Source organism: Lygodium microphyllum, chromosome 26 (assembly GCF_053477565.2).
Source record: "Lygodium microphyllum isolate KBCC chromosome 26, Lygodium_microphyllum_v1.1.10, whole genome shotgun sequence".
NCBI classification, from domain to species: domain Eukaryota; kingdom Viridiplantae; phylum Streptophyta; class Polypodiopsida; order Schizaeales; family Lygodiaceae; genus Lygodium; species Lygodium microphyllum.
The window spans coordinates 25,817,592-25,889,680 of NC_141160.1; the positions used below are offsets into that span (position 1 = coordinate 25,817,592).

At 42.1% G+C, this 72,089-nt stretch overlaps 1 protein-coding gene across 1 annotated transcript; it reads right to left on the reverse strand.

Moving 5' to 3' along the window:
- Positions 1-13,883: 13,883 nt before the first annotated feature.
- Positions 13,884-54,745, reverse strand: LOC148013070 (protein transport protein SEC23 E-like). Its single transcript, XM_087667564.1, has 12 exons — positions 53,377-54,745; positions 53,076-53,249; positions 16,947-17,108; positions 16,401-16,543; positions 16,227-16,302; positions 15,960-16,135; positions 15,710-15,791; positions 15,512-15,589; positions 15,249-15,410; positions 14,892-15,155; positions 14,499-14,603; positions 13,884-14,384 (listed from the first exon to the last, which is right to left on the reverse strand). The coding sequence occupies exons 1-12, from the start codon at positions 54,106-54,108 to the stop codon at positions 14,238-14,240; spliced, it is 2,301 nt and encodes a 766-aa protein (XP_087523690.1). The 5' UTR covers positions 54,109-54,745; the 3' UTR covers positions 13,884-14,237.
- Positions 54,746-72,089: the final 17,344 nt, after the last annotated feature.

Here is a 72,089-nt window from a genome sequence, read left to right on the forward strand (position 1 = left end):
ACCCACGACTGAACCCATTTCCATCTCTCCCAACAGCGGTGAAACCTCAAACACATCGGTGTGTTCTAATAAGTCAAAGCAACCATTACCATCAACGGTTTCTTGCAACACTCAATCCACCGACAACAACAGAACTTTAATTGACCAATCAAGAGTGAATACAACACTATCACAATAGATTAACAAAAGTATACCAGTCACATCCAAGGAGAACCGTGACATAATAGCAGCAAAGCCTCATGAGAAACATGAAAACCTCGAGGACATAAGCAATCCTAGCATTGACCAATCTTGCTCATCTAGGCTCGATCCCCCAACTATGCTAAAGCCTAGGGAAACTCTTAGAACCTTACATGAGATAGCAACCGAGCAAGCCCTCATTGAACATAGAAGTGTCACGGATACTAAACTCAAAGTATTCACACGTGTATATGTCCTTGCAGACATGAGCACATTCCCTAAGGAGCAGCTTGAGGAATACTTGTTATATCCTCTATCTTGGGAAGAGCAAGAATGTCTTAATGACCACTATGACAAGCTCCTACATGAACATATGCAACTCATCTCTAACGAGGAGTCCGACAAACTACGCCTAACTGTGACATTCAACAAAGTGCTTTGCCAACCAAATCTCCTGGAGATAGAGAAATTAAAGCAACAATCAAAGGGTCCAAGTCAATTTGAAAAACATTGGTTCAAAAACCGTGCTACAATGGCCAAACTTAGAGCCCAGTTTATGATAGTCTCAAAGGAGCGATTGGCCAAATGGTGATCTCAAAGAGACCCAACGTATGTGGCGCCAACTTTCTTTCAAGTATTAATTGACATTCGGGGTATGGACTTAGATAGAACTGGCCAAGAGAACTCTCTGGTTTATAAGATTCTCACTGAGGAGGAGCTACATGTTGCGAGTAGACCCGGACAAGGTACCATGCTACTCAATGTTGCGAAATATCTATTGATATTGAGTAGGTTGCCATGAGTACTGGATGCATGTGCCACACTCCAATAAAATCATGAGTTCTACAACTAGTTTTTATATTCATGAAGTGACATGGATTCATAAATTGTACATAAATAAACAATGAGTTTTGTGAATGTGTATAAATAATACCAACACACACAAGCAATGATAGTCAAGCGCATGAAGAAAATTTTGGGTTTGACATGCATCCCTCATTGCCACCATTGGAAGCCCTGGCCAACACCTCTGAGGGTGTAGACGGGGCGCTTTCCCCTTTTTCAAACTATTCTTCTAGGGATGAGCCCTAATCCATTCCATCACAGCCAGCAGTCCACACAACTTGGCATGAGCGAAGATCTGCTACTGGTTGGAATCTGTCCCACACGTGAGACAGAATGAGTATCATCACCGAGGCTGTCCCTCTACAACAAATATTGCATGCTTCACCTCACCTCTCCTCATCATATGAACATGTTAACCTACTGTGTAATCTCTCTCATCATGCGAATAGCTCTGTCTTGCCTCAGGGTCTAACCCTTGGTTCACATTTTGCAGGTTCTTCAACAGCCACCAGTCATAAAGCACCCCATGCCGCTGGCTTGCAAGGAAGCTCTCCTCCGCACAGAAGGGAGCACACGGCACAAGCTCCACTGCCAGAATGCTATGTGCCCACCTTGAAGAGGTACTTGTTGCAGAGATGAGGCCTAAAGGGGCACTGCCTAGGATGCAAGTTGAACACTCCCCGACCCAAGAAGAGGAAGGTTCAAAGGAATGCTCAGAGGGTAGCAAACCCTAATGTGCAGACCTTCTCTAAACACTTGAATACCAAATGCTCGAAAGAGAAAAAAGAAGAAAAAATCAAGAATGAATTTGTTGAACTGTTCCAAAGCATTCTTGATACAACAGCAACTAGAGACTACACCATTTGGGTCCCAACCAATGTCTTCCCTGCCTTGCCTAATAGAAGCTCACCACCAGCAATGCCCTAGTCATCTGGTCACCCGAACTCAGTCCGCCTCATACAAATAGAATAGCCCCTATTTTATATAAGATGCTTACCAAGTGCTAGTACCTGGCTATGACTTTCTGTCTTTAGATGGTTAAAAGGGGCAGGTTTCCCAAGTGTACAAACTTTCCTTACCTACTTCTAATATATTTCATGTCTTTTACAAAAAAGATAATCAAGCACTAGTGATATGCATCGAAGTCAACACCATAGGATTTAGATAAGTGATATCTTTTTGCGTTGCACCTTCTCATTGATTGAAGCATATGACTTGCATGTACTCTCACAAGTTGTCAAGTGGATGCAGGACAACTTAGGTCTTTGTACAAAAGTGTTCAATGTCCAAGTTACCACAAGACCACCAAACCCACAAAGAGCAATTACAGAAAAAGAAACAAAAATACCAAGAACAAAGAGACATGATAGAAACCCTGTTGCTAGAAGAGAAAATCACTCATGCAAATATAGCACACATTGCATTTAAACATGGCCCAAAGCATAGTCATTGGCTACTCTCTCTTTCTTGGCCAAACTCTACATCTGGCTCACTACAGTTGCCACCTCAATTGTACCGATGTCTCACATGTTACAAAGAGGTTTGCAAAATCTCAAGTGTATCTCTCCATCTCAACGACTGTTCCTCTAGCAGCGAGGTTAGTAACACAATCACCCTTGTAATATCCATTTTCCATAGCCTTTGGATCTCGACATTCTTAGTCTAAATGAAAGGTTGATCGCCTCAATGTATTGCATTGGTTGTATTCTTTTTTTTTTTAAGGAAGAATAATAATAATAAAAGAAAAGCAAAGCAAAGAAAAAAGCACTCACAATCACAGCACAGTACTTAGGGTTCCTCAAATTAGGTACATCCAATGACCTTGGTCAGTTGGTTCCGTCCCTAGTCCCCCTAGCCCCTTACACATCCTCCACAATTGCTTAGAGCACATCAAGGGTAGGACATACCTAGGGAGCTTGTCTCACCTATGGTTAGACCTATCACCCTAACCCATTTGCACGATTCTTTTTTTCGCACTCCATCTCAATACCATTGCAATCAATAGTGGTAAGCAAGGCACGAAAGACCATGGAAATTACATCATACTCTTCGAACAACACAACTAGCCACAAATCAAAATTTAAGGTGTCAATAAGCTCAACTATGCTACATCATGTTTTCAAAATCACAAATGATGCCTCAACAAACCTTTGTGTGTACTTATCTCAACATTGATAGATGGAATCTGATGTTTCTAACTTTGTATCTGAATGTTTAATTTGTCAAAGAGTTAAGCGACACCATGGTAAGAAATGTGGTTTATTAATGCCTTTACCAATTCCAGAACGACCATGGGAACATATTTCAATGGATTTTATTATTGGTTTTCCTAACACCCAAGCTAATCATGATATGATCTGGACTATTGTAGATCGATTTAGCAAATAAGCATATTTCATTCCATGCAAAAAAACATTAACTGCATCTCAAGCTACACAATTGTTTTTGAAGACTGTTTTCACTAACCATGGTTTGCCAAAAGTTATTATTTTTGACCGTGATTCTAGATTCTACAATAATTTTTGGACTACTTTGTTTGCTAATTTAGGTTCAAAGATTGATTTTTCATATGCATTTCATCTTGAAACAAATGGGCAAACAGAAGGTACTAAGAATACAATTTTAGATCTTTTGTGTGCATACACAATTTCAAAACCACAAATATGGAATACACACTTGCATTTACTTCAGTTTGCATACAATAACACACCACATACAGCTACACAGAAAGCACCTTTTGAAATCATTTATGGATATAGATTGCCTACACCTATTACCTCATTGTCAAACAAACTTAAAGCTGCTGATGATATTGCCAATATGCATGCTGCTATTTTTGCTGAAGTCAAAGACATGATTACAAAAGCCCAGCAATCATACAATAAACAAGCTAACAAGAAAAGAAAAGCTATGAGTTTCAAAATTGATGATTATGTTTGGTTACGCATTGAAAAGAGAAGATTACAAAGTGTTGAGAAACATCATGTTGTTAAGTAAGCTCCTAGATTTTATGGACCTTTCAAAATCATTCACAAAATCAATGACAATGCATTTAAATTAGAATTACCCCAACACTGAAAAATCCACAATACTTTTCATATCAGTTTGTTACGACCTTTTAAAGGTCAATTACCTGTCCACCCTGTCTATGAAAACCCTCCTTTATTGTAAGAAGAAATTGAACTCCTTGAACCTAAACCTATTCTAGACATTGACTTTATGACCACTCAAACTGGCCGTAGATACTCTAGATATTTGGTGAAGTTTAAAAATCATCCTATTGAAGAGGCCCAATGGATGCATGCCCGTGACATAAGTGCTTAACCCTCACTACTCGCTCCACATCGAGCTAATAGCAATTGAGGAAAATTGCTATCCCAACCTAGGGGTATGATGCCAGAATGCATATTCCACGGTGGATTCCGTGTGAGGTTTTGCGGTGGATTCCATAAAACTATATTTATTTGCCGGGGCTTGTACACAAGGTGGATTCCTTGTGTGAGAAGTTGACGAGGACACCTATCCTTTTCAAGCGTCATGTTAATTTAATGTGCATGTGGGTGACTCCACAGTGGGGGTGATTCCGCAAAATACATATTTAAATTAATGGACATTTATGATTTTAGAGTACACTTGTATTAAATTAAGGTTAGGACAACGGAGTTCCAACCTATTTATTTATTTTGTAGCTGAAGACTGCTAGATATTCACTTTTTTCAATTTAATTTTACTATTTTCTAACAATTGTGAATGCTTCAATTGATGTGTAGAGCAGGCGGCGATGGCGTTGGAAAGCACTAGGCAATAGCATGTATTCAAATTACCTAGAAGAAATTATCATTTTTATAGGTACGCGTCTTGGTGCTAATATTTATTTAGGCGCGCTTATTTATTGAAGCGCTTGATAAATATGTATTATTTTGTATGCGCATGGGTGCATGGTTTAGATATTTCATTATTGGACATTGTATTTGGACACATCCCGATCGACTCTTGGGCCGCCCAACTGCTTTATTCTTTATTTGAATAAAAGAAAACACAAAAGCTAAAGCATGCTTATTTGTAAAATTGGGCTATTTTTTAGCTTTGAGATGAATAAATTTATAAATGCATGCTTTATGGAGCGCTCACACAGGGCATGGGGGAAGATTGTACCCAATTGGTCTTTTTGCCTCATGTTGTGCAAGTCTATTCTCTTGATTTTTGAGCTTAAAGTAGAGTTCTTTTTTCTTGGGGACCTTCCGGTGCTCGCTACGTACGCATACAGCATCCGATTTGCACACCAGACTCCTTGAAGACATACTACTAGATCTAGTGGTAGAGAGAAGACTAAGTAGATATCTCTTCAAGCAAGTTGCTAAGTTTACATGATCACAATAGTTGGATATGCTCAATACCCCACCCTCGTTAAGGTGCTACCAATGATCCATGGTGCTCTAAGTTGTAAGGCCCCCATTATGAAAAGAAGCCATGTGTGAGCCCAAGCATTAGTTCGATTTTAACTTATACGTTAGATGAGGTCTATGTAACTGGATGAAAAAAATTGACATTTGTGGATATAGCCTTTGGGTTAAATAGAGTAGTTATGTTAGTAGCAACTCGAGGCACAATGCCTTCTATTGTGGGGTGTGGAAGTTATCAGGGATCCCTATTTTGGGATCCAAGGGTAGCAAAAGTGGCCCGCAGCAACAACTAGGGGGGTCTCAAGGGGGCCAATGGCCCTCCTTGATGGGGGTCCAGAGACAATGCTCTCGGCCCAATGATAAAGGTAATATTCCCTATCCAATTAGGAAAGTTTCATAATATGGTCAAATAGGTTGACCAAACTACCTTCCTAGGCTATAAAAGGAAGGCCCCTTCTAAGGTTCATAATATGGTTGAATAGGTCAACCAAACTACCTTTCCATGCTTGGGGGGATTTTCATATTTTATGTTAATCTTCAATAACTACAATAGAAAGATGTAGGTGTACTTCCTTTATGATAAGGCTCAAGATTTTGGTAAGTTTAAGGAATGGCTAAAAAATTTTGAGAATGAAACAAGACAATGTGTAAAGAAGTTTAGAACATATGGTAATGGTGAGTTTAACTCAAAGGAGTTTGAATACTTTTGCAAGAGCAAAGGAATTAAGTAGCAATTCACAATGCCTCATACACCTCGATAGAATGGCATTGTTGAATGTTGAAATTACATCATTGTGGAAATGGCAAGGTGCATGTTTACGAGCAAGGGATTGGGCCAAAGTTGTTAATATTGGTCTACATTTTTAATTGCAGTTACACAAAGGATCTATCCAATTGCCAGAATGATCACTATTCGCATAATACTTATAGTGGCCACTCACAAGAAGTGGTCACTTCACCAAATGGATGTTAAATTGTTCTCGAATGGTGACCTCAACAAGTAGGAGGTATATGTGGCTCAACCACCGGGGTTTCAAGCCCCCTATTCTGAGAACAAAGTTTTTAAGCTAAAGAAGGCCTTGTCTAGGCAAAAACAAGCCCCTAGAGCATGATACCAATGGATAGATAAATTCTTTTTAGGTTTGGGCTTCAATAAATGTGTCTCGGATACTAACTTGCATATTCACAAGGATGGTGAAAAGTCTATAATGATTATTCTATATGTGGACGACCTTCTTATTACATGTGACTATGAAGATATAATCTATCAAACTCGAAAGGCTTCGAACTCCGAGTTTGAAATTACAAACTTAAGCTTACTCCATTCTTGTTTGGGAATTGAAGTCTGGCAAGAGCATGCAAAATATTCATCTCTCAAAAGAAGTATGCATGGGAGATCTTGAAAGAATTTGGCACAATTGAATACAAGGAGATAGCTACATCTATGGAGCTCAACAAGAGGTTATCCATTGAGGATACATCAATACTAACAAAATTTGGGAGGTACAAGAGGTTGGTCCTCGGTAGTCTCATCCATTTATGCAATACTAAACCAGATATTAGCTTTGATGTTAGTGTTTTGAGCAAGTTCTCAAACTAATCATGAGAAATTCATTGGAAAGCTAGGATGCAGGTGGTGAGATACTTGAAGGGAACTCTTAACTATGGTATCATATATAGTTCTAGAAGTTCTCTTATGGGAAATTGTGACTCAAATTGGGTAAGTGACAAATTCTAGAAAATCAATTAATGGATATTGCTTCTCTTTAGGTTCAAGAATATTTTATTGGATATGTAAAAAGTAACCAACAGTGGCATTCTCTTCTACCAAAGCGGAGTACAGGGTAGCTTATTTTGCTAGATGTGAAGCAGTATGGTTAAGGAGGATCCTATGGCATATGGGAGTGCAAGATGAAGATCCAATAGTACTAAGATGTGACAATCAAAATTGCATCACCGTTGCCAAAGATCCAAAGTTTCATGCATGCACCAAACACATTAAAATCCAATATCATTATGTTGTAATTTGATTGAGGATGGGATAATAGAGCTTGTCTAGAGGAGAATGGAGTAGATATCTTCACCAAAGCTCTTATGAAGGATCTACTTGGATTTCATCTTCGAAGACTCTGCATTGGGCTGAGGATGTAGTTCACCTGCTCTACGAGTGGACATCAAGTGAGGGTATGATGATATATGCTCAATTGCCCCACCCTCATAAGGTACCACCAATGATCCATGGTGCTCTAAGTTGTAAGGCCCTTGCTATGAGGAGAAGCCATGTGTGAGCCCGAACATTGTTTGGGTCCTAAATTGTATGTCAAATTAGGTTTATGTGACGGGATGGCAAAAAGGTGGTTTAGATAGAGTAGTTACATTGGTAGCAACTTGATGCACAATGCATTGAGTTACAAGGTGTGGGAGTTATCAAGGATCCCTATTTTGGGGTCTGGGGATTGTAGAAGTGGCCCTTGGTTGGGGAGTCTCATGGGGGCCAAAATCCCCTTAAGGAAGGTCTGGGGGCAACACCTCCAGTCCAACAATAAAGGGAATATTCCCTTGCATACTAGGGAAGGTTCATACTATGGCCGAAGACACACCAACCTAACTATCTTCCCAAGCTATAAAAGAAAGACTCCTTCAAAGCTATTATCAATCTATATTTCACTCAATTAGAGTTCTTCTAGAGTGGGCCTTAAGCTATCACAATAGAAGTGCACTAGTAGACAAAGCCATCTTTGTATCAATTTGTTTGGAATTAAAGATTTTTTTTGTTCTTCTCGTATTTGTTGTGTATCCTCTACTTTTTTTTGTCACATTTTGTTCGCTATGTTGTGTAATATTTACAAATAGCTTAGCAAAATATAGGCTTAGGGGAGGTCAAATCAGGAGTAAAAAAGAGAAAGAATAACAACTTTAGTGTGTCAACAATAGTACAAATGGACAATAAAGAAGCCTAAAACTTCTTGGATCAATAATTTAAATTGTGGTAAGAAGGGCCATAGCAAAGCCCCTAAAAACTTCAAGTGAGCACGAGGGGGAAGTGAGCCAAGGGCAAGTCATAGGTGTATATATATTAGTTGTTGACTAATAAGCAATAGGTTAAGTCATATCATATGCTTGTATATAGTAAAGAGAGAGGCTATATGTAAAGTGTCCTAAAGGTCAAAGTATCTATCCACTTTGGGAGATACTCATTGTGTGTATGAGAAGAAGAAGAAGATGATGATGATGATGATGATGATGATGATGATGATGATGATGGATTGAGCTTTCATATCTTGTGCCATCTCCCTTCTGTTGTTGCGCATCTAAATCAATTCCTTTCAATTGGTATTAGAATGGGAGTATGGGAGTGAAGAATCGGATTGAGAAGTGTGTCAATTGAGGTCTACATTGAATTCAAAGCTTTCTATCTACCATCCAATCAGGTATAAATCTTCAACCATGCCACTCAAAATAGGTACACGAAGTAGTAGAGCTATTGTAGCTCGGATTTTGGGGCATTATTACCGAATTGGAAGCATTTAAAAAGCTATTGAAGGCTACAAAAAATATTTTGCAGCAATGGTTTAGTTGCTTTTTATCTCCAATCAGTACATGTATTGGACGTTGAAAGCTCAAGGGTTGCTTAAGCTCACGGGCTGCTTAACCAAGGAGCCTACTTGAGCTCGGAAGCATAGGTAGATCTTATGAACTGAGCACATGGCTTTCTTGTTTGAGAAGCAAGGGGCTTATTAAGCACACACACACACACACACACACACACACACACACACAGAGAGAGAATGAAATTTAAAGCTTGTTTTGTGGATAGTAGAGAGAGCTTTGAGCTTTGGAATTCAACTGAGTAGGAGGTGAGTATGTCTTCACTCAAATTGATTATGGCAACATGGAGTAAGCCCGATGAGAATCTGTGGCCACAAGTAGAGTCAATTAGCCTTCTTCTTTAAGACTTAAAGCCTTAGCCTAATGCCTTTAAAAAATAGCCCCCTCATTTAACCCTTTTCACATTGGGTAGCATTGAACTAGTTTATTTTATGTGTGTTCACACTAGAACAAGATGAACTTGATTTTTCAGGAGTGGTTTCACAATGGGGCTATGCTGAGAGCTAGTCAACTCCAAACTAGTTTGCAACTTTGTGTTCACACTTCAAAAGGAAGAACTAGTTGTTTTGAAGACAAAAATATTGGTTTTTATGCAACTCTCGGGTGCCATTTTGGAGGGCAAAATTATCAAAAAATTTGTGGAAGCTTTACTGTGGTTGTCCCAAACTCCAAAAACTGCATGGAATTTGTCCTTTTTTTGCTCACATTTTGATGCATTTGGGTTGTATAAACACCATTTAAGCTTCAAATTCAATGTTTTTTGTTGGATAGTTGGTGTATGACATCTGGGCACGATGTATGGCTATATTATTTGACAGCAAGTGGATACATATATGATAGTCATATCATTAGAATCCATTTTACATGTATCTTTTGGGGCATTTTAAATGTTTTTTGGTCTCGAAAATTGAGCGGTTGATGCTTGGGACTTGTTCATGTGCTTGAATATTGGTTTGGCACTTTGCATGTTGCTAGTTTTTTTAATTTGCAACCTTCACAATGTGAGAAATGATACAAATCAATCAAATTGCTGGTGACAATTTGACAAAAGACAATTATAGTGTATGATCCTATCGCATTGAAAATTTCTTATGGGAAGAGATCTATGGAACCTTATAATAGGTAAAGGTGCATGTCTTGAGCTCCCTAATGAGCCTATAAAGGAACAAAAGAAGGTTTATAAAGATTGGACAAGTTAAAATAGGAAGGTTTTACATTGGATATTCATATGCATTTCAAAGACCTTAACCCCACACATCAAGAAAGCTAGCATATGTAAAGATGCATGGAAAACTATTAAAATGTATGGCACTTGCATGAAGGCAAGGAAGATATAGTTAAAGTAAAGATTGCATGTTGCATGGCATGGGAATTAGGGCATTAGTGATTATGTTGCAAAGATAAAGCAGGTGGTTATGGAGGCACATGCTATGTCTCTAGAGGTGGTTCATCACCTATCAATTATATTTTTGCTATGCATCCCCCTAGAGAGGATGATTGGTTTTTGGATTCAATAACTACAAATCATATGACGCATCATTCAAAATGGTTTGATAGGAAGCAACAAATGCAAAGTGAGGAGTGCGTTGCTACGAGAGACGATACATTGCATAAGATCATTCACGTTGACAGTGCTCCATTGCTAGCCAGAGATGGGATAGACAATCAACTTGGGGATGTTTTGTATGTGCCATCTCCCTTCCGCTGTGCATCTAAATTGATCCTTTCATTAGTCTAATTATAAGCATCTTAAACCTTATTACAAGATGAATAACAAGGGAAGCAAAAAAAAACTTTTTCAATCACCCACAATCTGGATGGATTCGTAACCTCCATGTAGGGAGCAATTTGAAGATATAAGAGAATCAAAAACTGAATCATAGTCCAAAAATTTTATCTTTAAAATGTTTTAAAAGATCGAAACATAAAATAAAAACCATAATTAAGTGTCATCATAGTGGTGGTTGCTTGTGGTAAAGGATTGTGCCATGCTATGAGAATGGGGTATTGCATGTACCCACAATGTATGCATGCAAGTGGTGTTGAAAAAAAAAATTAGGGCCACGTAGGACTATGAGAATGGGTAGTTATATATAGAAATCCAAGAGAAAGAATGGTTATAGTGGTTGAATAAGGCACAACCAAAATAAGGGCACCTTTTTAAGAGAAACCGAGTCAAAAAGCATACGACAATACATTATAATGGGAAGAACTTTCATACAATGAGGTAAGTATAATTATGTCAGAGAACTTATGTAGAAAGGGAAATTAAATTAGGTGCAACTAATATAGGGGTAATATTCTAATAGAAATTGGGTCCCAAAAAAATAGTGAGGTGAAGAATTTATATGATCTAAAGGTAAGGCAAGTTAATTTATGTTGAGTGATAAAAATTTTAAAATAACCTCTATGAAGCTCATTTGGATTAGATGTTCATTCACCTTTGCATAGTTCAACAATGGGTCCCAATTCAAGCAACAACACTATTTGATTTTACAAGAAATACTTGACTAATTGGTAAATTTTTCATCTGATAGCTATTTCTCAAGTCTCTTCACTCTTGGGATTGTGCCCAAAAAAGCTTATCATAGGGTGGACAAGAAAGAGAAGGGACAACATGTTAAGACCCTAGAGTCTTGATCGGCAAGGCCAAATCAAAGATTAGTATACATAGCATATAATTGTAATTTACTAACCCTTTCTCATGATTAGCATATGGATTTTGGCAAGAAACAAAGCCACTCAATATGTATGGCAATATGCATGCAACATGCAAAGCACTGCATTGCAACACATGCACACCATCAAGACACAAACCTAGCATGCAATCATGTATCATTTATTATTTAAAAGCATCATATCTACTTAGTACTTTGGAAGTCCTTGCTTAAGGATAAAGTCGAGCTTTAAAAATTTTGTCGTGGCAGTGCTCTCTAAACCATGCTAGTGTCATATATACAGAGTTAAACCATTTGTCTATTCCAAAAACTGTATATCATCAATCTTTTCTGACACCCTACAATGTCCTCCATAAAGGACATGGGGATGGTGTACACATCATTTGCATCATACATATCATCAAGCTGTAAAAATTTTCAAGGTCAAACTCCTCCCTCTTTCATCAGGGATATCCTTAGTTTCAATTCCTCCAAGATACACCACGTCATTTCCATGCAGCTCCCTCAACATCCCCTAGATACATACACTTGACATTTTTATGGAGCTGTCTCAACAATCATCACAAAACATATCATCAGGGATATCCTTAGTTTCAATTCCTCCAAGATACACCACGTCATTTCCATGCAGCTCCCTCAACATCCCCTACATACATACACTTGACATTTTCATGGAGCTGTCTCAACAGTCATCACAAAGCATACCATCTTTTGATTTCTAACCAAATTGCCCAATAATAAGCATAGGAAAAATAACAATCTGCAGTATTAGTCTGTGACTTGTATCAAAACCATACCTCAGATATAAACAAAATCTGAGACACAATTGTGCCATCAAGAAAGCATCTAGATAAGGACCCCTATAATACAACAAAGAATAGTTTCACCATAAAAAACCCTTTAAATATATTGTTGAGTGGCCACAACATTCAACAGCTAGATATCCCCTTAGACCAAGTATTTATAAATCACACCACAATCAAATCTACAAACTTTTTTAAGTCCTGAACTATAGCTTTAGCTGTAAACTAAACTAATCTTTTGTTTCCATTCATTCTTCGCTTTCTAAATTCCACAATTCTCGAGCCCAAACCTTGATTCTAGTTTCATTCCAATGCAAACCAATAACTTATAGAGCACACCAGAGAATCAAATCTACTAGCATCTGTAACTCTTGGACCATAGCTTTAGCTGTAAACTAAATATCTTTTCTTCCCATTTATTCTTCATTGCTTGGACTAAGCTTTAGCTGTAAACTGAAATAATCTTTTCTTCCGATTTATTCTTCATTGCTTTCTGAAGTCCATAATTCTTGAACTGAAACCTTGATTCTAGTTTGTTCTAAAGCAAATCTGCCTAGATTCACCTTTTAAGGTGAGTTTTTCATGTTAGAACAAGCTCTTAACAGGCAATCACAGGTGGCCCTATATCATGCCCCAAGTCACCAAGATTCTGAAGGTTTACTGAATTGACAGAATGATCACTCTGAAATCTAGTAAGATGCAATGTAAAGGACCTATTAAGTTTGGTGCATGTGAACAAGGGTTCCAAGTTGTTGGGTATACACAGTACTACACAACTTAATACTTACAGCTATTCAACTTGAATTTTGTCTGAGAATGAGCCAATGGCTATGATGTTCGCACCAAAGGGATCATGAAGGGGCGATATAGGTAAGTCATTCAAGAAGGTACAATGAGCATGTATTGGGACAACTTCATTCAAACAAATGCAGTTGCAGTAAGAAGCCAAAAAGGGAAAGTTGGATAGTGTCTCATTTGAGTTGCTCCTAAAAAGCCTCGCATCCTGTTCACCACAGCTTGAGCTGAGCTTCGACACGATATTTTTTGCCATCCCCTTCAACTAGGAATGTTGTAGCAAATACCACCATGTTTTATTTTATATGATGAGCTCAGGAAAAAGGCCAGCATACTGGAGCACAAAGAACAATCAACCAATTTACATGTCATAAATGTCAAGCCTGTCAACCTTGGGAACCCAAAACTTACTTCACTCAACTTCCTCTTTCTGAACCATTCTCAAGAAGTCCAGAAACAGTTAGTACAGTCTCAAGCATTAGCTCCCAACTGTTAAAGGCCACATGTTTGTCAGCAACTAACTTTGACTAGAGCACACCAGGAAAAGCCAAAAAAATCATATTGCCAAGTGAGAAAAATTGTCCACTGTCTGTATTGCCGTTAATAATGTACAAACAAGTTCAGAAACACTCCCCCAACATATAAATACGTGAGTATTGACTTCCCACAAATGGCAGCATTCAATGTCTGGAAGACAAAGGGATTACAATCTCGCCTACACCAAGTGGAATCTCTGAAATACTGAATAAAACTTTCCCGCAATGAAACCTTTGAGGTTGCACAACAGACCGAGTCCCTCCCTTAGGTATCTTACTAAACCTAAATTGCATAAAAATCGCTGGCCTGTTTTAGTTCAGAAGCAACCACTAAAGAAACCATACACCATTTGTCAAATGTAGTTGATGCAGCAAGCTTGAGATGTGTCATGACTGCACCGCCAGTCTTTGAAGATGTTCAACAAACACCTGCAAGCTTACATCGTCTGTAAAGATAATGTCTCCTCCAGGAGGTGGACCTTGAGCTGAGTTATAAGTTGCTGAAGGGTTCAGTTTTGCAAGTAAAAACCGAGCCTGTCATTAACATGAAACATGCTCTTTAATATTGTTACATAGATTTGCACTGTTAAAAATCTGACCCCAAAATATCTTGAACCACAGATCTCTGAAGTAGTAAATATTTCTAACCTGAGACCCATATTGATCACAAACCACAAGTCTGGGAACTGGAAAACGCTCTGTAATGATTGCTTGAGCATCATCCAAGGGTGCTTGGAGAAGTTCTGCAAGAGCCTGCACGAAGCAATACATATAGTTGAAATTCATTCAAATAAAAGCGCAAATGATAGCTCATAACTGAAGACTCTTACAAAACCAACCATTACCCTTTCGAGTACATGAATTCAAGTCATCAAACAGAAGCCCGAGAACAAACAAGTCACATGCTCAGTCACAATGAAGGCTATCAAAACAACATCAAAAGATTGGATCCCTAAAAACAAATTGCACATCTATGAATACCACACATGGAAGATACCAGTAAGGACCATGTCTCAAGAGAGGCATTCACGTAAATGTCACCTGGTACTCAGGCTGTTTATGATAGCCTGCATTGCGCCACTGTGCTATCGTTGTTCCATGGAAGACCACTACACTGAAATACGCATCCAATAGAAGTATCCTGTCTGCTGCTATTGCTGCAACATCAAGGAGGGCTGGCTCTGGTGGAGCATTGAGGGCATAAGTAATCAATGATGGCTGAATCATCACTACAGAATTTGTTACACTCTCTCTGTTCAGAAGCATCCGGAAGTAAGCTGTCTCATCAGGGCTATTGTTGAATACCTGCATAAATCGATAAAAACTTTCATAACGAATATTGAAACTAACAGGTAGCTTAAAAACTCAGATCTACAAGTGCACAACATTCTTCCGCACCTGAACAAATTGTGAACGCCTAAGATTGAACATAAATTGAGGAAAAATAGCAAATCTCGGATTGAAGCTAAAAGATGCAGGATCATCCTTTCTATAATCACCAAATCTAGAAGATATCCGAATAAGTGAACGATCTAACCATCGAGTTGCATCAAATTCTTCCTACAATACGGAACGGTGTTTCATCAGCAACAGCAAAGTCCTCAAGATATGATATCTTAGTTCTTATTGTTAGTACTTATTGTTGTGCAGAGTAAATTGACCTCTGTCTCCATTTTGTGTGATACTAAACGAGCCAAAACTACAGCAGCTGTCTCCTGATCAAAGCCCATTATCAAGTCCTGGGGAAAACAATATTCAACATGGTCATGAACCTGAACCTTTTTTTAAAAATGTATTTTGATAACGGTTACTCGTTTCATCAAATAAGGATAAACCCTAGGTTCATCAACCAATCTAACCTCTGTAACTGCTGAACCATCCACCCAACACCTTGTAAGAGTTGTCACACGTACGCGCATCTTGCCATCAGGATGTTGATAACTGCACAAGGCACACTGTGTTATGCTGTAGATGTGAACGAAGCATTCTGAGAGTTGATGAATGTTTATGTTGTGCTTCCATCAAATGCTATAATGCGCACATACACCATCGGAGAGTAGATATTTGATCCAAGCAAATTGGAAACTGCAATCTAGCAAATGTACATACTGTGTGAGGAACTGCAGAAAAAACTGCCGCCCTGCAGATTGTGCAGCTGGATTGGAGTGCTCAGAAGGCACAACATCAAAAAATATTGTCAATGATGTGTTGCTGTCCAACCCGCACAACTTCCAAGCTGTTGTGTTTCCTTGCCCGACAACTGTGTCCGAGCATGAAGGGCCTTTCTGCAATGGAGAGAAAGTACAATTGTCATCCCACAGCATATGCAAACAACTAAATTTCCACTTACGGCATTTAAAACAATATACGGTATACCTTTTCTAGTGATGCACAAGGACCAATAATTCCCTGAACCTTCACATCCTTGGAGCAGATAACTTCAAATGTTCCACTGTTACATTTCACAGGATGATGTAAGACCACCATTAATATAGGATGCATCAGTATGGAGTTCACCAAGCACTTGATACTACACAGTAAGAGCCATACTTGAATGAAAGCCCAAGGACACTATCACCAGCCTCAAAGACGCGTTTAAAGGAATCTTTGAAGACTGAATGGCCAAAACTCTCTGCCAACACAACTAAACCGCCAGTTCTCTCAACAGCAAACTTTATTTCCGCCACTCCAACCTGCACATTAACTCGAATAAACCATGCATCTGACAATATAAGAACACGATGGGAATTCAAGGTACCGATATCCCTTAGAAGGCCATACGTAATAGCTGTACAAAAAAGGTAAAGCAATATAATTGCTAATGTGATAGCATGTACATGTGTATGTTAAATCGCATGATCATAAATGACATAGATTTAAGAAAAGAGAACCAATCTGAAGGGCAAGTAATCCTAATCTTTCCACCAATAAATTGGAAATGGAACTCTGAAGTGCATAGAACACACTAGCAAGAAGCTAAACATAGTGTTAGAAATCATACATCGGCACATAGAAACATCTTTCTAGCCTTTAAATACTACCATCCAAAAATTCAATACAATTCTGCTAAAACAGAAACAACTAGAGCACACTCACCTGGTCGAGAGCACAAGCAAAGAGGTCTAACACATGACCCTGCTCAACAAGCTGCTTTGATAAGCCTTGATAAAACTTGACTGCCTTGTGATAAAATGGAGCTGAATCCTTTTCCAAGTCCTTGTGAGATCGGATAGGATCTGAAAGATCCTTTGAAACTATCTATTAAGCACCAAAGAAGGGCAAAATCCAAAGTCAGGAGGAAGATTAATCAGATAAATGAAAGAATAACCAGATGCAGAAAGTCAGAATGAGATTGACAAGTAATGCAGCACAAAGATATAATCACAGTAACATTGACAATACTTCAGAGTAGCAGCCAATACTTGGAGAAACACTGATGTTCAATCCTCAATCCTCATAAGTTATGATGTAACATTTATGTAGAACTCCACAAAAACAGAGAGTTCTGCAATTAATAACAAGAACGTCCTCTTAAGTACCTTACAATCAAAGCTCAAATTCATAACATCAACTGTTAAAAAGAAGTCCAAAGAAAACTACAATGGTGAGTACTAAAATACACATAAGATGGACATCATGTATTTGGCCATGTGGAGGCTAATGTATCTCAGAATGACAAACATCAGAAGGAAATGAAGGCACGAATGAGCAACAATGTGCAAGGAGCCATCAAAAAAGATGTTAAGTAGACTAGGCACCCTAGTTGCAGTGGTAAATGACCACCTGGGCTGGTAAGCAATGGCAGAAGACCAGAAACAAAAAATTGCCTAAAACTGCAAAATGTCCCCACTAACTCTGTAATGGGCTCACAAGCACAGATGTACATACAGTTTAAAACCCCCTGTCAAATCTTGGGCAGGCTTCAAAAGCAGAGGAAGAGCCTTTTATCAAGAGATCCACCATGTGGGTAGGAGAAAAACTTCTGAATTCTGACGTACCCTACTGGTTCTACATCCACATCCTAGAAGTCCATAGCCTAGACGACCATGTCTATGTTCGTATGGGGAGGTCCAGCAGAGAAGTCAAGTCGCATAGGGAGTTTCAATATACAGGCAGGCACCCCCTGTGTCCAATCACTTACAAAAGGCTCACCATGCCTTTTACAATGTTCGGGTGTTAACACACTCTAACACTCTTGTACTTTATATATATATATATATATATATATATATAATATATATATATATATATATATAATCCAAACCTAAAAAGTGGTACAGTCGTCTTTGTACCGAACATCCATTGTGTCATGTTCACACTCCTCTCTACTGCTCTCTACTCTCTGTGCAGTATCCGATGGTCTCACCCTCAGCTCACTCAGTCCACATCCGTCAGGCTCCAACAAACTGGTATCACAGCCAGTGCCAGGCATCAGGCCACAAGATAGCCGAGCATCTCCACACTGACACGTGGGGTGCAAGCCCGTTGGCAGGCAACAGACTATCAGGACAAGCAAACTCATGCAGTCGGCAGGGCTCGACAAGCAGGGGCACAGGACGGGCAACAGGCTGCAGGTTGCAGACGCTGCAGGGGACAAGACAAGTAGTGGGCACCAGGCCGCAGCCCAAGCGGCACTTTCCACAAGCACTCAACAGGACGCAAGTAAACCGGCAAGCAGTGGGACATCTGGCAAGCAGTGGGACAGTCCGGTGACAAGTCACAAGCCAGGCATCAAATTTGATGGCGGGTCCTGGTCAACGCCAGGACAGACCCGTCATGTCTTCTTTTCCTTTTCAAAATTTTCTCATTAAATTCTGCAATTCTTTTATCGGGCGTTCACATGCAAGAAAATTTTGGGAAAATTTGGGACTTTCCTCCGATTTGGGGACTTCAACGCAGGACAAGACAATACAACTCATAAATTGCACATTTGGTGCACATCTGCCCGAGAAATTTTGGGGATTTTCACATTTTAGTGGAATTTCTTCAATTTAACTAAAATTTGTGCACTCTGAACCCAATAAATTTGGGGCTTTTGCAAAATCCCTTCAGTTTGTGCAACAAATGTTTGGTACATGCACTTGGGTACATGTATTGATGGGCTTTGATCAAAATTGTCAAATTTGTGCCTGGGAATGCCTTTGGAGCAAAAATTGCAGTGAAATTTTGGGGATTTCACATGTAACTTGTGGCTTGGTCCCTAAATGTGTCAGTAATTGCTTGAGGAGTGCAGCAATAGATACCTTTTAATTCTGAAAATCTATTTGCAGATCAGAAATTTCTGCAATCTCAGGATTTTCTCATTGCTGGTTGGTATTTTTGTGTACCTTGGTTACTTGTGTCACATTTGAGCTTGCAATTGGTGACTAGTTAGTCAATTTGGGACTGAAATTTATGGCTGGAAACAGTGACAGAAATAATCTTTTGCACATTAAGAAGCTTGAGGGTGTACGTAATTTGGCAATTTGGCAAAAACAATGCTACAATGTCTTGGTGCAAAAGAAACATGTAAAGCCCATCAAAACAAAAGTAATCAAACCAGCAGACATGGAACAAGACGAGTGGGATGACTTGGATGAGCTTGCTCACTCTACCATTGAGCTCTCAGTGTCAAACAACTTGCTCTTTAACATTGAGAAGCTGAATTCGGCATATGCAATGTGGCAAAGGCTTGAAGAATCATATGCTCAAAAAAGTGCAGCCAGTAAGGTTTATTGTCTAAAAAATTTAATGGACTTTCGCATGACAGAAGGTACAACCATGTCTGTACATTTGAATGAGTTTAACTCAATTTTCAATCAACTGATTGCTTTGGATTTCCACATTGATGAAGAATTCAAGGCTACTTTCTTGCTATGTACTTTGCTTGAAAGTTGGGATACTTTCAAGACAACTTTGAGTAATTAGAATGCTCAATTGTTATACTCTGATATGGAGAGTTCTTTGCTGATAGAAGAACTCGATAGGCAAAATAACTCAGCAAACAAGTCTTCTAATGCATTACACACTAGAGGCAAATTTCAACACAAGGGTAGTTCTAAAAATAGAGCACGCAACAAGTCTCGTGGAAAAAATGTAGAGTGTCATCATTGTGGTAAAAAAGGACACTACAAATGGGACTATTTGACAGCCAGCCTCCACAAAAGAGCAATGTGAAAATAGAAGAGGTTAATGTAGTCACTCATGATACTGACAATAATGGTGATGTACTTCTTGCATAGTTACCAGGAACGTGGAATGGGAGAACGCCCAAAGTTAGGGAACGGAGGAAACAGTACACACACACACACACACACACACACACACACACACACACACACACTATATATATATATATATATATATATATATATATATATATATATATATATATATATATAGAGAGAGAGAGAGAGAGAGAGAATCAACACTTAAGTCTTAGAATCTAGAGAGAGATATCATGTCAACCATAATTCGTGAAATTAGAGACATAATAATCAAGTTTCAACAATAATAAAGATTCAAAACATTGTAATTAGAAATGGATTGTCGCATTCATGATTCAACATTGTAATCAACAATGTTGCATAAGTCCAACAAGTGTGCATTGCAAAGACACAAAATATGCACTAAACTTTAAAGTCTAAAGATCCAAGTTACAAGAGCCCCAATTTCCAAGTCAATACTCTAAAGTTCCAAAAGGCTAGCTACTAAGACTTAAGCGCTCTGATTCATGGAAGATGGCTCCATTGTGCCTGAATGCTCATCCTGCTAAACAACATCCTCACCATCACCATCACCATCATCATCATCGCCGTCATCTTTTTCCCAACATATAAAAGAATCAACCTTTACAAGTGATGTACAAGCTAGCAAGCGAAGATTGGAGCTCACATAAACTAGGTCATTCGTCTTCATTGTACCAAGACGATTTCTCTTCTTTGAGTGAATGTGATTGAATGAGCTCCATAATTGCTCTAAACAAAAAGAGCTGATTGTTTGGCTAAGAATACGAATAGCCAAACTCTGCAACTCTAGAGCTTCTGCCCCGTAGTCTTCCCACCATAAAGTAACTCTAATATTTGTCCTGTCCTCTAGTGCATCCTCTGTACCAAACATGCCTAATGTTTGCCGGTACACAAAGAGCTGATTTTAATTTTGCATTGCATTTCACCGCTGTTCCAAGCCTCAACCACCTCAAGGTCTCTTTCTTGCATCTTTCCTTGAAACTCAAGATCAAGCACATATGCTGCAGCATGCATAGGAGAGTCATACTTATTCCATCTGTTGATGCATAACTCCTTGATCTGCTCATACTTGTCTGCATTTGGTTCCAAACTCTCCAACCTCTCAATCATGCGATCCATACCTTCATAGATCTTTCCAATGCATGGATGCATGCCATCTGCAAGCCTCAACATGTGCATAATAGAATCAACCATTTGGTTGGTGCGATTCACCTCATCCCAAAAATCTCTATCAAAGACGTATGCATTGCATAACACAACAGTAGTAGTGGCAGCCCCAGTCTAATTTTCATACTCATCACTAGCAAATAGCTCCCTAATTACACCTTTGCAATAGAGCAATCGACCAAGCATAAGAAAGTTATATGCAAATCGTGTATCCAAGTATTTGAGAAGTTCTTTGTCACTTCTCTTGCGAAACTCAGCATGCAAGTATTGATGATTACATATAAATGTGACAATCTTGTTGTCTTTCGCAACAAGAGATGCAATCCATGGCAAGTCCCCAATATCCTTCAACAAGTTATTCAAGCAATGCGCCATGCATGGACTAAAGATGATATGTGGATACATTGCCATTAAAATGTTTCCAACTGCCCTGTTTGTAGATTCACCGTCTGCCACAAACTGCACTACATTTTCTGCCCCAACAACCTGCACTGCCTCGCACCACTCAGATGCCAATACATCTGTACTCTTTCTAGTCTCTGAAGCATCATGACTACCAATAAAGTATACATCTCCATTAGAATATGCGACAACGCCATGTATGGACCTATGGCGTGTATCACTCCATCCATCTGCTATCAATGTCACTCTATTTCTTGCCCATTGATTGCGAATATTTGTTGTTGCAATCTCTATGGCTGCTTTCTCCTTCTGAAGCAATGTAGTCCTGATAGTTTCTGATGAAGGGGGCTTATATGTGGGTCCATACTCTACAATCTTTGTCACCATATTTAAAAAATAAGGTGACCTGGCTGTTTTAAATGCAATATGGTCATGGTAAAAAAAGCATGCCACTACTGCATCTGTTTCCTCTTTTTTCTTTGGTTTCCATGAAGTGTGCAATGAACTCTGTCTAACACCACAACCTGCTACCACTGATGGCCCACGAGAACGTTGTGTAGCCACTAATCCTAGTGGTCTTCTACATGAAGCACCATGCCCTGCTAGCCTTAGAGTCCATGTTGTTGGATCCACTGCTAAATTTGGAGTCCTCTTAGTATGTGAATTCCCCATAGAAGTGGCTATGCAGTCAGGTAACTCCTGCCTTTTCTCAATTGATACATTGGTGCAAAAACGCACCTCTTTCCCCTCCTCGTGTAGAAGATGGGCTCTCACTTTATCAGCCCCACTAGTGCGAGCATAAGAGCAAAGTTTGCATTTCCAAGGGCGAGCCCCTCCACCTCTCAATGGCGCCCCTACATCTACATCATCCCACCATGACCAAGTAGTGCTTCGACTCCGTCCAATTGTTGACGAAGTACCTGCTAAGGATGATGAAGATCCCATAGATGTCAATGCTGCCATCTATATAAAAGTGACAAATAATCAGTAAAGTTCAATAAAATTGCAAAAATTTGCAGCCAAAATTTCAACATGCGTGTATTAAATGTTTGCTAAAAATGTCAGAACTTTGGTGCTACTTCAGCCTGCATTCCTTTTACTGAAAATGCCACAAATTTGGGGCATTCCAGCCTGCATTCCCTTGCTAAAAATGCTCCAAAATTTGGTGAATTTTCAGCTTCAGAATTTGGAGCAATGATTGACTCAAAATGCCCCAAATTTGGGGCATTCCAGCCTGCATTCCCTTGCTGAAAAGACCCCAAAATTTGGCCCATTTTCAACTCCCAAATTTGGGGCAATGATTGATTTAAAATGCTGGCTCTTTTAGATCCCGGGATGATGGATCCCAATGCCCTAAATTTGGGGACATTGCAACCAAATTTAAGTCCCAAATTCCAATCCTTGAGAAAGGCCCAAATTTTGGGGAAACTACCAACAACTGAAGTCTGATCCAAAATGCCCCAAATTTGGGGGAGAATCGAGATAATGATCCTCGAGACCTCACCTGATCGCCGAAGGGAGTCACGCCAGGCAAGAGAGGCCGGCCAGGTAGGCGGGAGAGGTAGGCAGGTCCTGAGAGCAAGTGGGAGTAGACAATGGGGGCACGCGAGGCAGGCAACAGTCGATAGGAGCAGGCGGGACAGTCAGCATGAGAAGAGCGCAATTGGTGGGAAACGGGCCAGAGAGTTGGCGGGAGCGCAATGGGCAACGGGCAGGAAACGGGCCAGAGAGTTTCACCCACTGAAATGAAAGTAAAAAAATAAAAATTAAAAAAAAAATATCTTGTGCTGGAATGGCCGTTCCAAACAAGGAACGGCCCTGGAACGGACAGGGAACGGCCCAGAATGAGAGGGAACAGGTCAAGGAACGGGCTGAAACATTTCGCCGGCGTTTCCTAGGCTCAAACCTCTCGGAACACGTTAATCCGTTCCTATATGCCGGAACAGGCATTCCCTGTCTCTATGACTTCTTACTTCTTCTTTGAGTGCAAATGCATTATTTATGGTAAACATGCTCAAACGTCACATTAAAAATCTCTCTCTAAAGTCTTCACCCTTAGAGTTGATACATTCAGATGGATATCAAATGCCAAGATTATCTTTAGGAGAGAAGAAGTATTTCATTACCTTTGTTGATGATGCTACACACAAAGTATGGGTTTATCCAATCCATCACAAAGACCAGGCCTTTGATAAATTTGAAAATTTCATAGTACTTACTGAAAATCAGATCAGCAAGACATTAAAATGTCTTCGCTCTGACAAAGGTGGGGAATATGTGTCCAAAGCCTTTCAGAACTTTTATGACAACAAAGGGATTAAAAGGGAGCTTACTACCCCTCATAATCTGCCCCAAAATGGTGTTGCAGAGCGTATGAATAGGACCATTCAAGACAAGGTCCGTACAATGTTGTCACATGTTGCTTTACCCCATGGATTTTGGGCAAAGGCTATTATGATAGCAATACACTTATTAATCGGTCACCAAATAGATCTTTTTTTTTTTTTTTTGGGGGGCGGGGGGGGGGGGGGAAGAGAGAGAGAGAGAGAGAGAGAGAGAGAGAGAGAGAGAGAGAGAGAGAGGGGACCCTCAAGAAGAGTGGTCGGACAAGCCACCTTTGTATGCTCACTTGAGAGTGTTTGCCTACGAGGCATTTGTGCACATTCACAAGGAAGAACACAGCAAACTTGAGGCAAAGTCCTGTAAATGTATTTTCCTAGGATGTGGTGATGAAGGTAAGATGGGTATCGATTATAGGATCCCGAGAAAAGAAAAGTAGTACGCAACAATGATGTTATCTTCCAAGAAGATCGCATGCACAAACAGTCCGAAAGAACAAAGGAGGTCAAAATAGTTGTATTCCAGGAGGATATACCAATAAGACAGCAAAGAATGCCTTATAGACAGCAGCAAATACTTGTTGTAAATGTCCTTGAAAATACAAGGAATGATGCTGAAAATGATCAGCAGGATCTTGCCCATGATGTCCCACAAATTCAGTAAGAACATGTGCCTTTGGAGCAACCTGAACCAGCTGTACAACACGCTGAACCTGCAAAACAACAAGCTGTTAATGCAAACTTGTAAGCTAAACAGCCAACAAATCTTGACCATTGGGTTCGTAAGTTGACCGGAGTGCAAAAGCAGCTAAATAGGTTCATTCCTGGTGTAAACTATGTGGCTGATTATATCATGTTAACTGATTGTGAACCGTTTTCGTGCCACTACGCGGGCATAGTGTGAAAAACTCTGGAATGCATCATCATCTGACTTTCTTATTGATCTAGGGAGTGAATGTGATCTGAGTCATTAGTGCTAGTGTCCATGGCATGGATAGTCCAAAAATACTAGATTTTTGGATCATTTTAGCCTTATTTTTATATTATTTATTGTTAAAATCCTAAAAAGTTAGGAAAGCTTCTTGATTAGGATGACATGCAAAAAGCAATTGCTTTTTCAGCCAATTTTGGATTTTTCATAAAAAAGAAATATGGGCGAAATCGCACCCATCGCAATCGCAGTGGACAATCTGAAAACAGCACTTTGAACTGGAAGAAGGAGTGAACTGGGAGGTTTTGGACTAGGTGCCTTGGAGTTTTACCCCCCTTTCGAAGCCAACGAAGCCATTAGATTTGGGTTCCGAGTAGCAGAGAGAAAGTTGTTGTTTGGATACATGTTTTTGGTCTACAAGGAAACTCCAAGAGATCTAATGCTTGGAGATTGGTTCTAAGTAGTGCCAGACAAGGGGTTCTAAATTCTGTCAATACATATTAATTCGATTCATTGTGCTTTGTCTTTATCGTGTTTACCTCTTGTCTATTATTTTTCTTCTCTTCCATCTCCTATCTCTACTTCCTTCTATCTCTGATCCCTGGTGGATACGACCTTTCGACAAAAACCCCTCTGACACCGTCATGCTTCTAAGAAGCAATTAATAGACAGGATAGTAAGAAATAGCACAAAGGAATGATATCAGAGATGAAATCTCTCATGAAGAATTGCATTTGGGATTTGGTGCATTTGCCAAAAGAACAAAAAGTGTTACCCTACAAATGGATTTACAAAATGAAAGTCACTTTTGGTTCTTTGCCAAAGTACAAGGCATGCCTAGTTGCTAAAGGATACAAGCAAGAACATGGAATTGATTTTGATGAAATCTTTTCTCCTGTGATCAAAATGACTACTTTGTGAACCATCTTGGGCTTGATTGCATCTCAAGACATGGAACTCATACAAATGGATATAAAAAGCACTTTCTTACATGGTGATCTGCATGAGGAGATCTATATGCAGTAATCTGAAGTTTTTGCTGTAGAGGGAAAAGAGCACAGGATATGTACACTCAACAAGAGTTTGTATCGGCTAAAACAAGCACCACGAGAATAGTATCACAACTTTGATACATTCATGCAATCTCAAGGATTTCACCATTCTCAAGTTTATCACTCCTTATACACCAAGAAGGCAGTAGATGGCAGCCTTATTCTCTTGGTTTAATATGTGGATGACATACTGATTGCAGACAAGGATGTTCATGCCTTATTCTCTTGATTTAATATGTGGATGACATGCTGATTGCAGGCGAGGATGTTCATGCCCTTGGACTCCTTGAAGTAGAGTTTACACAATAGCTTTGATATGAAGGATCTTGTTGAGGCCAATCATATTCTTTGCATGCGTATACTCAGAGACAGATCAATGGGTCTTCTTTATCTGTCACAGCAGGAGTATGTCACTAAAGTTTTGCAGCGTTTCAATATGGAGGGGGGGGAAGCTATTAGTGTACCATTGCCTCCATATGTGAAACTTAGTGCAAATGGCAGCCCTACATCAGATGATGAAAAGGCTGAAATGGCCAAGATACCCTATGCTTTAGCTGTTGGTAGCTTGATGTATGCTATGGTTGCTATACGTCCTGACATTGCATTTGCGGTGGAAATGGTTAGCAGATACATGACATATCCTGGCAAAAAGCATTGGGAAGCAGTAAAGGGTATCATGAGATACCTTAAGGGCACAAAGGATTTGTGTATCTACTTTGGTAAGCAGAAGTCAACTATTCTTGGGTTCACGGATCCAAACTATGCTAGCCATCCTGACTGTAGAAGTCTACTTCAGGATATGTATTCGTGTTCATGTTCACATATGGAGGCTTTATGGCTTTCACGTCTGGTGAGAGAGCTTGGTATTACAGAGGTTCCTATCCTCCACTATGACGGTCAAGAGTGCTATCATGCTAGCAAGGAATCTTGTCTTTCACGCAAAGACAAAGCACATACAAATGAAGTATCACTTTATCAGGGATGTACTTGACAACAAGGGCATTAAGCTTGTCAAGGTACATACAGATGATAACCTTGCAAACCTTCTCACAAAGGGTCATCCAATCGAGTGGTTTGCTCATTGCCACCAGATGATAGGGGTGGATAGTATATGTATCTTTCATCTTTGTACATACATAGACTTAGCTGATTCTTTTCTCTACCTTTAGGCACGTTGCCTTTAGGAGGAAGGTTATTGGGAATAAAGGCTCACTGTGCCTTTTACAGTGTTCGGGTGTGAACGCACCCTTACACTCTTATTCTTTATATATATTATCAAAACCTAAAAAGTGGTACACTCGTCTTTGTACCAAACATCCATTGTGTCGTGCTCACACTCCTCTCTACTACTCTCTACTCTCTATGCAATATCTGATGCTCTCACCCTCAACTCACTCAGTCCACATCCATCAAGCTTCAACAGCTACTGCCATAAACATGTCATAACTATGATACTCAGTGTCATAGTAGCAATCCAACCACAATTGCACAAACAATACCAACTAGTACATAGATCATAGTAGGTCCTGACATGTATTCACAATCCAAAGTTGTCACTATAATACTCAATCCCATGGTAAGAATCCAAACACAATTGCACAAAAAATAGTGACTTGTACTTTGACATAGTAGGTCCTACGACAGATAAATATCCTGTTTGTGGGCTTCAGCCTTTGTCAGACAAGGAACTTGGGAGTTCTACCATTGTCTCAGGTCTGTCATTCATTTTCTTGTGTCAATCTTCTACATTTCAGGTGCATTAGATGGAGCTAAGAGTCCATGTGCACTGGTCCACTTTAGTCTGTTTACACTGCACACTTGCGATCAGTATGTGCATTTGCCATTTATGTCATGTGGCAACATGGAAGCCCTATTTTCAGAATCTAGGGTGCCACATCATCTGGTCAGACTCATGATGATCAGGTCAGCCTGTTTTGCTGGTCACCTCCTGTTTAGAGCTACCTAGTGCATGCCTCTCACATCACCTCACATCCTCCATCATCCCAGACATCATCATTCTCCCATGTCTTCCTCGGACAGATCTTCTACCATCAACATGGCATCATCACTGATGCACCCCCATAGCGTGCAAGGGCTGATTGAGGGGAGACTTGTATTAGTGCTTCAGATCAGTATTCCTTCCGTTCTTTTGAGTTTCAACTTCAACTCACCTTTGTTATTTCTCCTCTCTCTATGTTACTCTCCATTGCACACTCTCCCATGGTATCATTACCAAAATGAGAGTCGGAGAGCCCTTCAACGGCAGCGTTTTCAACCTGATTTGCTGTATACAGACCCCCTGCATTCAGGTGAACTGTCCTGGACCCCTCTGCTGGTGTTGTCAGCCCTCACCCTCAATCTCAGCTGGTGTCATCAAGACCCAAGTGTTCTCCACTTCCAGCAAATCATTCTCTGCAACAGCAGGCAGTACTCACCAGCAGCCTCTATCCTGCAAAACACAGCCCTCCTGCTCCTTTCCAACTGTCATCTAGCCCTCAAAGCAGGTTGTCTACCAATCAGTCACCCTTGGTGGCCCAAAAGCACAGCATCTGGAGCCCAACTGCAGGCTGCTTTCATCTCTTTACAGGTCATGAAGTGCCCTCTCTTGCCACAATGACGGCACTCTACATCTTTTCCACGAGACTTGCTGCATGCTTTGTAATCACACTTGCCCTTCTGTTGGGATCTGCCTCTAGTATGCAGTGCATTGGAAGTCTTGTTTGCTGAATTATTTTGCCTATTTAGCTCTTCCATGAGTAAAGAGCTCTCCACATCTGAATATAATAGCACAATATTGGTGTTACTCATTGCTGTCCTAAAGGTGTCCCAACTTTTAGGCAAAGTGCATAGCAAAAATGTTGCCTTGAACTCCTCATCAATGTTGAACTCCAAAGCAATCAACTGGCTGAAAATAGAGTTGAACTCATTCAAATGTACAAGCATAGCTGCACCTTCCTTCATACAAAGGTCCATTAATTTTTTCAACCAATAAACCTTGCTTGCTGCACTTATTTGAGCATATAACTCCTCAAGTCTTTGCCACATATCATATGCAAATTTCAATTTCTCTATGTTAAATGGCAAAGTGTCTAACACCGAAAGCTCTATGGTAGAGTGTGCAAGCTCATCTAACTCAGCCCACTCATCTTGATCCATAGTTGCTGGTTTTACTCCTTTTGTCTTTATAAGCTTCACTTGTTTCTTCTGCACCAAGACATTATAGCACTGCTTCTGCCATATAGCAAAGTTGTGTGCACCCTCAAGCTTCTTAATGTGCAAAAGATTGCTTCTATCACTGCTGCCAGCCATGATTTACAACCCAAAAAAGACTCAACAGCCAACAAATGTAAGCCCAACTGTCACACAAATGACCAAGGTACAAAATAAATACCAACCAACAATGAAAAAAACCAACCAATTGTAGAAATTTCAGATCTACAAATCAATTTTTAGAGTCACAAAATGTGTGCTACGGCACTGTAGCACACCACAAGTAATTGCAGCTGTGCCAAAGGCTAATACATCAAATTGCATGAGAAAGCCCCGAATTTTAGCTGTAATTTCTGCTCCAAATGCATTCACGGGCACAAATTTGACTCTTACGGTCAAATATTCCAAATTTCTCTACTCGAACTACTAAAATTGCATTAGACATAACTCCCGAGTAAGTTTCACAATCCAATTTTGCCAAAATTTCAGAAATTTTGCAAAAGCCCCAAATTTGCCCAGGGTCCAATGTGCTCAATTTACGTAGACATTGTACTGCAAGTGCATATCAAGACCAAATTTGACACAAATTTTGCAAAAGCCCCAAATTATGCGAGGATCAATGTGTAAACATTTGAGGAAATTGTATTTGTCACTATGCAATTTCCACAAATACATGAAAAGCCCTAATTTTTGAGACCCGAATGTGTGCAGATTTCTCAAATTTTACTCAGCCAAGTAAAATCTCCGAGCATGCATCAGAAGCCCCAAATTCTATAAATGCATGCAAAATCACTGAGATTTGTCAATCTATGTATGTTCGCACATGACAACCCGCAAAATTTGCCAAAGGATGAACCTTTTGAAAAAAAAAAAGCATAATTTTTGTTGAGAAAAAAAAAATTGTGGACTGTCGGGATGCTATGCACAACCTGCGCCTGGCTTGGACACTATCTCCCAAGCTAACCCCTAACTACTGAACACCTGCACTAACCTGCACTAACTAGAAAAGCTGACACCTCGACGCCTGACCTACGACCTGCGACTTACACCCAACGTGACCTGCAACCTGCACCTAAGGCCTGAGTAACTTGCAACCTGAACTTGGTAACCTGCGTGTGATCAAAATTGAAGGCAACTTGCTACTCTCTTCGCATGGGACAAGCTAACACAACTCAAACGAACTCTGGGAAGCACATTCGCGATGACCAATGCTCTAATACCAATTTGAAGAGCTTGATGCACAGTGGAGATGCAATGGTCAGCAATGGTAATGGCACAGAGAGAAAAATGTGAGCAACAGTAGAAAGTAGAGAGTAGAGAGTAGAGAGTGAGAGATGCACGATGTGTGGGTACAATAGAGTGTGCCTCTTTTAGGTTTTTGAGATAGATGTATGTAAAGTACAAGTGCTAAGGGTGTGTTCACACTCGACGAGGACAATATCGCTCTCCTCGTTGGACACATGATACACTCTGTGATGCGATGATTGAGGGAGTTCCTAAGAAGTGGCAGCCACAAGATGGCCCGAGGCTCTCTAAGAGAAACTAAGTACACTCCACTAAACTTGTTTGTACTAATTATTGTTTGATGTCTTGTGCCATATATGGCAAGGAACCCACCTCCATGAAGAAGGCTTTGCAGTCACAACATTGGAAGAAAGCTACGGAGCACAAGTTGGAGGCTATTGAGCGGAATGGCACTTGGGATCTTGTGCCTCGACCCATTCATAGCAAAGTGATTGGAGTCAAGTGGGTCTTCAAGACTAAGTACCATAGTGATGGAACTCTAAATAAGTAGAAGGCACAGCTCGTCGTAAGGGTTTCATGCAGTGGCCAAGAGTGAGTGGATTTCCACGATACCTTTGAAGTTCGCACCTACAGCTCCAATGGCTACCATCAGAGTCGTTCTTGCCTTAGCCAACCATAGGAGATGGTTAGTTTGTCAACTTGATGTGAAGCTTGTTAGCAGTCATATTCGTCATGCCTTGTCATCTCCTACCTGTGAGCCTCAGTCTGAGTCAGACGAGGATATTAGGAGCTCTGACATGTCTGTCATGTGTTATGATGGGGGAGGCTAGTCACTCTCGACTGGCTATCTTAGGTTGTGTATTTCTTTTTGGTCTCTTTTAGTGGGCCACTTTTTGGTCACTGTTGTGGGGCGCCCATTTTAGGGCATTTTTAGGGTTTGCGCCCATTTTAGGGTTTGCACCCATTTTAGGGTTAGGGTTAGGGTTTGTCCGTTGCCTATTTATAGGCAGCCCCCCTCCCCACTTGATCATTTGTCTTCTTGCAGATTCCGACACTCCTTCTCCCCCGTGGTGGTGCTGCCATCATCATCAGCCTGATCTGGTGCCCTCACTGACGCTGTGGGCTGCGTGCAGGGACTGATCAATCTCCTTCCGCCTTCCCGTTTGTATTCAGCATTCATTTCAGTCAGTGCAGATTTCTCTTCCTTATTTTCTGCTTTCTCTCTCTCTCTCCCTCCGTGTTCGTATTCCCTCTTCCGCAGCGCACTCTCACATGGTATCAGAGCCGAAGGAGAGTACACGGAGCTGAGTTTTACGCAGGAGAACACCCACAACTTTGCGTTTGCTGGTCAAGACATCTCCAACAGCTGAGGCGTCACCTTCTGCACCATCTTCTTGATCAAGGCGGCCTGTTTTGGTGTCATCTATTTGCGTTTGCTGCTGGCGTCATCCCCAACAGCCAAGGCGGCCCTTCCAAGAGGTCCCAAATATTTGTGTTTGCTGCTGGCGCCTTCTCCAGTGGCTGCCACGTCATCAACAACCTCTTCCTACTTGCGTTTTCAGCCAGGCGGCCTCCCCAACAGTTGGGCGACATCTTCCTTACTGGCGTTTTGAGGCAGGAGGCTGTTTTTCTATGGTGACTGCATCGTTAGCATTTGCGTTTGACATCATCCTTGCGTTCTGTGCAAGGTGGCCAGCTCAAGAGCTTCTGGTGTTTGTGTTTCGGCACCGGCAACCTTCCCTTGTTGTGTTTTGGTGTTTGCAGATATCGAAGATGTCTTCTCATCAGTTTACGGGCTTTGATGACTCAGATGACGAGCTTTTGTCTCGACACTCATCTGAACAGAGGCGTGATTTCTATCACAAGGACCGTCGTCCGGAGTCTATTCCTCTTTCCCGTCCCCCTTCTATTCATGTATCTCGGCGATCCCCTTCCAGTGGGCCGACGATGCAGCCTTTGGTACCCCCTGTACAGGTACCCGTACTTCCTCAGCTGCCCAAAGAGGACCGGTTGGATGGCTCCAACTTTTCTCTACGGTCCTGCAAGGTGGAGTGTATCTTGGACTCCTTCGATCTTTGGGAGCTTGTTTCTGTTCCTATTCCCTGGCCTCAGGTGGATCCCGCAGATGGGACATCTATGGATCGTGCAACCTTATGGGATCGGCTCAATTCTAGAGCCCGATCTTTCCTCTTTCTGAGTTTGCAAGATTCTGTCCTTGTTCATGTTCACAGATTGAAGACTGCAGCGGACGTGTGGAGAAAGCTCGCGTCTCTCTATCAACAGAAGACGTTTGCCCACCGGATATCTCTCGAAAAGAAGTTGCGGATGCTCGCTATTGATGATAGTCCTTCCATGAAGGACCACATCAACAGATTACAGGATATGAGGGATGAGCTTGCATCCCTCGGTCGGACGATATCTTCTGAAGACATGGCTATGATTCTTTTGACTCAGCTGCCATCGCCTCGGTTTGATGTCTTCTACACCAGCCTTCTTACATCGAGGACCCGTGAGAAGCTTCTATGGGAGGAGCTATCCCCGCTTGTCTTGGAGCATGACGAGCGCCTCAGAGAGGTCAGTGCTAGTGGATCCGACTCCACTAGAGCCTTTGTTACAGGTTCGGGAGGACAGAAGAAGAAGAAGAAGACGAAGTCAAAGGCTAAGCAGAAGGACAGTTCTTCAGGCTCTGACACAGATTCAGAGAGACCGAAGTGCCTACACTGTGGGAAAGGGACACATCCCGAGGAGAAATGCTGGAAGAAGTACCCTCACCTTCGTCTAGGCGCGACGGATGGATCTACATCGGAGCCTTCTTCTACCTCTACACCAGCTGTTATCCATGAGTCAGTGTTCCTTCATATCCATGCTTTGGAGGAGGATCCTTCTTCCGTGGCTGCAGTGTCTTCTGCGCAGCCTTGGTTAGTGGACAGTGGTGCTTTGAGTCATATGACTCCCCGAAATGATTTTTTACAGGATCTCCATCCATCAGAGGGTTCAGTCACTGTTGGTGACATTTTATCGGTGCCTATTAGTGGTGTTGGCACATTGCCTTTGTTTACCGACCGACCTTCGAGCTCCTTTTCACAGGCCCTACATGTTCCGGATTTGGGCCTTCCCCTCCTCTCAGTTTATGGCCTTATGAGACTTGGCACACGAGTGATCTTCACTGAGCATGCCGTTGTTATTGAGGATTCTCTTACAGGAGCTGTCTTATCTACAGGTTGGCAGGAGAGCGGGCTTTACAGGCTCCATTCCCCTTCTTTGATGCAGGGTCCTCCGAGGCAGTCTATTTCTACACCCGTTCCCGCTTGTGCACCTTCTATTCCACAGATTTCTTCCCATCCCCCACCTTCTCCTCCGGTGGTTCCCTCGTACCCCCCATCCCTTTCAGAGGGGGACGATCTCGGTGATGCGGCTGTGGATTCCCTGGCCCCTAGTGTTTTAGAGGGGGATTCCCAAGATCGTGAGAAGCTCCTTCAGCGGCAGTCTACATCGACGGACTTCATCGACATTGGCATTCCTCTTGCCACCCCAAGATCTATTTCCTCTTCGGCCTTCAGCCACATCCAGGATCTGAGAGGGGGTGTTAGCAGTCATATTCGTCATGCCTTGTCATCTCCTACCTGTGAGCCTCAGTCTGAGTCAGACGAGGACATTAGGAGCTCTGACATGTCTGTCATGTGTTATGATGGGGGAGGCTAGTCACTCTCGACTGGCTATCTTAGGTTGTGTATTTCTTTTTGGCCTCTTTTAGTGGGCAGCCACAGGCTGCCCAGCCATTTTTTGGTCACTGTTGTGGGGCGCCCATTTTAGGGCATTTTTAGGGTTTGCGCCCATTTTAGGGTTTGCGTCCATTTTAGGGTTAGGGTTAGGGTTTGTCCGTTGCCTATTTATAGGCAGCCCCCCTCCCCACTTGATCACTTGTCTTCTTGTAGATTCCAACACTCCTCCTCCCCCGTGGTGGTGCTGCCATCATCATCAGCCTGATCTGGTGCCCTCACTGACGCTGTGGGCTGCGTGCAGGGACTGATCAGTCTCCTTCCGCCTTCCCGTTTGTATTCAGCATTCATTTCAGTCAGTGCAGATTTCTCTTCCTTATTTTCTGCTTTCTCTCTCTCTCTCCCTCCGTGTTCGTATTCCCTCTTCCGCAGTGCACTCTCACAAAGCTTGCATTCCTTAATAGTAATTTGATGGAGGAGATCTATGTTGAACAGCCTTCTGTCTTTTCCTCATCTAATGGCAAAGTTTACAAGTTGAAGAAGGCCCTTTACAACCTCAAATAGGCTCTGCATGCTTGGAACGAGAAGATCAACTCGTTTCTCTAAGGGAAGTAAGGATATTGGCATTCCTCTATTGATCCCCAATTGTACATCCACACCTCGGTTGGAGGGCACGCACTCTTTGTGCTTTATGCGGATGATCTCATTTTGACAAATGACCATGCCAAGAAGATCAAGCAGACAACACAATGACTCCATGAGATGTTTGAGATGATGGATATGGGCCTTCTCCACTTTTTTAAAGGTCATGAGATTTGAAGACTTCGAGGGGGATTTTCATCTCCCAATATCGATATGTGCAAGAGCTTTTGACTACTTTTGAGATGAAGGGGTTATTAAAATATGCGACGATGCAAAGAGAGTAAGGTTTGCAGGGAAAAACACAAAGCGTTTATGGCAAACACTAAGAGAGAAGAGAAACTGAGAAACACAAAAGAACAAGATGATGAAGCATTGAATCATGTTATGTGAAGAAAAGCTAATACAACAAAGCCGAAGCCCAAGAGATGACTACACTATCCTACTTGAATCAAGTAGTAACACCTATAGGAAATTTGCACAAGGAAGGGAGTGAAACACAATCCTCCTTGTTGTGGACTATTGAAGTAACCTAAAGATGAAGGAAAGTTCTGGAGGGAGCAAAATGCAATCCTTGAATACCGTCTAAGAGGAAGAAGGAGATCACCAATTGTCGAGGGCGTGAACCGCAATCTTCAGAAGCTTGGAGTGCACCAAGGCCGCAAACACAAATACCAAAGGTCTCAAGGCAGTAAAACACTAAGTAGACATTGAGACCAAATACTTGTGTGCTGACACCAGATGTTGGGAGCTACAAACGCAAGGTAGAGGGGCTGCCAAACTGATGCCAGGTGGAAGAAGAGTGATGCCAAGTAAGAGGAGATGACGCCAAACAGTGAGGAAGCCCCCAAACTAAAAATCGCAAGTGAAGGTGGAGCCTAAAGGAGAAGGGTGTTGACGCCAAGCAAAGGGATGGCGACGCCAAGTGGTAGATGCTCCAAACGCAAGGCCTGATGCTATGGGAACAAGGTGCCTAAAACAGAGGGAGAAGATGGTGGAAGACAACCACGAACCACCCCAATGTCCACAAAAGGGTATGAGGGTAGCAAAAGGGCTAGAGAGAGAAGGAAAAGGTGTCTGATGATGAAAACAGAGTCACAAAGAGTGTGAGTGGTGCTGTGGAATGAATGGAGAGGTAGCCTATTTATAGGCCTCAACAATCCAAGGCGGTGTACCAATGAGTGGGTGCCCACTGATAAAGAGCCTAGAATGAGGGTGCCAGCCCTTTTTGGGGCTATCAATGCGTAACCCTAACTAATGTGGATACATGGAAGAAGTGGTTTCTCAATAAAGGTGTATGACTATTTCTATTCCCACAGATCCTACCTAGAAGGCTACAATCCATACAAATTCACTTGCGACAGATGCTACCTACTACACGCAATTGATTGGGTTGTTGATACAGCTCCTAAATACATAGATTGATTTGTGTTTTCTTGTACGTTTGCTTACAAGGTTCATGAGTGAACCCAATCTGATTCATTGGAAGATTGTTAGACAGATTTTGCAGTTTCTCCTAAGGGGAGGAGGGGCCACCCTAAGTATTTATTATCTAGCAAGTACAAGCAATTATGCCTTTGTTTTACACGGCTGGATGGATTTAGATTGGGCTAGAGTTGTTGATCACAGAAGGTCAACAACAGGATATTGCTTTACTTTGGGTGCAAGTGCTATATCTTAGAGTAGTACGAACACTCCGACAACATTCAGCTTGTCCCAATGGGCATGTACCTTTGCCAACTCTGCTTTCTCCAACAATGAAAGTTTTTAAATTGGACATCAAACGATCAATGGCCTCAATCACAAGCTCCACCAAATCATATGTCTCTTAAGTGGCAAGTATCATTACCCACTAAATGTGGTAGCTCTCCCCATCTAGCTTTTGGTCCTGTGGAATAGTCTATAGCATCAAGATCTTATGGTCCATGATAGCTTGAAACTCCATGTCAATTTCAAAAGACATGGTCACCTGAATAACCTGCACAAGAAAATGGGTAGTCACCTCTGATTGTGAAAGGCAACTTCCTCTTTTCTTCCGTTCATCCCAAACTTGCTCTTGAGTCGAAAGCTAAAGACTGCAAAGAATGAATGTTGATACTAAAGGCAGATATGTACAGGGGTTGTGTGAGTATAACCAGCCGGACATCTCTCTCAACTTGGACAAAATCTGAAGTGGCTGTGACTTGAGGGCAGGCCAGCCTAAATAGGCGAAAAATGATACAATAATCTGATCAGGTTGGCCTGGCTGACTGCTGCAATAAACAATAAAATTAAAACAAACTGCTGCGAAAATATGCAGCCTGCCACATGGCAAAATTGTCCGCCCTGCCTGCCCTGATCCGCCTTCCCAAATCACTGCCGAAACTTGGCAACTACCCAAAACTGCTGTCTGACGTGCTCCTGTATAATGCAATGCAGCACAAACTTGCCCAATCTGCCAAGCACATGCTTGCAACCATCCTAGAGGGGACCAAATATCTAACAATTGAGCCACCAAAGGGGAAGCCTTCCTTCTCTAATGAGCAGGAGCCATTTTTACCTAGTGAGGGGGATCCCTTTCCCAAACAAGTGCTTTACAGGTTCCAAAGGCCCCTAGGTCTCTTTCACAGCAAGATCAGCCCATTGTTATTCCATGATGGTTCACGCAACTTATGCAAGATCCAAGAGTCACTTCTTTTCCCAAGACAACAGCAAGCCCATGACGATCAAAGCCAAAATCCAAAAATAGCAAGGGCATTCACTATGTAAACTATGCCCTTTTATTACCGATCTTAGAGGATAGAGAGCTTCTTACCATTGAAGAGGCTCTAGCACATGATGTTTGGTGTCATGCTATGCAAGAGGAGCTCAATTCCATCAAAACATAATGAGACTTGGGAGTTTGTTCCGCATCCAAACAAGTGGAAAGTAATTGGGGTGAAGTGGGTCTATAAGACAAAATACTTGGCTAATGGCACCTTGGACAAGCGCAAAGCTAGGCTTGTTGCCAAGCATAGTTACCTGGAATGAGGAATGGGAACGGGAACACGATCCCCTAGAATGGAAGGAATGCCCAAGGTTAGGGGACGGTAAAAGGGAAACGGCACGTCTTAAGTGCCCCAAATAGCTCCCAAATGGCTCCAAATGCACCAAATATACCTTGCATGCCCCAAATGGCTCCAAATGCACCAAATATACCTTGCATGCCCCAAGTTGCCCAAATTCCTCGATAGCCCCCCAATGCTACAAATCTCTCAAATTTCCTTGAATGTCCCAAAATTGCCCCAAATTGCTCTCAATGCCCCAAAAATGCCACAAATTCCCAAATGCCCCGAATGTCCCTCTAATTGCCCCAATAACCCTCAATGCTCCAAATTGTCCCAAAAATCCCAAACTTGACTCAATTATCCCCATAGCTCCAAATTGCCCCAATTACCCCAACTTCCCTTGAAATTAAAAGATAAAAATGGTGATTACCTTGGAATTGAGGACATGACTGAAATTTGATTGCGATTTGCAAGAGTTGATGATACATGTGAATGTGGAATCTGCATGATTGGCTTGTGACTTGTCTTGACACTTTTGAGTCTTCAGCGAGAGACTAAGACACACACACACACACCTCTATGTGTGTGTGTGTGTGTGTGTGTGTGATTAATGGGTGCACATTACACAATGAAGATGGACGAATAGGTGACAGCAGAAGGAGCAGGACACAAGCAAGAAAAAAAATAGGAAAAAACATCAATTTTTTGCCAGCAATCCTAGAACGGCCATTCCAAACAAGGAATGAAAGAGGGACCAACAGAGAAGGGACATGGGAATGGCAAGGAACGTTCCTTGGCTGTTTCACCTCCTAAGAGGATTTGGAATGCGTTAGATCATTCCTACACACCGAAATGGCCATTCCCTGTTTCTATGTTGCCAAGGGTTTTGCACAAAGGACATGCTTGGATTACTTCGAGACCTTTACTCTGATAGCCACCATGTCTACTATTCACGCTATCTTGGCTCTTGCAACCCACGATCATTGGCATGTCTATCAAATGGACGTTAAGTCCTCCTTCTTGAATGGTGTCTTACAAGAGATTTATGTAGATCAACCTCCAAGCTTCCATGTGCCTAATAAGGAGGACCATGTCTATCCCTTGCAAAAGGCACTCTATGGCTCGATGCAAGCTCCTAAGGCTTGGCACCAATGTATTGATTGGTTCTTCCTTCCAAGTGGCTTCTAACAATCAGACCTATGAGACTGTGCAACAGAAAGAGGAAAGTGAACACGAAGAGGAGGAGGAGACAAAGAGAGAACACAGGAGAAAGGGAACAATGTGACTACAATGGCTAAGGTACAAGGCTACAACAATCAGCCCCAACACACAACTCTACACATCAATGTGGGTACCAAACAGTAGCAAGGGGATGAGAGAATGAGGAGGGCTGGTTGATCACAAAGAATCAATGATGTATAATGAAAGTGGGAGGGCATATAGGCAAAAAGTGGCAAAACCCTAAATAGGGGAAAAACCCTAAAACAACCAAAAGTGCTAGAAGAGAAATGCACTAACGTGCCCTCCATCTAAAGTGTCTAAAACACATAAAATGACTGACAAAGACAATGTCAAAGTTCCTAATGCCCTCATCTAGCTCAGACTGAGACTCACAGGCAGGAGGTGACCACACAAGACACACGTCTATTAACACCCCCTCTCAAATCATGGATACGGTAGAAGGCCAAAGGAGATACAAATCTGAGGGTGCCAAGAAGAATGCCAATGCGGATGAAGTCTGTTGATGAAGAAAGCCAACCAAGTACCAAAACGTCCTCTCTATAGAAAAATCTAATCGAACGGAAAGCCACCAAAGGGCAAAGGATACAGAGAGGCCTCGAATGGATCACGCCTAAAAACTCTAGTCGGGGATGGGTGAGCCAAACCTCTAACCCAACTATGAGACGATAGCAAGGAACTATCAAAGGTGCCATAAGCTTCATAGAAACAACAGGGACCAAGGGCGACTGGTCTTGGTCATTGGGCGGTCATTGGGCGTTCACACACCAAGGCACAAAGCCAAATTTTCCCCAAGAAATTGGGGCTTTTCTCAAATTTGAGGACTTTAATGCAGAAGTGGACAATCTGACTCAAAAATTGCGAAATCAGTGCACAATTGCCCATGAAATTTCGAGGCTTTTCACATTTCAGTGAAATTTCTTCAATTTCAGTGAAATTTGTACACACCGGACCCGAAGAAATTTGGGGCTTTTGCAGAATTTCATCAATTTGTGCAAGAATTGCTTGGTATATGCACTTGAATACTTGAATTGATACAATTTAAACAGATTATCCTCTAAAACTTTGGGGCTTTTGACCCAATTTGTCAAATTTGTGCTCGAGAATGCCTTTGGAGTAAAAATTGCAATGAAATTTTGGGGATTTCACATGTAACTGTTGGTTTGGTCTCTAATTGTGTCAGAAATTGCTTGAGGAGTGCAGCAAACGACATTTTTTAATTCTGAAAATTCATTTGCAGATCTGAAATTTCTGCAATCTTGGAATTTTCATTGCTGGTTGGTACTCTTGTGCACTGTGGTCATTTGTGTCATATTTGGGCTTGCCTTTGGTGACTGGTTAGTCAATTTGGGAGTGCAAATTATGGCTGGAAACAATGACAGCGGTAATCTTTTGCACATTAAGAAGCTTGAGGGTGCCCATAGTTTTGCAATCTGGCAGAAACAATGCTACAATGTCTTGGTGAAGAAGAAACATGTAAAGCCCATCAAAACAAAGGGAATCAAACCAACAAACATGGAACAAGACGAGTGGGATGACTTGGACGAGCTTGCTCGCTCTACCATTGAGCTCTCAGTGTCAAACAACTTGCTCTTCAACATTGAGAAGCTCAATTTAGCATATGCAATGTGGCAAAGGCTTGAAGAATTGTATACTCAGAAAAGTGCAGCCAGCAAGGTTTATTGGCTGAAAAAACTGATGGACTTTCGCATGAAAGAGGGTACAGACATGTTTGTACATTTGAATGAGTTTAACTCAATTTTTAGTTAGCTGATTGCTTTGGATTTCCATACTGATGAAGAGTTCAAAGCTACCTTCTTGATATACACTCTACCTGAAAGTTGGGATACTTTCAGGACAACTTTGAGTAATTTGAATGCTCAGCTGTTATACTCTGATGTGGAGAGTTCTTTGCTGATGGAAGAACTCAATAGGCAGAATAACTCAGCAAACAAGTCTTCAAATGCATTACACACTAGAGGTAGATTTCAGCATAAGAGCAATTATGAAAACAAAGCATGCAGCAAATCTCGAGGAAATAATGTGGAGTGCCATCATTATGGCAAAAAGGAGCACTACAAAAGAGATTGCTTTCAACTGAAGAAAGAGAAGGGTAAAAACAAAAACAATGAAGCCAACAAGGCTGAAAACAAGAATAGCCAGCCTGTCAAAAAGAGCAATGTGAAAATAAAAGAGGTTAATGTAGTCACTCATGATAGCAATAGTGATGGTGATGTACTTCTAGCTTCTTTTTTGGATGCACATGCATTGATTGCAAATTCTGAAGATGATATTCACACTTGGATACTTGATTTAGGTGCATCCTTTCATGTCACACCACATCACGAGTGGTTCTCTCACTACAATGGTGTAGTGCATGGTGTTGTCCACTTAGGGGATAACTATGAATGTAAAATTGCAAGCATTGGCAATGCGAAACTGGAAATTCAGCATGGCTTTGTCTTTGTTTTGCATAATGTGAGACATGTACCTCAGCTCAAGAAGAGCTTGATAAGTATAAGGCAACTAGATGATGAAGGCTATCACACCACCTTTGGGGGATAGCAAATGGAAAATATATAAGGGCTCCCGCATTGTTGCCAAGGGGTCCAAAAGTGATACTATGTATCCTCTGCATGTATCCAGTGTGCCTGACCATGTTGTCTCCATAACTGAGCAACCAAGTGTTTCTTTGTGGCATAGCCGGTTGGGATACATGAGTCAATTTGGAATAAAAGTGCTCTCTCGTTTGGGTTATTTACCATCTTTAAGGTATACTGATTTGAACAGTGTGATCATTGCATTTATGGTAAACATGCTCAAATGTCACACAAAAAATCTCTCTAAAGTCTTCACCCTTAGAGTTAGTACATTCAGATATATGTCTTTAGGGAGGGAAGAAGTATTTTATTACCTTTGTTGATGACGCCATACGCAAACTTTGGGTTTATCCAATCCATCACAAAGACGATGCTTGGATAAATTTTAAAAAATTATTGGCCCTTGCTGAAAATCAGACCAGCAAGGTGTGAAAATGCCTTCGCTCTAACAATGGTGGGAAATATGTATCCAAAGCCTTTCAAGACTTTTGTGACAGCAAAGGGATTAAAAGGGAGCTTACTACTCCTCATAATCCGCCCCAAAATGGTGTTGTAGAGCGCCCATGGTTTTTGGGCAAAGGCTATTATGACAGCTCTACACTTGATTAATCGGTCACCAAACAAGTTTTTGTGGGGGGGGAGGGGAGTTCCCCAAGAAGCGTGGTCAGACAAGCCACCTTCGTATGCACACTTCAAAGTGTTTGGCTGCGAGCCATTTATGCACATATGCAAGGAAGAACACAGTAAACTTGAGCCAAAGTCTTATAAATAAATTTTCCTAGGATATGATAATGAAGGTGAAATGGGGTATAGATTATAGGATCCCGAAAAAAGAAAAGAAGTACGCAGCAATGATGTTATCTTCCAAGAAGATCACATGCATAAACAGCTTGAAAGAAAAGAGAAGGTCCGAAGGGTTGTATTCCGGGAAGATGTACCGATAGGATAGCAAAGAATGCCCATTAGACAACAGCTAATACCTACTGGAAATGTCCCTGAAATTGTAGGGAATGATGCTGAAAATGATCAGCAGGATATTGCCCATGATGTCCCACAAATTCAGTAAGAACATGTGCACCTGGAACAACCTAAACCTGTTATACAGCAAGTTGTACCTGCAGAACAACAAGCTGTTAATGCAGATTTACAAGCTGAACAGCCAGCAAATATTGACCACTGGGTTCGTAGGTCGACCAGAGTGCAAAACAGCCAAATAGATTTGTTCCTGGAGTAAACTATGTGGCTGATTACATCATGTTAACAAATTGTGATGAACTGTCATGCTTCCAGGAAGCAATAGACATACAGGATAGTAAGAAATGACAAAAAGCAATGCTATCAAAGATGGAATCTCTCATGAAGAATGGCACTTGGGATATGGTACATTTGCCAAAAGGACAAAAAGTGCTACCCTGCAAATAGGTTTACAAAATGAAAGTCACTTCTAGTTCTTTGCCCAAGTACAAGGCATGCTTGGTTGCTAAAGGGTACAAGCAAGAACATGGAATTGATTTTGATGAAATGTTTTCTCCTGTAGTCAAAATGACTACTTTGCGAACCATCTTGGGCTTGGTTGCATCTGAGGGCATGGAACTCATACAGATGGATGTAAAAATTACCTTCTTACATGGTGATCTGCATGAGGAGATAGACCGTCTAATATCTCGGTTTCCAGGTGGGACTCGACATTACCCCAACCCAACAATTCCTCCCAATACTTGACTCCATCAGGAGAAAGCTAACCTACTCAAGCACAGTCCAACTCTCCCTGACAGAAAGGTTTCTAATAATCAACAAAGTCCTCTTGGAGATAACTTGGTACAATGCTTCTTGCTAGTGTTTCTCCTTGTTATGTGTGGGACAACTACACTGCCTTTTGTGCGGAATTTTCTCTGGATATATGCAGCAACTTTATGGTTTTGTTGCAAAGGGAAAAGAGCACATGGTATGTAAACTCAACAAAAGTCTGTATGGCTGAAGCACGCACCACACGAATGGTATCACAAATTTAACACATTCATATAATCTCACAGATTTCATCATTCTCAAGTTAATCACTACTTATATACCAAGGCGGCAGCTGATGGCAGCCTTATTCTCTTGGTATTGTATGTGGATGACATGCTAATTGCACGCAAGGATGTTCATGCCTTGGACTCCTTGAAGCTGAGTCTACACAATAGCTTTGATATGAAAGATCTTAGTGAGGCAAATCACATTCTTGGCATATGCATACTCAGAGACAGATCGAAGGGTCTTCTTTATCAATCACAACAGGAGTATATTACAAAAGTTTTGTAACGTTTCAGTATGGAGGGGGGGAAAGCTATTAGTGTACCATTGTCTCCATATGTGAAACATAGTGCAAATTACAGCCCTACATCAAATGATGGTAAGGCTGAAATAGCCAAGATACCTTATGCTTCAGTTGTTGGTAGCTTGATGTATGCTATGGTTGTTACACGTCCTGACATTGCATTTCCGGTGGGAATTGTTAGCAGATACATGGCATTTCCTGGCAAAAAGCATTGGGAAGTAATGAAGGGTATCATGAGATACCTTAAGGGCACAAAGGATTTGTGTATCTGCTTTGGTAAGCAAAAGTAATCTCTTGTTGGTTTCATTGATGCAGACTATGCTAGCCATCCTGACTACAAGAAGTCTACTTCAGGATATGTGTTTATGTTCACAAGAGGAGCAGTCTCTTGGATATCTAAGCTGCAAAAGTATGTTGCACTATCTACTACAGAGGCAAAATATGTGGCTGCCACAAAGGCTTGCAAAGAAGCTTTATGGCTTTCACGTCTAGTGATAGAGCTTGGGATTACAGAGGTTTCTATCCTCCACTGTGACAGTCAGAGAGTGCTATCATGCTAGCACGAAATCCTGTCTTTCACGAAAAGACAAAGCACATACACATAAAGTATCATTTTATCAGGGATGTACTTGACAACAAAGGCATTGAGCTTGTCAAGGTTCATACCATTGATAATCATCCAGACCTTATGAAGGGTCTTCCAGTCGAGCAATTTGCTCATTGCCACCAGATAATCAGGGTTGGATAGTATATGTGTCTTTCAGCTTTGTACATACATACACTTAATTTATTCTTTCCTCTACCTTCAAGCATGTTGCCTTTAAGTGGGAGGTTGTTGGAAATAAAGGCTCACGGTGCCTTTTACCGTGTTCGAGTGTGAACGAACCCTTTCACTTTTGTACTTTATATATATTCAAAACCTAAAATGTGGTACACAAGTCTTTGTACCAAACATCAAGTGTCATGCTCACTCCCTCACTCTATTGTTCTCAACTCTTTGCACCTTCACTCTCAACTTAGTTCTCAAACAAACCTGCACAACACCAACCTGTCACAAAAGTAACTCTCATAGAAGAATCCTCAACAAAGACAGCCGGCTCAATGAAGACAACATGGGTCCACAGTCTAGGAAGGCCAAAAACTGAGAGAAGATGAAACTTCAAGTCCGAAACATATAAGGCCACTATAAGTCACCTGCAATAAGTCACCTTGGGAAGTCATAGGACTCAATGCACCACTATCAATGAGCCAAGGCTACTTAGGAGACCAGGCAATCAAAGAAGGCTCCTCCAATAAATGAGTAGAAACACTAACTCCATGGTAATAGTGGATGACAAAAAAAAAGATAGACGAAGGCTCCATCCACCCTTTGCTCCTGAATGAAGGTGAGGCTATATCCTCCAACACTGCTCCTTGAAGTGCCAAGTCTTCCCACAATGAGAACATCTCGATATCTTCCATGCTTTCCCACAAAATTTGTATTAGAGTCGAAAGATGACTCCAACTTCTTTCTCTTCCCTTGGCTTCTCCTATACCTGAAGATAAAGCTGCATAAGCACTGCCATGTGATACAGCCTTTGCAAGAATCTAACTCACTATGGTGCGCATCTTGCTCATGCACAAATGGAACCAACTCCTCCCAAATGTGAGACTCTTGTCAAAAGACGACGTACCAGCGAGACAGTAGGGTTTGCGGGGAGGAACATAGAGTGAACTTGGCAAGCATAGAAAAGAAGAGAAGAGAGAAGAAACTCTGATGAATGGAAATGAAGATCTAAATCATGGAGAGAATGTGATACAAGGGAACAAGGGTGCCATAGCACAAAGAAGATAATGAAGATAGCCACAAACCACGAACCGCAATGTCCTCCGTAAGGGGTGTGAGTGCAGTGGAGAGGCTGGAGAGAAGGTGACCGACTGAATGAATCAGCCGCCGTAAAGAATGAGTGACAGGGGCAACCTATAAATAGGCAAGAGACTTTCTAGGGTGGCGCCCGGACAGAGGACGCCAGCTGTCTAGGGTGGCGCCCCACTGTGGGCGCCCATCCCCTTTTTCGGGCTATCCACTGTGAAACCCTAAACGCAAAACACAAAACTACAGGTGAAGGGTTTCTCAACAACTCTCAGCTATAAGAAGAAGTGAAAAAACTGGTGTAGAACACATCATATGTCGGTGATAGAAGATGCGAGAGAAGTGTCATAGCTAGGTCCGCCAAAGAAATCTCCACACCAAGGAATAAAAGCTCATCCTGAATCTCCTCCATCCTGTGGATGTGATCTGTCATCATAAAGAAATTTGCGAAAGGAAGTTGTCGTAGCTTCAACTCAAGAGATAATCAAATGCCCACATGTCTTGATCTGAAAGAGAGATGCCAATCTCCTCCAAATCTTCACGGTGGTGCAGATATGTCTAACATGCACAAGCACAAAATCTATACAACTCAAAAGGAGAAAAGAGCAAGCCTTGGCATTCAACCAATCCTATAAAGTTGTCGAATCTAAGGTCACATCATTATAAGGATCCATGGTAGGTCAGGGCATAGGGACAATAGCAAAATCCAAAAGGTCACAGTCATTAAAGAGACGCTTCATGTGGCATGACCATAGAAGGTAATTCGTTCCATCTAGCTTGTCAAATGCAAATAGAGAGGATGGGACAAGCACTTGCTCAAGAGATGCCATCAATGCCAATTGGGGACTGGAAACCCCAAAAGAAAATAGCGGGACAGAGTGATAGGATGGTGGTCGGTTTGAACAATCCCGAACCACGCAATCCCCCATAGCATGCACATCAACCATAGATGTCCTCCAATAAAGTACCTGCAAAGAAGATGCTGCCATTAGAAAGAAAACAACCAATAAGAGGTGTTCTTTAGACAATCGGGGTTCCATTGGGCCACCGTACAGAAGAAGAAAAACAAAGACACAATTGACAAGTGTTATCTTATGCCAAAAGGAACACACAATGCCAAGAAAAGAGGGCTGGTTGCTGTAAACGCGAATATCCAACCAAGAAGAGAGAGAAAGAAAACTCATCTCACGCTGCCCAACACAAGTGGTTGCGAAGGTCAAGAGACCCAACCCAGTGATAATACAGCAATTAACAAATCTGTCCAAGCATATAACCTGCAGAAAAACAGCCCAAAAAGGACTGCAGATAGGCCACCCTGGGCTGATTAGACACCATCGAACCTGAAAGGCTACCGCCAGCTCACAAAGGTGCCACCCCAAGACAGATTGAAGCTGCCCAGCCTGCAAAAGCCACCCGGGTGCAGGAATAACACCATCTAGCCTGTTAGAAGCTGCCTAAGGACAAAAACGAAAATCAGCCCTAGTAAACGCAGCAATAAAGGGCTGAAAACAGGCCGCCCTACTCTGTTTGACTCCAAACACAAGGTCTGCAGCACCTGTAGAAAGCACCCAGCAAGTTTTGTCATGGACAGCACGCTCCTCTTCAAAATCTCCGGCTTCCACACATGGCTCTAATACCATGTGAGTGTTAGCAGAGTATTTGTCAGCTCATGTGTGAGTCTGAGCTTGATCTGGGCTGGGCATTTTTATTAGGTATTTTAGGTTTTTTCTGGTGTGGCATTTTATGCCAGTGGAGCATTTTATACACCAGTCGGCCAGCATTAAATGCTGTCCGACCAGCATTATTGCTCCCCACTTTTTCAGCCTATTTATACTCAGTGGCTCCTCCTCAGTCAATCACTTCATTTCACCATCTGCAGACTCTGTGGAGAGAGGAGCCAGTGCCAGTGCCCACGCAGCCAGTGACTCACTGTTGTATGCGACTGTCTCGTGTTCAAATATATGGATTCCATTTCCCGTGCATACATCTGAGTTCTCATCTGTATCGTTTTCTTTTCTTTTCTCTTTTTGTCTTGTGTTTCAGCAGTTTATTTCAGCACATGTTTATGCTTCCACCGCTGCTCCACTTCTAACATGGTATCAATTTTCAGGATTTGTGTTTCTGCTGTGTTTTCTTGCTGATTTCAGGACTGTTTTGTACCCCTGCTGATCAGACGACTGCTGTCGCAGCCAGGCGACCTGTTTTGGGGCTGTTTTCAGCCTGCGTTTTTTGCAGTTTTGCCATCGCCTGCTGCCTACGCACCCTCTACTACCTGCGTTTTTCATCTGCAACTGCTGGCGACAGTTTTCTACCTGTTTTTCTCCAGTTTACAACCTACATTTTGCTGATTCAGCGTCTCTCGTGGCTGGGTGACTGTTAATTCAGGCCGTTTTTGCTGTTTTTGACTGATTTTTTAACTTTCTGCAGCAGATTTTGTCTTCTATTGATCAGATTTTGGGTTCTATTGCATGTGAACTCTCATTTTCTGTAGTCTGTGCTTGTGTTTTGGCTGTGTTTCCTCTCTAAATTCCATCTCTTCTCTACTTCTCTTCTTATCCTCTCCATATGGCTCCTCCGTGCACTTCCACTGATGATAAGTTACATGGACCTGATTATCTCACATGGAGTGCTGTCATGAAAGCTTGGTTTGTGCAGAAGCAGCTATGGTACATCGTATGTGGAGCTATTGCTCGACCTCTCCGTCCTTTTCCTCTTCCTGAAGACTTTGATGAGGACAACCATGAGGAAGCGGTGCTCACATGGGACTCGGACGATGCCCGTGCTTACTCGGCGTTGCTTCGGTGTATTTCTAAAGCGGTCTTACCGGCGGTTACCTCCTGTAGGACATCTCCTGAAGTATGGCAGAAGTTGCAGCAGATGTACGAGGCACCTTCCACCATGCGGGCCGTCACACTTTATGGCCAGCTCCAACAGATGAAGTTTGAGCCGAAAGATACTATTCAGTCTTTTCTTCTTCGTGTTACGCAGGTACAGGACCAGCTTCGGCACATGCAATCTGCTCTTCCCGAGGTGCATCTTGTCAGGACGGTCCTCTACAAGCTCCCCCCGGAGTTTGATGGAGTGGCCAATGCTTTGCGGGCGCAGACATCATCGACTCCTGTCAGTTTTACACATATGACCTCGATACTTCTTGAGCATGAGGCATCCTTGAGATTACAGGGGCGGCTTCCGGCACATTATGGAGGTGAGGCTTATGTAGCTTCAGAGAGGGGTAACGGAAAGACGAAGTCAAAGGCCCAGTGTTACCACTGTGGCAAGAAGGGACATTTGCGGAAGGACTGCAAGAAGTTAGCGGCTTCCAGGAAGAAGGAGCAGAAGACGAAGCGGGATGCTGACTCTACCGATGAGTCCTCTCCTTCATCAGACTCCGACTCCGATCCTCCGACCAAGGTGAAGTCCAAGGCGCGGAAGGGATCCTCTTCTTCGGATCGCGGGAAGGGCTTGGTGGCCCCTTCCTCGGCTGCTTTCTAGTGGTGGTGATGAGGTCATCCCTCACGACTCTCTTGTGCCAGAGAGGGAGTGTGAGCGGATGTTCAGATGGGGCAGCCGCGCCTCATCTATATTTTTATACAGGTGCACAGGTTCCAGAGAGGGACGTCCCTGACGCATCGACTTCAGTCTGGCGGAATCAAATCCTGAAGCTGGAATTGACATCCAGGTTCATGCTGAGCTGATTATCTAAGAGAGAGCGGGAGGCTTTCGTCTGGAGCTCACATGAGGGGACACTTTGGCGGTTTGGCCAAAGGCAGGGAATCCATGGTCACCTATGTTCAGAGGCATTTTTGACAGGCTGGTCTTGTATGCTACTGCGAGACATTGGTGATGGACACAGAGACATACTATGATCTTCTCTATTTTCAGGTGTTTGGTACGATCGACATCGACATCAGGTTCTCTCCGAGGCACCTTGGTGGTGGCTTGATCACCCACTGCTTGGGTATCCATGGTTCTACTTGGTGGTTCTATGTTGTATAGTTTCTGATCCCTTTTCATTGTACTATTGTATTGTATCAGATCACTCATGATCTGAGAGAGGGTGTTAGCAGAGTATTTGTCAGCTCATGTGTGAGTCTGAGCTTGATCTGGGCTGGGCATTTTTATTAGGTATTTTAGGTTTTTTCTGGTGTGGCATTTTATGCCAGTGGAGCATTTTATACACCAGTCGGCCAGCATTAAATGCTGTCCGACCAGCATTATTGCTCCCCACTTTTTCAGCCTATTTATACTCAGTGGCTCCTCCTCGGTCAATCACTTCATTTCACCATCTGCAGACTCTGTGGAGAGAGGAGCCAGTGCCAGTGCCCACGCAGCCAGTGACTCACTGTTGTATGCGACTGTCTCGTGTTCAGATATATGGATTCCATTTCCCGTGCATACATCTGAGTTCTCATCTGTATCGTTTTCTTTTCTTTTCTCTTTTTGTCTTGTGTTTCAGCAGTTTATTTCAGCACATGTTTATGCTTCCATCGCTGCTCCACTTCTGACAGTGAGAGTGTGCAACAAAAAGAGGAAAGTAAACATGGAGAGGAGACAAAGAGATAACACGAGAGAGAAGGAACAATGTGACTGCAATGGCTGAAGATACAAAGCTGCAACAGTCAACCCAATCAACCCCAACACACAGCTCTACGTGTTAGTGTGGGTGCCAGACAGTAGCAGGGAGGAAGGCTGGCTGATCACAAAGGATCAATGATGGATAATGAAAGTGGAAGGGCAAGCCACCTATATACAAGCAAAAAGTGGCATAACCCTAAATAGGGAGAATGACCCTAAAAACAGCCAAAAGTACACAAAAAGAAATGCACTAATGTTACCTCCATCTAAACTTTAAAGTGTCTAAAAGTTAAACACATAAAATGACACACAAAGACAATGTCAAAGCTCCTAATGTCCTCATCTAACTCAGACTGAGGCTCATAGGGAAGAGATGACCACACAAGACACACAACTATTAACAAAACCATGATCCCAACCTTTACTATCAATGAGAGAGTCAACTTTCTATCTTGGTCAATCTTGTGGATGGTCTAATCATTACAAGTGGCCACTCCCAAGAGGCAAATCATACGTGCAGATTGGAGATCTAACAGATAAACAAAGGTACATCTCTAAGCTTCTCTCGGAGATTGGTACAGATCAATGTAAGCCCATTTCATGCCCCATGGACCCAAAGTCCAAATTGTCTATTATCAGAGATCCCCTTCCAAATGCCACTCATTGTAGGTCCCTTGTTAACTCTTTGATCTAGTTCATTCATGCAAGGTCAAACATGTCCTATGTAGTGGCATTTTTGTCTTCTTTTATGAAAATCCCTTGCAAGCTCACTGAAGAGCCGTTTTGTGCATCTTGCACTATTTACAAGAGGTGAGATCCTACATGATCGTGTACAGAGAGGGAGCCACTCTAGCAAGTTCAAGTGACTTAGATTGGGCTGGAGACATCCACACTCCATGCTCCACTACAAGCTACACTTTGTCCCTTAGATCAGAAGCTATCTCACGAAGTAACAAGAAGCAACCTACCATGGCCTTATCTTTTGCAAAGGCTGAGTATCATGTCCTCTGCTCTACCACTCAAGATGCAATTAGGCATGAGATTGACTTCCCATAGATTAGGAAGCTATTTCATGGAGTATCGTGTCCTCTGCTCTACCACTCAAGATGCAGTTAGGCATGAGATGCTCCAATACAGGCTACGCTTTGTCCCTTAGATCGGAAGCTATCTCAAGGAGTAACAAGAAGCAACCTACCATGGCCTTATCTTTTGCAAAGGCTGAGTATCATGTCCTCTGCTCTACCACTCAAGATGCAATTGGGCATGAGATTGACTTCCCATAGATAGGACCCACAAAGCTACGCATGGATAACCAATGTGCCCTCGCTCTCACGTAGAACACCATGTTTCATGCCCACACAAAACACACAGAGGTTTTGGATCGTGGATTTCAAACTAGCTCAGCATTCTATAGTCCCATGGAGGGCAGGGCATTGCAATAAATCTCTTCACAAAGCCTCTATCTATGCTTCATCGTATAAGGTTGTTGGGTCTTCAACACTCCCTAGGATTTGAGACAAGGTGTTAGCTTGTTTTATTTCATGTTGGTCATCTCCTGGTTGTGAGCTCCATCAAAGTCAAACGGAGATGGAGAAGCTCGAATTGTTTCCAGCCCTTTCGTTATTGCACATTTCAGTTTTAGACTGTTTGTGAGTTGGTTACACTACCTACCACTATTCTAGGCCAGTGCATATCAGTTTTTATGCTGCCCCAGTTCATGTTCACACGCGTGGAGACTCGCGATCCAGTTTGGGGCGGGTGGCTGCAGTTATCTACCAGGCAGCAGTCAGCCCATTATGGACAGTCAGCCAGCTTGGGACTGCCTCCCCTATTTAAGGCAACCCCCCCCCCCCCCCAACTTGGCAGTATTCATCTCTTACAGGTTTAGCACTCTCTCCATCGTCCAGTGCATTCCTCCGTCATCAGCCTGATCCAGTGCCCTCACTAACACTTCGGGCTGCATGCGGGGACTGACCAGTCCACATTGTATTCAGCATTCCATTTTCAAATCACTGCAGTTCTTTCTTTCTATTTTCTGCATTCATATCAGTCTCTCTCTTCCCTTCTTTCTCTGCCTTCATGTTCTTCTTCCATTGCACACTATCACAGATCTAAACCTGATCTCAGTGTGAAAAGGTCTTCTCTAGAAGCATTGACAAAATTTCCCCATTGTTATCTGCAGATAGATTGAATCTCATCATCATTATCCACAAACCACATGTTGCTTCTATTACAAAACCTTCTCATAAACAAGCTTCAATACCTTTCAAAAGAAATGCTGGCTAAGTGTTTCACAATACTTTATGTTTCATACTACTATGCTAGTTTTGTGGCCACTATGGGCACTATCTTTATATCATGTGCATTGTGTCAATATTCGAAATTAGTTCCAATGTTAAAAGCCACTTCTCTCTTCCACAGTACACCAAACCATGAGAGCCGCAAGTAACAAATATAAAGACAACACTGTTAACAATGATTGAGTCAGTTATAATTTACTCCAGCAATGCTGAAGTAAGCAGAAGGATATTGCCTGTGTGGCCATTTTCAGTTTTACCATGACCATGGGCATTACATTTTGTCACTTGTTTTCCAAAAAAGCAAGCAGACTGACATCCCCTAATGGATGCAAAATCAAGGGACATGAAACCTATATTTGAAAAAAACTTTGGAAAAAAAGCATACCGTGCCTGGACCTTCAGTACAGGGACCTCCCAAGAATGCCATGATACGAGCTCCTGTGCCAGGAACACATGCTCCTAACAAACCAGCTGCAACTGTAAGAGCCATACCAGTACAGCGCATGGGCCTTTGTGCTGCTTGAACAGGCCAAGCATCTCTTTGCAATTCATCCAGCAGCTGTTAAAAACACAAAACTATGATTTACTGTTTAGTGAAGCATAAGTTGAAAGTCAAGACACTGTGTACTCACAGTATGCAGCACTAACTAGTAAAGCTTGACAAAGATGCAGAAAAGGAAACTCACCGTTGTCAGGCTGAATTCACATTCTGATGCAGGCATAAGAAAACGGTTTATAGCATTGACAAATGTACCATCCCGCCCAGTAGCAAGACCAGGTTGCAGGCCCTTCTGCTGAAAGGCTCGACGAGAAGGTGAAAGGCCTAATTGATCCAGGATTGTCTCCTTATTGATCTCTTTGGATCCTCTGAAGACAAAAGTTTTTGGCATGTCCACAAAACCAAGTTCGTGAACATGTACTTGCGTCCCAAAGGTTACAATGCCAACTAATGCATGCTCAGGGAGCAGCTCAATGGCCTGCTTCAGAGCGGTCTTCAAAAACACAAGCTCTTCTTCAATTAAGCAAGTATCAAGTACAAACAGGAAAACTGGAGGCAATGCTCTATCTGCAGGAGGAGCATATTCAGCAGTAGAATACTGCTGGAAAAGTTCAGGAGGAAGATTGTTTTCTGAGATGTGGTGATAGTGCTGGGGGAAGTGGTTCCTCTGAAAGCAAAATGGACATCCCCAGAGCTTACCAACAAAATCTGGCTGTACATAAGGGCATAAAAACGCTGTGCAGGTTTTGCAGCGCAAAGGTGGGTACGGCAGTGGTTGCTTCTCTGTATAAAGGCGAAGCGGTGTGTAAACTGCAGCCAGAGGCACAACACATTTGCTTGCTTCGACTTTAGAACTTGGCCAATAATTGAAAGTAAACCTGACACCATCCTGGGCCTCTATATCAGCAAAATCAGCCATTGTGTCTGATCTTTGTAATGGTAACCAATCTGTTGATGTGTTCGGTCAATGGCTGTACCACAAAATCCTGCAATATAACCCTAAGCTGCAGAGAACGGACTCCTGTAAGCCCTCTCAACACGATCCAAAAAAAAAAAAACACTGCTCTAGGTTGTCCTGTTCCTCTTCGATCAGGTATGATACATCAGCAGATGGAAACTGGATCAAAAATGGTGGAAAAGGGCCTCAATTTCTACAAGGCAAGCTCTCCCCTGGTGGATCGATCCAATGTCAAAAATGCTACTGAGGCAACCTGCGTTCACTGCTACAAATTCACAGCAATCCAGTTCGGAAAATTTTCCAAAACCGAGGATAAGCTTGTGGGGAATATCAGGCGACGCAAATCGAGGAGAGCTCCAAAGGGATCCAATGGATGTTCCCCTTCCCGGCAGGTCGCCAATAATGCGGCTTTCTGTTAATCCTCTGGCAGCAGCAGAAGGGATACCTTGTCGAAGCCGGAGAGACGAGATGCGCCACAACGGAAGGGTGGATCTGAAGGAGTCCTGCTCTCTCTATCTCTCTCTCTCTCTCAGAGCTCCGAAGAAGAGCAGGATCCAGAAGGAGTAAGAGGTGGAAGAGAAGGTAGATGAACCATATGAGAGAGAAAGAGAGAGGAGCATTCACATCGCCGTAAAAAAAATTTTGCCCATTGTTTTTCTCTTACCTGCTTTCTCGTTGTTTTTTTTTAATATGCGAAAAGTATAGTAGAGAAAGAAATATTTAGATCATCCAAAAAAAGACACGAGACACTGACTCAAGCTGGTTACATACCAAATTGAGGATGCCCACCCAGCGTGCAATCTTTGACACTAGGTGCAAACATGGGTACAAAGCTTTTACATACCAAAATGACATATTTTTCAAAAAAATATATTTTTTTTAAATTGGTCGCAAGTACAAAAAGTACACCCTTGTCCATTACTTTGCAAATTGGGAAGGGGCAACTTCCCGTCCAAAAGTGGGCAAGGAATTCACATGTTTAACAAGTAAACAACAAGTCATGTCCTCTCCAATGTGTAAAGGACTGCGGACGCCCAACCCCTAAAGAAGTATTTTGATTGGTAATACTTGTAAAGTGGGCGTCTACCATTTGGTGTGTAACCAACCTGAGATAACTCAAATCTTTTATTTACCTGCTTTCTCAAGCCAACAACCTTCTAGGTCTGATCATGTGCCCATCGACGAAGAGTAGGGTAGAGGGGGACCAATTAGGCCAATTTCAAGCTCATCCACAATGACTAACCTGTTCCAAAAGAAACTAATCATGGCGGTTTCAAACATAGAGCTCATACTCTTTAACCAAAATGTACCTTTCCAACTAAATGCGATGGTTGGTATGTTGTGGAGAATGTGGTGTAGGAAATACTAATTCATTGGTTCAAACATCCAATTTTGTGTAGAAACCATTGTCCATGCTTTGGGTAGCCTAGGAATGTTAGTCAAGATTTTCCATTCACAAACACTTTTTTGAAGCATAAGAGCTTGCCAGACCAACATGACATCAATGTCCTCCTTTGTTCAAATGGGTGTGAATCTAGCCTAATGTACCATCCAAGTATCGTGTCTTCATTTGATTCCAAATGCCTCTGGAAGAATGAATCCTTTGGCTCCCATACTAGAACCGCAAGGCATCCAAGGTGATCATGCTGATTGGTGGCAACTTTCAACAACTCATCACGATAGGTGACACTTGTAGAGATGCAAAGCCTTAAACTTTTGGCTTAAAGCTTCTACTTTTAAATCAATGTATTCGAAACATGTTTTAAGTTATACACCTTAAAAGCATTAGCATTTGACTTTTATGTTGAAGGAATTTTTAAAGAGAGAGAAAAGCGACAATTGCCAAAATTGGAAATAAAGACGCCAATGACCCATCCCCTTATCTAAAACTATATGTACGTGTAGGGGGGCCATTCGCTCTTGAGACACATGAGTAATAGCTAACTTTGCTGGAAATGTCAAGAATAGATTTTCCACTCTCAAATTTAGTACACTAGTGGTCAAAACAACTAGACTGCCCCAAACCTACTTTGGAATTTGACTCAAGGTGATCAATCAATCGCCTTGACTGAAAATCCACCTCAAGTGGACTTTTCAGATCAAGGAGCTAACCACATAATTAGGTTGTATAACCTCTATTGGGGGTAAAAGCGCATGTGCCTAACCACCCGTGTATTCATTAAACTGATAATATCCGTATACCTGAACACTATAGGTGGCGGGCACCCATCATTGTCACTTTATTCTTTATTCTTTCAATGACACTTTGTGATGGTTGGAGTTCCCACATCCTATGTCTCTTACTCTTGCTCTCTCACTTCTTCCACCATAGCTTTTACTTCCACTCGTACGCTTTCACTCAAGGCTTCCTCCCTTCAATTGGTATCCTTCTTCTTCACCTTTATTTCAACCCAGACTTGAAAGGTTTGGCCCTTCACCAATGGCACCATTGGCTTTAGCTTGAAGAGGTAAAGTTTGACGCTCCCACTTGCTCTCGGCTTATCTCACCCTATCTAGGACCCCCACAAGGCTCTATTAAGCCTTGCTTGAGCTTCTAGTGTGGTCTCTTGCTGTTTTAGTCCTCCTAGGACACACAACAGGTGCAATTTGTGTTGATAGGTCAGTCCTCCTTCCTAATTAGATTTAATCCATCCCACCTTATCTCCAACTTATGGCACTGGTCCCAACCTTGGCCAATCACTTGGCATTGTACCTGACACTTTTAGCATGAGTTTGGGCATCATTTAGCGCTCCTGGGATCAACCATTGTCTCACTATTTATGACAAGTTTGATGTAATATATTTTCTCAAAGTTTTGGAGCTCTTACTAATGTCTCTTCTTGGTGCTCATTTGATGATGAACCTTCAGTATATCATTCCAGCATGTCTTGAGATGCTTAATGGGATGTATTGATCTTACATTGGCACAATTTTAGCAGAGTATTCACTATTGTAATATAGTGGACAAATAGCTTTTATGAGGGAATATTAAATGCCTATTGCTCTTGGATGTCATTCGAAGGCTTCATATCAATGTATTGATGCTTAGCATTGGTCTACGCACTTGAATATGCTATGGGATGCCCTTGAGCTTTAATTTTAAACTTAGTGCCAATTATCTTGGCTATAATGACATGCCTTGGTCATTTCAGTGGCTTACATAGTTATAGGCTTGAAGATTCTATTGGGTTTTATGCTCTTACCTTATGCTTCATGTATCTTGGATGCTCGAATGTCATGTACTTGATGTTTTGAACTTGCATTGCTCATTTGGTATTCGATTTTGTTCCAGTGGGAGTTACTTGCGCTACTTTGGATGTTACATAGATCTTTGGATTTATGCAGTTGAGCTTAAGGTCATTCTATTGACACTGTGGGACACTTACCTCATGCACATGCTCTCTTGACATGCATTGGACGGAGTTACCCTACAATGGACTGATTTGATCACTTACTTTGGACCTAGCACTTATGCTTGTCTATGTGTTGTCAGTGATATTTATATGTTTCCAAGTTATGTATTGAGCTTTTCTCAGTGAGTTATACATTTGGCAGCTCTCTTCTCTTTACCCTGAGATCTCTTATGTGCATGATGTCTATGCCTACCACATGTATGGTTACTGACACACTGTAGTTGTGATAGCCTTCAGTGCCAGTTGTTCCTAGTATTTCTTTCTTGGTTGCCCACACTTGGTTGTTGGCATATTGCTACAATTTATTACAGTAGCCTATCATTTCTATTTTATGCATTCTATTTGAGGGCAATCACTTGGATTTGATAGGTACTTGATTACAATTAGTGGATAGCTCATCATTCTGGCAATTTCTCTTACTTAGCCCTTGATTTGGATGCGACTTTGGGGCTGTTTTGCTATCATTTACAACACTCTGTTTGTCTTGGACTATGCTTTTCTTGCATTATGACTGCTGGATCAAATGGCAGTGCTATCTTTAACATTGAAAGTTGGATCGCACAAATTACAGCTATTAAAAGGCACAAATCTGGTAGGTTCTAGTGCAAAAATTGCAAATTAAGCCCTTGAGACATGAGGGTGTAAAGCGTGAACACTTTAACACAATGGATTGGGCTGAACTCAATGAGTTATGTAAATCCACTACAAGATATAGGCCTTATACCGACGTTTAAAGCGACGAAAATACAAACAACAAAATTTGCCCCCGTCGTCGCAAAAAGCGTCGTTATTAACGACGCCATAGAAATGTCGCTATTGGAGTTGCTATCTGATAGCGATGCCAATAGCGGCGCTAATAGCGACATTTTGCGTCGCGCACAATGACGGCAATAGTGACGCGAGCAGTAAAATTTGCGACGCTAATAGCGACGGTAACAGGGATTTTAAAAAAATTACGGCAGGGCAGCTTGCTGCCCTGCCACATATAGCACTGTGTGCTGTATGAGAGCCATACAAAATAGTTTCTACACTACTATACACAAAGCGCTTGCAAATAAAAAGAATATATACTAAAATCATAAAACTAATACATGAAATAAATACATGATCACATAAAAAGCGATTGGTACAATCATGATCATGACAGGATATCACTAATACATAGAAAATGTCTACATAGATCAGGCGACTAAAAAATAAAGGTGTGTGAGCTCCAAGGATCCAGGGGCGAATCCTCGTCCCCCGAAAGCTTGTCCCACCGCAAAGGAGCATCGAACAGACTCTGCAGAAAAAGAAACAACACATCAATCCACCATACAATAATGCATTCAAATATCTCATGGTAACTACGGACAAGAAAGATGAGTGACTTACAGGGCCGCCGCGTCTATACAATCGGTCGATCAATGCATTGAGATCGTGCCTCTCTGCATATCGAGTCTCAAGGCCTATCGGATCGCGATTTGTAATGGAGTGCTGCAAGGAAAACAAAATGCTAACTGTTAGAAACATGATTGTTAGTACAAAGAATATTTCAAAAAAAACAAACAGGCAAAACAAAAGAAAAACTTACAAAGTCCTCCAAATATGTCCTGTGGCCACCACTCCCAAGATGATGGACCACTTCGGCCTTGAGTTGTGCCCTCGCCGCCTCGCGCTGCTGACTCCAACGTCCTGGAGAATCTATAGCCTCCTCCCTCAATCGGCACCAATCGTTTGCATCTAACCACTCGGGCTTTGCAGCCCCACTCTTGATTGCCTTGCGTACGTTGGATCGTCTATGTGACATGTATACACGCATGCAATCCATCATCCAGCCCGTAGAGAATCTATCTACTGTGGCTGGCACCGAAAACTTCTCGTGCAAGGATGCTACTATGTAGTCCTTGCTCCCCTCCGGTATGTTATTCCAATGATCCAGGACGTTGTGCCGAAAAACTTGTTGGCACAACTCTCTCATGCGAGCCATCACCCTTCTCCCCTCATCATTCATGATGATGGCTCCTGACCTACTATCGACCAGATATCCATAACCCCTAGGAGTTTGCCTAAGATGGGTCCTCTCCCATCTGCGTCCACACTCTTGGGCATATCCAAGAGACCCCTCTACATCCGGTGTACCGACGGGGGTAATCTCTCTCGAAGTGGCACCCAAAGGGGTGCCACCTACTGATAGCTGCGCAAAAGCCGGAGTAACTGGAGTAGATGTCCCCACAGGTGTGACAAATCCTAGAGGTGACACAACTCCAGCTGAACGACGAGACGGAGACACCACATCCATGTCTCCACATCCTGATCCTGATGCACTCTCTCCCTCTAGCCCAAGTTGTGAGCGTCGAGATCGTCTGCTCGAAGCCGAAGCATCCGATCGCGCTGAAGCAGATCTAACAAAGCACCCTGACGATGAACGAGACAGCTCCTGGTCTGCCATCTCTCTGAATCTCGCGAGCTGGTCTGGAGACATGCGTGCGAAGATGTCCTGCAACTCCTCATCGCTCATCCCTCGACTCATCCTGAAAATGTCACCTACACAGATAAAAAATGATGTTAGAATATTCAATTTAAATCATACAAAGCACAGTAATATAAATCATTTTAAAAAAATCTCTCTTAAAATGCATATCTTATGTACCTTCATAAGAGATTGGTCAACGAATTGAGTAAGTGGATGCTCCAAGTATGAAGTATCCTATGGTCCCATGTTAATCTCCTGACACAACTCCGCATACACTAAAAGGTCGATAGACATATCACCACAAAAGAATGAGTCCACCTCGTTCTCAAAAAATTCTTGGACTCCTGTATTTCCATCATTGTTAGCCGATGCTAGCTCCAAGCTTTCGACGGCCTCCACCCCTTGCAATATCGACCCCTCTATTTGCATATTATCTTCATCTATGCTCGGAACATCGCTTTGATCATATACTCTTGCACTTCGGGGAGTTGAAGATATAACATACCACCATCGAGGTTGTCGAGGGTTTGGATAAAAGATTACATGTTCACAAACACATACAAGAGAGTTCAAACCATTGTGACATAAACCGTGTCGTAATACAATTAGCAAGCAAATGACTCCATACACTTGTTCACAATGGGCCGGCAACACAAAGATGTCGCGTAAATCCATCCATTTTTTTTGGAATCTATTTCGAGAACTCTAGATGGACCTCGTTGAACTGTTGCTTCAGCTCCTCCAAGTACCACTTTGAACCACTGCACACATCGAATAGTATCATGGAGAAGCTACGGTAATCCACCGTAATAATACTTTGCAAGTTCCAAAAATACTCCATCCCATCCACAACCGTGTTTGGATCCATTGCTCGTCGCCGGCTCTCTTGGTCGAATCTTGCCATGACACCACAGTCAATTGTGGAGTGCATTTTATCAATATGCTCCACGCGAAAATGCAGTCCGCGCGACCACAATGCACTATATATTTTGTATTGTACATTGAAACACTCAAATTAGATGTCGCATATAAAATTTAGATACGACAGATTCTACACCCCTCATCACCTTTGGACTACATCCCCTCGAGAATTCCCACTCCTCCATTGAGACCTCTGTCCCTTCGCGAGATGCTAGGGTCAAGGCTCCATGCAACCATCGCGTTGACATAAACCGCAGCATCTCCTCCATGCCTTCGGGATATTGAATCGATCGATGACGCATACTACATCGGAATTCAGCTCGCGCTTCCTCTTGATCTTGCCTTGCAATCTGGTACTTGGCGAGCCACGTCTCCATGGAGACATGGTGCAACATACAAAAGCGATTCACCTCTCTTCCATTGAGGCATCCATTCTTTTTTCTACCCCATTTCCAACCACCACATATCAAGTCAGTCTATCATCGTCATTCAGCGTCCATAGCATTTCATTGTCTGGTTCCATCGTTGGTAGCCATTGTGAAATATGCACTAACGCCTCTGACACCAACCAACCTTCGGCCATGCTACCTTCTGGCCGAGCTCGTTGTCGCACAAAGCCTTTCAGGGTTTTCATGAAGCGCTCCAGGAAGAACATCCATCGCGTATGGACAGGTCCAGCAATCTCCACTTTGTCCAAAAGATGCACAAGAAGGTGGATTTGTATAGTGAGCATGCTAATGGGCAGGTATTTCTCAAAGAGACAGACCGTCTCCACTGCTCCTTGCCTTGCGGATTCAATAGAGGACGTCTTATCTGTTTCTGCGAGATCCATTGCGCCAAAGTCGACAACTTGTAAATGGCCCCGCGAATTTCTGGAGTAAGGCATCCTGCGATCGCGATCGGTAAGACAAACTGCCACAAATGAGAAAGCATTATGAATAATGGCCACTTTCCAAATTGCAAAATGCCCATGCTAATTACAATCCATTCGTAGCACAAACCTGACATATCTTATGCCAATCATGGGATTTTAGCCCCAACAATTGGTCGTCTTTAGAAAATGCGGACCTGAGAGAACGCATCATACCCGTCAGAGTGCGAATAGACTTGATTACTTGCTTCACAATGCGCTCTTCTTTAGTGGACAAAACCCAAGGAGCACAAGGAAGCTGCACGTGACCATCAGCACTCGACTGCTGCCAAAGCACTTCCATCTTACCAACCTCCTTCAAATCCATTCGTGCCCCTATAGTGTCTCTCTTTCCTGTGATGTGGTCCCATAGCAAGCTGCCCACATTCTTGAAAATATGCATGGGATCCAACATGGGTCCAATATGGCAACTCGTAGAAAACTGAGAACTGTCGCATTCCATTTGGATGTGATTCCACGTGGACCATTTTCAGCTCGTACCATCTTGCGGTGTTCATACATGTTGGAGGTCGTCCAAGGAAACCTTCCCTGAGTTCACGATCCTCCGGCAAGAAAGCGGCGTGTCCTTGATATACCATCTTCTTCATGGTTCGTGACCTTCGGGAGTCTAATTGTGGCCCGCACAATGGACATGCATGATAACTTGAGGTAACTAAACCTGTTCCAACACCACAACCTAGTGAATACTTGATTGAATGAGATAAAATATAGATATTATCAGTGAGAACGGATGCCTGCTCACTTGAGCACTCTCCCAATCCCGAAAAGTCATGCATCGTCCACATCAGAATGGCTCGAATATTGGTTGACCGTCGACCATCGCGCTTGCTCATATCTTGCACAGTGACCCCCTCCTTCCACAAAATCTTAAGCTCATTGACTAATGGACGAAGATACACGTCTATATTTTTTACTTTGTAGCGGCCTGGGACGAGCAAGCTAAGGATGAGATGTCCTTTCTTCGTAGAAAGCCATGGAGGGATGTTGTAGTTGACAAGGACTATAGGCCACACACTATAAGAAGTTGAGCGCAGTCCGAATGGGTTCACACCATCCATTGCGAGATCGAGCTGAAGATTCCTTGGCTCTCGCGCAAAGCCTGGGAAGGTAAAGTCAATGTGGCTCCATGCGCGTGAATTCGCTGATATTCGTTGAACTCCATCCGTGGACGTATTCTGCACATGCCACATTGTCAAGCTCGCCATGCCGGACGTACGAAACATGTGGTTTATGCGGGGGATGAGCGGAAAGTGTCTGAGAACTTTTTGAGGGATGGTTTGCCCTTGCAAGTTCTGTCGATACCTGTGAGCACCACACTTTGGACATGTCTCCATAGTCTCGTATTCTTCTCGAAACAGTATGCAATCGTTGATACATGCATGGATGTTATTGTAGTCCATGCCAAGCTTCCATAAAACATGTCGTGCATCATCACGAGACTCAGGCATGGTATTTGCAGGTGGTAATATATGATATTTCAATAACCTGAAAAAAAAAATAAAACACCTTGAAAAAGTACAAATGTTTGTAATAATAGTATAAAAAATAAAATAAAATCAATGAAGCCTATATGCAAGGTACCTGGATAACTCGGTTACACTCGTATCGCTCCATCGGTATTTTGCTTGCACACTTAAGAGTGCAAGCAGTGTCTTCAACCGACATATTCGACACCCATCATATAATGGTATGGATGCTTCCTCTCTAAGCGGATCAGAAGTCTCGACATCCATGGGAATCAATGTATCGATCATTGCCTCCATCTCAGGCTCCAAGATTGTAGGTAGGTCTGGAAGGTTGTCTGTCTCCTCTGGCATTGACGGTATAGATTGGCCTTGCAAGTGGTGGATTGGCTCCTACACTCCATCCATTGCATGCCCACGAACTCTTCTAATTGGCTACAAAGGATGCACTCCCCCTTGGGACGAGACATCACCTCCCTGGATAGAAAATTTGCCAGCAAGACCCAATCTTACTGTATATGGTTTTCAATTAGCTTGCGAGTACAATGCATGATTGATATTAACTTCAAATTACCGTTTGCTGAAAATCCGCAATTGCCTGATCAATGATCTCAGATTGAAACTCGCCAAATCATCGTACGTGTTCTATAGACAATCATCGTTTTCGTTTAATTGCCAACTTGCATTGAGAGCAAGGACATGGGACACGCTGATTAAGATACGCCTCGCGATCTTGAACAACAAGACCTTCTTCATTTTCCATCTTATCTACATTACAACAAACAATTTTATGACTTGTAATACAATTTGGGAAAACGAGGCTCAAATGGATAGCTCCTCCATGTATGTCAAGTTGCAAGTTGACCATAAGCTCTTGCTTGAGAGGTTTTAGCCTTTACAAGAGATTAAGAAGCAAATTTTGTAAAACATTGAGGTTGATATTGATGCATCCATGGTGTTGAAATCTAAACTTCAAGATATAAGAAATGCTTTACTGATTGATGTAAAGAATGCATGGGACATAGTAGTTGAGAGATTTATTGATGTTATATCTCGGCCATATACCATGCTCAAGGATTTGTTTGTCTCGGTAGATAATTATTCATTATTGAAAAAAAAAAAGCATTGGTTCATAAGGTTCATGAGTTGAAGACTAAATGTTTGGACTTGACTAAAAGATTGGATAATGCCTTAGATGCTAAAAGGAAAAGTGATGAATATGTTACTTCATCATTGCAACAAAAAGATTGGTGACAAGGATGCTATGATTAATGAAGTTCTTCACGAGGTGAATATAGAGTTGAAGGGGATGGAACACGATTCTTCTTTGGGATTTAGTGGTGATCAGTCAATTATTGAGGTGTCTTCTTGTATGGCCATTATACCTTATATACCTAGCTACGGTCTCTAGGTTATGTACTTTGAGTATCTTAGAGGGGCTCTACTAGGATTACTTATACAATTGCACTAGAGGGCTTTGAGTATAAGTAATCTTAGTCAACAAAATTTATGAGTATCATTGAGGATCTCTTAGTCTAATAATAAATCAGTCTCAACAAAAAGCATCTTAGTAATGTGGTTTTTTGTCCTAGGTCCATGTATAAAAATTAATGCAATCTATGAAATTTATCAACTATAGTTATAAAATTTGTTCCAATCAATTCTACTCATAGTCATAACATTTGAAGAAAATATCCTATGCTCAATTTAAGGGATTCTTATTCTGTAGCAATACTTTTGGGTTCATTTTGATAAAGTACCATAATGACCATTAGCTAGGGTATCATTTTCTTTTAGTCCTTCCGTTGACTAGTTGGCATGATTACTAATTTGTTATGCCTATAAAGTTAATACAAAAGCAAGGAATTATGCATATCACAATTAGATCCCCTACTTGGACATTATGAAGGATATGACCAATTTTAAGCCATCTTAAAGAGTCACCAATGTACGTGGCCCATGGCAAAGCACATTGCATACCATTATCGATAAGTCTATTATCGTGCATCTTAAATCTCCTAATTAGACTTTATAAAGTGTATGACCAATTTTTAGCCCTCTTAAGGAGTCGATGTAATAGTACCCATAAAAAAAGCAAAGTGCATACCATTACCATAATCATGGATAAGCTATCGTTCCAATATATACACACACAGGTGGACTACATCTTGAGTAGACATACATCTTAATAAAGCTATCCATTTGAGTATATATCTCTTTCTCTTTCTCTTTCTCTCCCTCTCTTTCTCTCTCATTTCCTCTCCCTCTCACGATATATCCTAACACTCTCCAAAAGCAAAAGGGAGAGGGAGAGAGAGAATGCACTCTCCCTCCCGCTCCCTCTCTCTCTCCCTCTCCCTCTCTTTCTCTTTCTCTCCCTCTCTCATTTCCTCCCCCTCCCTCTCCCTCTCCGTCTCCGTCTCCCTCTCTTTCTCTTTCTCCCTCTCTCTCTCTCTCTTTCTCTCCCTCCCTCTCCCTTTCCCTCTCTTTCTCTCTCATTTCCTCTCCCTCTCACAATATATCCTAACACTCTCCAAAAGCAAAAGGGAGAGGGAGAGAGAGAATGCACTCTCCCTCCCTCTCCCTCTCCCTCTCTTTCTCTTTCTCTTTCTCATTCTCATTCTCTCCCTCTCTCTCCCTCTCCCTCTCTTTCTCTCTCATTTCCTCTCCTAAACAAGCAAAAGAGAAAGTGATTTAAACCTTAAACAAGTAAAAGAAGGAGAGAGGGAGACTCACTGATGAGATATGGCGAGTGTGGGGCGGCTCCTCTTTGCAATGAAGGCTCCTCCTCTCCTTCGCGAACAACGGCGGCGGCAGCAAGTTTTCTTCCTCTCCTTCTCTCACGATGGTCGCTCTCTCCCTCGCTCTCACTCTCAAAACATAAAACGTGAAAATGTGAAATAAAGCCGCGCTCAGTTTCGGCCCATTTTTTTTCCATGTGGGCCGTCGCTATTTGCGTCGGTATTTGCGAATACCGACGCAAATAGCGACGCTGCTACCCGTTGTCGCTATAAGCTCAACTCCTTGTAGTGATCGGCAATCAATTTATCACTCTCTAAGCATGTCTACTATAATGTTGTCTCTAACGGGTAGACTGCATGGAAGTTATGGGATAAGATTTGCAATGTCTATGATAAGTAGAGCCCTACCTCTTAAATGTATTGGTTGAAGTAACTCATGGACCTTTGTATAAAGGAGAGGACTTTCATGTCTGCCCAGTTAAATGAGTTTCATTATATTTTCAGCCACTTCTCTTCACGAGGAATTGAATTTAAGGATAATCGTTCTTATCAATTACATTGATTGAGTCATGGGACACATTGTGTACTACTATGTGTGCAAATATGCCTACTACCGATGGGTTGAAATTGTAGGACATAGAGGATGCAACCTTGAATGAAGAGGTTAATAGAAAGAATGTCGATGATTCTCGCACCTCTCATGCTTTGATAATCAAAGGCGATAATGGTAGGAGCGGTAATAACCATTGTGGGAGAGACTCTTAAAAGTCTCGTTCTCAGTCATGTGGACAATCTCATAGTAAGTCCCGTGGTTGTAAGTACATATTAATTTATCACTATTGTGGGAACCAAGGTCATATTTGGCCATAGTTCCATAAAATGTGTGATGACAATGTACAAGGAAGAGGGAAATGATAAAGTGTAGAAAAAGAATGATAATCACAACATTGTCCCTAGCAAGTCTAGTGTTAAGATTAAAGAGATTAATGTTGTGTAGAGTGATTTTGATAATGACTATGTACTTGCAGCTTCTTCTCTTGATGTTTCGTAGTTGACTAATGTCTCATCCACCTATGCTTAGTGGTGGTTGATTGATTCATGTACTTCATTTCATGTCACCCCTCATTGAGAGTGGTTCTACTCCTATCATAGTATGACAGGATCTGTTAAATTATGGCATTGGATATTATTGTTGGTATTGGAGATGCAATTTCCTTCGAGAATTATGTTTACTTTGTTTTGGCTTTGACCAAAAGCCTGCATTCAACTGGGGATAGTTGGATGTGCAAGTTATGTTGTATCTTTTGGTGATTCCTCATGGAAGCTTACTCATGGGAATCTTGCCCTAGCATGAGGTGCCAAGTCTGGCATTCTTAATCTTACTTGTATCTGGGCCTATCAACCATGTTTTGGTAGTAGTGGCTGTAGTACCACATGTATTGTTATGGCATCGCCACCTTGGACACATGTCATTAAGGGAAATGAAAATGCTTATACATTTACAGTATCTTCTATCCCTTGACTATAAGTCTTTTGATTCTTGTGATCATTGTCTTTATGGTAGGCAGACTCGTAATCTACATAAGTTCGGCATTACGTGCATGCATGAGCCTCTAGCTCTTATTCATTCTGATATTTGTGGACCTATGCCCTGCAAGTCTTCAGGTGGCATAAAGTATTTTGTTATTTTCATTGATGATTACTCACATAAGCTCTAAGCATACCCCATAAAATAGAAATCAAATGTCTTTGTTATACTTCAGCATTGGATTGCTTTTATTGACAACCAATCTGGGTATAGGCTAAAAGGCCTACAATTTGATAATGGGGACGAGTATGTATCTAAAGCCTTTGAGTAGTTTTGTGATGAGAGGGGTATTAAGCGTCAATTGATTGCCTCGTATACCCCACCCCAGAATGGTATGGCAGAGCACATGAATAGGACGATTCAAGAGTGAGTTCATGGTATGCTTAGCCATGCACGCTTGCCACAACACTTTTGGGTTGAGGAAATTATTACTATCGCATTTTTTATTAATCAATCCCCATGCACTACTCTTAATTATCAGGTTGCAAAGGAGGTATGGTCTAGATAACCTCCATCATATGCTCATTTGCACATCTTTGGTTGTGAGGCTTTCTACCAAGTTCCCAAGGACAAGCATAATAAGTTGGATCCTAAGTCTATGAAATTCATATTTCTTGGTTATGGAGATGCAAGTGAGATGGGCTATTGCCTATGGGATCTCTAGGCATGGAAGCTCATCTGTAGCCATGATGTTGTTTTCCATGAGGAGAAAATGCATAAGCAGCCTGAGCATGTCATTTAGGTACGCAAGGTGATATTTTAGGAGGTTTTCTATTATTGTACAACTAGTAGACATCCTGCAATAGTTGATACTCCACTAGCCCATGACCCTGATGTTAGGTAGGATGTACAGGGCCCACAACCTGCTTTGAGGTGGTCTGCCGGGTGGTGATAGACGTCACCTTGATTGGCTTGCACCCTATATAGATTATGTTATGTTGACGGATACTTGTGAGCCTCTTACCTATGATGAGGCCATGCACAAAGGTCATAGTCACTCTTGGAAGAGAGCCATGCAGTCAGAGTATGACTCATTGCTGAAAAATCATATGTGGGATTTGGTTCCTTTGCCTATTGAAAAGCATGCTTTACCATGCAAGTAGGTATACAAGTTGAAAAGTACCCCAAGATGCCCCAAGCCTACCTATAAGGCTAGATTGGTCTCACACTAAGGATTTAAAACAAGAGCATGGTGTTGACTTCAATGATTCTCTTATAGTCAAGATGAAAATCCTTTTCTTGGTATTGGCTTTGGTTATGTAGATAGATCTAGACCTCTATTAGATGGATGTCAAGACGTCTTTCTTACATGGAGACTTGCATGATGAGATTTATATGCAGTAGCCTAAGGGCTTTGATGAAAATGGCAGGGAACACCTAGTGTCCAAGTTGAGAAAGAGCCTTTATGGCCTTAAGTAGGCACCTAGGGAATGGTACCAAAAGGTTGATGCTTTCCTGCATTCACAAGGATATACTAGCAATGACGTGGATCTGTATTTATACATGAAGAAGGCTCATGATGGTAGCCTTATGAGTTTGGTACTCTATGTGGATGATATGTTGATTGTTGGGAGTGCTCATGATGAGATGAATGATTTGAAAGGTCAGCTCAAGAAGAGCTTTGAGATGAAAAACATGGAACATGCCTCACATATTCTTGGGATGCACATCACGCATGTTGCTCTAAGGGGTTACTTTACTTGTCGTAGAAGGAGTACATCCAAAAGGTCCTTGAGTGATCTCATATATACAGAATGATAAGTCTATTTGCTTGTCCTTTACCTTCTCATGTGAAGGTTAGTCAAGTCGATTGTTTATAGTTTGATGAGTAGATGACTCATCCATCCACAGTGGGCAGTTTCATATATGCTATGATAGCTACTCGTCTTGACATGGACTTTACAGTGGGAGTTGTGGCACGCTATATGGCTATACTTGGTAGGTGGCATCGAGATGCCATAAAGGGTATCATGAGGTACCTTAAGGACACTACAGATATGTGTATATGTTGTGGTGGCTAGGATATAGAGTCATGGAGTAAATTATGACACGCAGGCAGTAGGAAGTCCACCTTTGGCTGTCAATTGTGGTATAAAATCCATGAGTACTCTATTCATAGCATTTGTCATGTGTGCCACTGAGTTTGATGCTCCTTGCAGGAGAGTACATATGCGTACTAACCCCAAGGGAGTCTTCATGGTTGTGTTATGTTAACCCCAAGCCGAGAAGGCGAAAGAATGAATGAAAAAGCGAAAAGAAGATGGAAAAGAAGCAAAGACACGCAGGTGGCCTCTAAAGCTAAGCCGGGGCCAAAAGCGTAGTTTTAAATAAAAGGCGCCTCAAAAACTCCAAAAACTCTTGTAAAAGAGCTCCAGGCTCCCTCTTGTGCCAGTTGTAAAAGAATAGTCGGGTATAGGCTTAAGGCATGAAGCAAAAAGAGGGAATTAGAAAAAGGGACCTTGCTACAATGGCCGGTCATGTAAAAAGGGATGGGCGCCCATGGGGTTTTAGGGTTTGTATATATAAAGTTCAAAAAGTGAATGGAAGCTCATTCCTTGGTGTGTGGCTAACAAGAGCTCTTCTCTTCTTCTCCTCTTCTTGCTTGTGTGTGCTCTTGAGAGAGGGAGTGTGAGAGTGTGAGGGAGTGAGTGAGTGAGAGTGAGGGATCAAGAGGGTGAAGCTCTTTACCATCTCCTCTTCTCTTCTTCTCTTCTCTTCTCTTCTCTTGCGCGCGCAGCTATGGTGGATGGAGCTTGGAGATGGAGGAGGCTTGAGGATGCTTGAGCTAGCATCTAGGATCGTGGAGCTACTGATGTGTACGAGAGAGAAGGAAACTCATATCGGCATCAAGGTAAGCTCACTATACTCGTAGGATTGATGGCGCGTCGGCTATGTTAGAGGTAGCCATTAGAGCTCGCTTGGAACGCTTGAAACAATAAGTGGTTTGTGGGTCTTGGCGGTTGAGCGAAAGCTCCCACATTTTGGTTCCGTTGCCAAGACCAACAGATTCAAGCTTGAGAGCTTGCACGCCCCATATCAAGCATCGAAGTAAGGGATTCATCCCCGAAATGAAGCTTGAGATAGGTAGGAAGGTTGGGTGTTTTGATCTTCCAAACAAGTAAGTATTTTAGGTTAGTTAGTTAGTTTGATGATTGGAAAACATGGAGAAATCATTTCAGTTTGTTGCTTTCGATTCTCGTTGCATTTAGTATAGGATAGGATTAGGAAATCGAACCGGGAAAGGGTAGGGTTTACTGTTGCAAACAGGGCATAAATCATGCAAAAAATAGCAAAAAGCTTACTTGGGATGCTTAATGTCGGCAAGTGAGTGATTGGAAGCATCAAAGCCTTGCCCCGGAAGGGGTTTAAGAGCCAAGAGGCCAAGGGAGAGCTCATTTGCAACCATTTAACTCGGTCCGTTCGAGTTACGCCACTCACACCTCGGCCCTCGAAATTTTTTTGCTCTCGAACAAGTGCGATTCGGCCCATCCAAATCACTCACTTGGCCCCTACAATTCGAACCAGTTGGGCCGAGTGTGTGTCTACCCCAATTTCTCAGAAATTTGACTTGACCCAACTGGAGCTCAGCAGCGTAACCTGTGGTAAGCCCTCCTGACGTTCAGAACATGATTCTGGTGCACAGAGTAGACAAAATCGTAAGGCATAGCCGCTTAACAGTTTGAGTGGGCTGTCGCGATACCTAGAAACCCAAAGACCTAGGGGCAACTCGTTGAGCCATAAAACCCTGATTGTGCCCAAAAACGGCAAGGCAACGTAACCGAAAGGCCCTAAATCCCGTCTAGACGGCCAGAGAATTGATCGATAAAGCCTATCAAGCCCGAAACGAAGTAAGGGTGCGTAAGACGCTTAGAGGTTGTTTGCCGCACTCACCTTGAATTTTCGCACTTGAAGTGCACTTAAGAAAAATTGAAAGCCTGATTGAACACAAGTGCACCAGAAAGAACACATGCACTGAGTGGAGATAACTTGGGGATTGTATTTAATAAGTCAAGGAACTCACTCACATAAGCCACTCAAAGAACCCATGAATATGAGAGAACCCACAGACAGAGACAAACCATCAACATGCCAAGGAGGACCAAGCAAGTGGCGCAAACAAAGGGGATTTGACAAATCCACTCAACTTGATCGATAGCTTGGTGAAGCACGAGAACTCGACTATGGCAGAGGAAAGCTTAGATCGCGGGTCTAATGAGGAACTCAACTTAGGCATCTTCCCAGAGGCCATTCAGCACAACTAGTCAGTAGCTATGATGCACACGCCCGGTATGAGCACTGTGGTTGGACAACAGATGCTATCATCGCAGACTTAGAAGAAGAGAGGAAGCTAGCCTACAAGGCATTGCAAGGCATAGCCATATACAATAGAGACCAGCAGGCCGGGATTCAAAGGCAAAGCACGGAGTTGT

What these genes read in the sequence shown, in the direction of transcription:
- LOC148013070 (XM_087667564.1), bottom strand. Translation starts at nt 54,108, where the DNA reads ATGGCTGATTTTGCTGATATAGAGGCCCAGGATGGTGTCAGGTTTACT. An exon ending in CTTGTGCATCACTAGAAAAG is followed by an intron (nt 16,136 to 16,226) that starts GTATACCGTATA and finishes TCTCCATTGCAG; the next exon opens with AAAGGCCCTTCATGCTCGGA. An exon ending in CACACAAAATGGAGACAGAG is followed by an intron (nt 15,411 to 15,511) that starts GTCAATTTACTC and finishes TCCGTATTGTAG; the next exon opens with GAAGAATTTGATGCAACTCG.